This window comes from Equus caballus, chromosome X (assembly GCF_041296265.1).
Source record: "Equus caballus isolate H_3958 breed thoroughbred chromosome X, TB-T2T, whole genome shotgun sequence".
Lineage (NCBI taxonomy): Eukaryota > Metazoa > Chordata > Mammalia > Perissodactyla > Equidae > Equus > Equus caballus.
Window position 1 is genome coordinate 75118778 of NC_091715.1, and position 72089 is coordinate 75190866.

Below are 72089 nucleotides of genomic sequence, written 5' to 3' on the forward strand. Positions count from 1 at the left end.
GATTATGTCTCCATCCTTGCTTCATCAAAACATAGATTTTGAACTCTGACTTTTATCTTCAGAGATGACTTAAGAATATGAACGACTAATCTCACATGAATTAGGAACCACAAAAGATATGACCACATTATGTTTCTGCACAGGGACTGGAGCCACACGAGGGTAACATCTCCATAAATAGAATCAAAGGCTGGATTGCCACAGACATCTCTGGCACAGGGTCATACATATTTTAATGAGCTGAATTGGACACAATTCAGTTTGTTTTACTCCCTACAGTCATTTTATTACAGATTTTTAGACAGTTAATTGATCATCTTTTGCCAAATCTCGAGGATATAAGATAGTGAGGTTTTATTTTTTCCTTGAAGCATGGAGATAAGGTCATCCATATCTTCACCAATTAAGCATAGGCTTAGCAACCTTTATGTATGAAAAATAACTTAAAATCCATTTTTCTCAATAAAACTGCCAGGCTTAAGTTTCAACTAAAATGATATATGCATGTTATTTGGCAGTTTCCGATAATAAAACCTCCAAACAGTTAAGATATTCAGGTAATAGAGAGATAGAATTTATATTTGTTACTTGAACCCATTAAAAATGTATCTACTTTTGTAAGGTCCTAAAAATATGTGCCTTTGGCCTAAACATTTAGAGTTGTGTGTATGATGAAAAATATATGTCTTTCCTCTACTTCTTAACTATGTTTATTGAATACTGAGAATCTTGGTGCAGTTCTCAATAAATCATGGAAATACCATCCAAATCTTTAGCTTACAATGAAAATAAAGCAAACAGGACCAACTGACTCCTTCTTGATCATTACAGTAAATATTCAATTAAGAAATATTGCTCTAGTTCTTTGGGAATGGAATTCCCATCACAGAAGAGAGACTCCAGCTAAACTCCTGTCAATTTTAAAAGTGATTCCTAGGGCAGTGTGTAAAGAGATTAACTGTAAGGAAGAATAATGAAAACTCAGTTTGTATTTGAAACAAAGCTATAAAGTAAATCCTAGAGGCAATGGTGGGCAGTGGGAGCTCATGTTTATCCAGGCCAGGCATGAACATTTTGGAGAGAAAAATTTTTTGTTGTTGTAAACAGATTCCCTGAAAAATATTATTTGCTATATAAGCCCTAAATCCCTCCTAAGCAGAATGGCTTGTAATACGATGGAAAGCGCAATGGGCATGGAGTGAGGAAACCCAATCTCAGCCCCAATTCTACCGTTTACCAGCTACCATAGGCCTGTGCACAATCTCTCACTGAACTTCCATTTCCTCATGAGGAAATTGGAGATGATAAATCCCACCCCAAGAGTTTGAAAGGACCAAATAAACGCCTGTCTGTGAGAGGCTGAGTAACCTGTAAAGTTCTGTGTAATGTCAGTTAGCATCACGGTTTCTACATCATGTTAAAACTCATAACATTCATAGAAGACAGAATCTCCTGTGCCTGAGTAAAACAAATGCCCTTCAGACCAGAAAATACTCATAAAACTGATATAGAGTATGGTGGCCTGGGGTAATGACCAAGATGAAGGTGTGATTAAGTAGGGTTACATTTGATAGAATCCAGAAGGAAATATTATACACTAGGATATCTGTGGCTGAAGGAAAAGAAAATTGAAGCTTAGGTCTGATATGGACCAATGAGAAACAAAGAAAAAAGGCAAATGGAAATATAGCCAGTATTAAGCTATGCCTATACTGAAGGGCCGAAAAAGAAAACAATTCACCAGCAACAAAATATTTATAAATTATTTAGAATATAGTTAAAACAAGGAAAGAGAGACTGGAACATTAAGGATAGGAATAGATTTCTTCCTGAGCAACATGCTGTACAAGTGGAAGGTAATTGTGAACGTGCAGTATTAAGCAAGGCTTGTTAAAGTAAATATAATTTCATCAACCCATAGGATATCTCTGAATAGCAAAGAATATGTCCTATTTCTTCCATGGAGCCCTACCCACTTAATCCTCCATTCAAGGCTCTGCCCTGCTTGACAAAATGGTACATTGTACTCAGTTTTTCCTCTTGCTTTAGGCCAAATGTGCCAATTTAAAGAACTATACATAAACTCCAAAAGAGACTTTCACATTTGAGCCATCTTGGAAAAGTGAATCTTGGAAAGGAAACAATATTCTTTACAGTTTATTATTATGCTTAGAATAGCTCTTCATGCTTAAATTACTCTATAAACTTTTTCAAAATGTGTATGGAATGGCATTTCATTTGGTTTTGAGTCTTCTTTATTATTCCATTTATTTTCCCAAACAGGAATAATGGGCCCATTCTTCTCCACAAGTAGGCCAGCTTCCATCATGAACAATAAAATGGAAGATATGATCACGGTAATATCACCTCAGTTTGTATGGTACTACAGTTAACAATGAACTTTTACACACATTACCTGATTTGATTTTTGTGTATGGCTTTTGAAACCAGGTTGATAACTTCACAGTCATGTGACATAAGTATAGGCATTTGAAGTAAGCATATTTAGCTAATGTGAGCATGTTGTATGTTTCAAATGTCTTGAAGACAAGGACTGTAATGTTTACTGCCTATAAAACCCATCTCAGTACATACTTTTCTCTTCATAGTAGACATCCAAAAATGCTACTATCTTCCTGAGTACACCTGGAATTAAAACATTTGTTAGAGTCTAAGAAATTTTCTGTTCTGTCCTATACTAATATGTTTTCACAGATGTACTCTAATTTCCCTGCCACAGAAAACTGTTAAGCTCTCTGAAGGCAGAGGTTAGATTTCATGCTGTTTGGAATCTTCCACAGTGCCTAACACAGCTGACAAATGAATTATTAAGCATGATTCTTTTCATGGCATAGAATATCACCAGGTACAAAGTTTTGGACCAAAAGAAAATCATCTTGCTTCTATTGCTGATCATTCTTCTCATATAGTTTGCTTGTTAAGGTGTAAGAGCAAGGTGACAGCGCAGGTTAGAAATGCAGATTTAGTCAGATTATGCTTATTTTGCCCAAAGAAGAACTGATGAGAAAACACACTGTTCTGCTTCTCTATATTTCAAATGCGTTTCCTTCTATAAACACAAATATGCATAGTATTATAATATGATACGAGCATTTGAAGTCTACTTCCTAATGGTTACATTTTACAATTCACAACGTGGGATCATAGTGCCTCTGTCTCAAGACCGGGTAACGGGTCTGCAGATGGACTTGTGAGTTAAGCTAAACCAGGCAGAGTCCATCCATGAGTTTTTCCTGGCTGGAGATGGCAAGAAGGGGAGTGCTCTCTCCTAGGAACTGAGCTAGAGGGTGTGGTTGTGGAAGCTGCTGGCAGCCAGCCTTTCTGTATGAGGAAAAAGAGTCTATGAGAGAACAGCTGCTGCTACTGCACTGTCCGAGGATTGATCTCTCAGTCCTCTGCGATTCCATGATCAACTCCAGCATCTTTCCAATAAATCTTACTTTTGCTTAAAACAGAAGTGCACGGGCCAATGTCTGCAGGGAGGGAAGAACAATTATTGAACCTACTTTATATGAAAATTTCCCATTTCTTTTTTGTTTAAAAATTTAATTATTTTACTGAGGTCACATTGGCCTATAATAACATTGTGTAAATTTCAGGTGTATACTAATATATATCAGTTTATTTATAGACTGATCTTAGATTTATAGATCTATAGATTTATAGATTGGTCTTGTTCACCACCAATAGTCTAGTTTTTATCCGTGACCATACATATGTGCCCCTTTACCTCTTTTGCCCTCCTCAACACCTTACCTTCTAGTAACCACCAATCTGTTCTCTTTACCCATGTGTTGGTTTACCTTCACCCATGAGTGAAATCATACAGTGTTTATCTTTGTGCAGATTATTGCACTTAGCATAATAACCTTAAGGTCCATCCATGTTGTTGCAAATGGCATGATTTTTGTCTTTTTTATGGCTGAGTAGTATTCCATTGTATATATATATACCACATCTTCTTTATCCATTCGTCCATTGATGGGTACTTGGGTTGCTTCCATATCTTGGCTATCATGAATAAGGCTTCGATGAACATAGAGATGCATAAATCTTTTTGAATTGTTCATTTCATGTTCTTTGGATAAATTCCCGTAGTGGAATAGCTGGATCATATGGTATTTCTATTTTTATTTTTTGAGGAATCTCCATACTGTTTTTCATAGTGGCTGCACCAGTTTGCATTCCCACCAGCAATGTATGAGGGTTCCCTTCTCTCCACACCCTCTTCAACAATTGTATTTCTTGTCTTGTTAATTATAGGCATTCTGATGGGTGTGAGGTGATACCTCATTGTAGTTTTGATTTTTATTTCCCTAATAATGAGTGATGTTGAACATCTTTTCATGTGCCTTTTGGCCATCTGTATAACTTCTTTGGAAAAATGTCTGTTCATATCCTCTGCCCATTTTTTATCAGATTTTTTTTTTTTTTTAGTATTGTTGAGTTGTATGAGTTCTTTATATATTTTGGAAATTAACATTGTGTCAAATACATAATTTGCAAATATTTTCTCCCAGTTGGTGGGTTGTCTTTTTGTTTTGTTCATGGTTTCCTATGCCTTGCAGAAGCTTTTTAGTCTCATGTAGTCCCATTTTTTAATTTTTTCCTTTGTTTCCCTTGCCTGAGTAGACATGAAATTCAAAAAGATGCTGCTAAGACCGATGTCAAAGAGTGAACTGCCTTTATCTTCTTCTAGGAGTTTTATGATTTCAAGTCTCACATTGAAGTCTTTAATCCATTTTGAGTTAATTTTAGTGTATGGTGTAAGATAATGGTCTACATTCATTCTTTTGCACACGGCTGACCAGTTTTCCCAACATCATTTGTTGAAAAGACTTTCTTTTATCCGTTGTATGTTCTTGAATGCTTTGTCAAAGATTTGCTGTCCACAGATGTGTAGTCTTATTTCTGGGCTTTCGATTCTCATCCATTGATCTTTTTGTCTGTTTTTGTGCCAGTACCATGCTGTTTTGACTACTATAGCTTTGTAGTATGTTTTGAAGTCAGAGATTGTGATGCCTCCAGCTTTATTCTTTTTTCTCGGGATTTCTTTGGTTATTCAGGGTCTTTTGTTGTTCCATATAAATTTTTGGATTCTTTGTTCTATTTCTGTAAAGAATGTCATTGGGATTCTGACAGGGATTTTGTTGAATCTGTAGATCGCTTTAGATAGTATGGACATTTTGACTATGTTTATTCTTCTGACCCATGAACATAGAATATCTTTCCATTTCTTTATGTCTTCTTCAATTTCTTTCAGTAATGACTTATAGTTTTCAGTGTACAGGTCTCTCACCTCTTTCGTTAAGTTTATTCCCAGGTATTTTTTTCTTTTTGTTGCAATTGTAAATGGGATTGTATTCTTGATTTCTTTTTCTGCTAGTTCATTGTTGGGGTATAGGAATGTAACTGATTTCTTTTAATTGAATTTGTACCCTGCAACTTTGCTGTAGTTGATTATTTCTAGTAGTTTAGTGGTGGATTCTTTAGGGTTTTCTATTTATAGAATCATATCATCTTCAAATAATGAAAGTTTCAATTCTTCCTTTCCAATTTGAATTCCTTTTATTTCTTTTTTTTGCCTAATTGCTCTGGTCAATACCTCCAGTACTATGTTGAATACGAGTGTCAAGAGTGGGCACTCTTGTCTTGTTCCTGTTCTCAGAAGGATGGCTTTCAGTTTTTCACCATTAAGTATGATGTTGACTGTGGGTTTGTCGTATATGGCCTTTATTATGTTGAGGTACTTTACCTCAATACCCACTTTAGTGAGAGTTTTTTAAAATCATAAATGGATGTTGGATCTTGTCAAATGCTTTCTCTGTATCTATTGAGATGATTTTTATTCCTCATTTTGTTAATGTGGTGTATCACATTGATTGATTTCTGGACATTGAACCATCCCTGTGTCCCTGGAATGAATCCCACTTGATTGTGGTGTACAATTCTTTTAATGTATTGCTGTATTTGGTTTGCCAATATTTTATTGAGGATTTTTGCATCTAAGTTCATCAGTGATATTGGCCTGTAGTTTTCCTTCTTTGTGTCATCCTTGTCTGTTTTTGGTGTAAGGTTAATGTTGGCTTCATAGGTTGTGTTAGGAAGTGTTCCATCTTCTTAAATTTTTTGGAATAGTTTGAGAAGAATAGGTACTAAATCTTCTTTGAATGTTTGGTAGAATTCTCCAGAAAAGCCATCTGGTCCTGGACTTTTGTTTTTGGGAGGTTTTACATTACTGTTTCAATCTCTGTACTTGTGATTTGTCTGTTCAGATTCTCTGTTTCTTCTTGATTCAATTTTGGGAGATTGTATGAGTCTAGGAATTCATCCATTTCTTATGGTTTATCAAATTTGTGGTCATAAAGTTTTTCATAGTATTCTCTTATAATCCTTTGTATTTCTGCAGTATCTGTTGTAATTTCTCCTCTTTCATTTCTAATTTTATTTATTTCAGTCTTCTCTCTTTTTTTCTTGGTGAGTCTGACTAAGGGTTTTTCAATTTTCTTTATCTTCTCAAAGAACCAACTCTTAGTTTCATTGATCCTTTTTACTGTTTTTTTTTAGTGTCTATTTAATTTATTTCTGCTCTGGTTTTTATTATTTCCCTCCTTCTGCTGATTTTAGGCTTTGTCTGTTCTTCTTCTTCTAGCTCTGTTAGGTGCATTTTAAAATTACTTATTTGAGATTTTTCTTGCTTGTTGAGTTGGGCCTGTATTGCTATGAATTTCCATCTTATGACTGCTTTTGCTGCATCCTATAAGAGTTGGTATGCTTTATTTTCATTTTAGCTTGTCTCCAGGTATTTTTTAATTTCCTCTTTGATTTTTTCAATGATCCAATTGCTATTCAATAACATGTTGTTTAGTCTCCACATATTTCTGACTTTCCCAGTTTTGTTCTTGTGGTTGATTTCTAGTTCATAGCATTGTGGTCAGAAAAGACAGTTGGGATGATTTCAAACTTCTTGAATTTATTGAGGCTTGCCTTGTTACCCAACATATGGTCTATCTTTGAGAATGTTTCATGGGCATTTGAGAAGAATATATATTCCACTGTTTTTGCATGGAATGCTCTATATATGTCTATTAAGTCCATCTGGTCAAGTGTGTCATTAAAGCTACTATTTACTTGTTGCCTTTTTGTCTAGATGATCTGTCCGATGAAGTAAGTGAGGTGTTGAGGTCCCCTACTATTATTGTGTTGCTGTTAATTTCTCCCTGTAGGTCTGTTAATAATTGCTTTATGTACTTTGGTGCCACTCTGTTAGGTGCATATATATTATTCAGTGTTATGTCCTCTTGGTGGAATGTCCCTTTTATCATTAAATACTGACCATTTTTGTCTCTCATTGTCTTTTTTACCTTGAAGTCTACTTTGTCTGATAAAAGTATGGCAACACTTGCTTTCTTTTGTTGGTCATTAGCTTGGAGTATTGTCTTCCATCCCTTCACTCTAAGCCTATGTTTCTCTTTGTAGTTGAGGTGTGTTTCCTTGAGGCAGCATATTGTGGGGTCTTGTTTTTTAATCCATCCAGTTACTCTGTGTCTTTTGATTGGAGAGTTCAGTCCCTTAAAATTTAGAGACTATTGTTATATGAGGGCCTAATGCTGGCATTTTATCTCTTGTTTTCTGCTTGTTCTATGTTTCCGCTGATTCTCTTCCTTTCTATTTCTGACTACTATTTCATTTTGTTGGTTTTCTGAGAGGGATTTCTCAGTTCTCTTTCTTTTTGTGAATTGTGGCTCTGCTCTGATTTTTTGTTTAGTGGTTACAGTGAGGATTTTATGAAAGATATTGGAGATGAGATAGTCCATTTTATTATAGCCTCTTACCTCCATTAACCTGAGCAGGTTCCTGCCCTTTTCTCTCCCCTTCTGAGTAACTGTTGTTACCTATCGTTCTATTCTTAATTTTGAGAGTTTGTGGCTAAGTTGAAGTGTTTATCATTACTTTTGATGCTTTCTTCCCCTTTCTCTTTTAAGTCGTAATTGAGCCTTTGCCTCCCTGTTCTAGTACAGAGCTGCAGGTTTCTGATCATGTCTGTCTATTTATCTCCTTACTCAGAGCTTTGTAGACCTTTGCTTTTTTGTTGCCAGTGTGAGGGCATCTTTAATTATTTCTTGTAGGGGAGGTCTATTGGCAACGACATCCCTCAGCTTTTGTTTATCTGAGAAAGCTTTTATTTCTCAATTGTATCTGAAGGAAAGTTTTGCTGGATAGAGTATTCTTGGCTGAAAGTTTTTGTCTTTCAGTATTTTGAATATATCATTCCATTCTTTCCTAGCCTGTAGGGTTTCTGCTGAGAAATCCACTGACAGCCTGGTAGGGTTTCCTTTGTAGGCTATTTTCTTCTGCCTTGCTGCTCCTCATATTCTTTCTTTATCCCAAACTTTTGCCATTTTCACTATTATATGCCTTGGAGAGGGTCTTTTTGCATTGATAACATTGGGCTTTCTATTAACTTCGTTTATCTGTAAATCTGAAACCATCCTCATGTTTGGGAAGTTCTCAGCAATTATTTTTTTGAACAAGTTCTCTGCTCCTTTCTCCCTCTCGGACACCTATAATCCTTCTGTTGCTTTTCCTAATTGGGTTGGATATTTCTCAAGGAATTCCTTCATTTTTAAAAAATCTTAGTTCTGTCTTATCCTTCACCTATAGAATTTCTACATTTTTATCCTCAAGAAGACTAATTCTTTCCTCCATAAAATCAATTCTATTTCTTAATGATTCTAGATTATTTCATTAATTTGTTTTTCACACCTAGAATTTCTGCTTGACTTTTTTTGTAGTTTCAATCTCTGTGGTGAGGAGATTCATTTTATTACTGAGGTCCTTGAATTGTCTTTCCATGTTTTATTGTAAGTCGTTGAGTTTCCTTATGATGGCTATTTTGAATTCTCTGTCATTTAGGTTGTATATTTCTGTGTCTTAAGTGTTGATTCCTGGAGAATTGTCATTTTACTTCTGGTCTGAATTGTTGCTGCAGTTTCTCATTGAGTTTGATGAACTAATCTTTTGTCAGGGCATTTGTGGTATTCTTAGGATGCACATTTACCTTGTTCCTGCTAGAGGGGAGCAGGAGCAGTGTTTCTGGCTCTACCCCGTCTGCTGGAAGCTGTGGAGGTATTATGGGTGCTTTCCCCAGCCTGGGGTGCATTCAGGCACTTGTGCAGACTGGCCTTGTTGGGCAGGGCTTCCTCACTAGGCTAGGGCCACTCTTTGGTGTCTCAGGGGTACTCTGAGCTCCCACTCCCTGCCAGAAAGTGATGAGCAATGGGCTCAAAACTATTGCGCCTATTCGCACAGCTGCCCGGGACACATTCCCTCTTTGGGAGTGCAGCTGCACAGTGAGTACTCTCGTGTGCCTGGGAAGTGTTCACCCCAGTGTGGAAATCTGTTGAGGTCCCCATTTACAATCTGCATTCTGCGAGGCCGCTGAGCTTGTCTCATGGGGCTTCCCTGCTGGGACCCGAGCTATGGCTGCTCCTTTATGGCACAGGGGCTTGTGGGCTCCCCCTCCCTGCCAGGAAAGTAAGTGCATGTGTGTTCAAAACTGCCATGCCTATTCTCATGGCTGCCCAGACATGTTCCCACTTTGGGAGTGCAGCTGCACTGTAAGTGTTTGTACATGCCTGGGAAGCATTTGTGTGCATGCATAGGGCTACTTGGGGGAAATCAGGGTGTGCTTACCTATCTCCGCCACTTCCTGGGGGTGCCAATCCATCCATCCTCAGAGGTATAGCTGCGTGCATCTCTCAGGCATCCTATTGTGCTGTGTGGGCTTCCTCCGTTGGTCAATGAATGCCCATTTAGCTGCAGCTCAAAAGGAGGGGAAAAAAAAGGGAACAGTCACTCCACCATGTTGCTGACATCCTCTGCTGTGATTTTTTTGTTTTGTGGTTATCATGAAGTTTGTATAAAAGATCTCATAGATAAGATAGTCTTTTTTCTGATAGCCTCTTATCTCTATTAGCCTATGCAGATTCCATCGCTATCTCCTCTTCTATGTTTTTGTTGTCACAAATTATTCTTATTTGTGTTGTGAATTTGTAACCAAATTGAAGTGTTTATAGTTATTTTTGATGCTTTCTTTCCCATAATCATTTCTGTTATAATTAAGTCTTTGCTAACTTGTTCTGATATAGACCCTACCAGCAACAGCAACACCTGTGAACCCAGTATTCCTGGCAGCAGTGCAACCAGCACCCTCAGACAACTGGGGAACAGCAACACAGGTGTTGCACAGGACAACAACATCTGAGCCCACAGAAAGCCAGTGGAGGAACACAAAACCCGGGTAACCAGAAGCAAAGTAACCAAAGCCATACCCAAATAAGATAAGTTGATTATTACCACAAAAGCAGCAGCAAAAGATCAATTCATCACACACCATGAAGAACTACAGTAACACTGCAGAACAGAAGGGGAATCACAACTCTTCAGAAACCAAATCTGAAGTCACAGAAGCTTACAATCTAACTGAAAAAGAATTCAAAATAGCAGTCAAAGAAACTCAACAAGCTACAAGAAAACTCTGAAAGACAGTTGAATGAGCTCAGGAATAAAATTAATGAACAGAAAGATACTTCACCAAAGAGATTGAAGCTCAGAATTTCTGAAGATGAAGAACACAATCAGATAAAAATCATTTGAAAAACACAAAAAGCAGAGTAGACTTTATGGAGGAGAGAATTAGTGAACTCAGGGACTTGTATGGAGCTCCCACTGCTGGTGGAGTTGGTGTCAGGGGTGCTGCTACCTGGGGCTGTGTGGTCCTGCCATGTCTTCTTGCAAATATTTATATGTAAACAATACTACCTTATATAAGTTCAAATAGAAGCACAATAGGCTAAGTTTTCCCTTCATAATGTGATACAGTTTGTATTACCTGGAGATGAATCATTCATTTTACTGTAGAAGTGATAATACGAGGTAATTTATGTGAAACCAAGTACAGAATGGAGCTGTTATCCAAAATGCTAGACACTAGCCACATATGAAAATTCAGCACTTGAAATGTGACTAGTCTGAATCGAGATGTGCTGTGAGTATAAAATACACATCCAATTTCAAAGATTTAGTATGCACAAAGAAAAAATGCAAAAGATTTCATTAATAATTTTTGATATTAGTTTCATGTTGTAATGATAAGATTTTGGATATATTGGGTTAAATAAAATCCATTATAAAATTAATTCCATCTAGTTCTTTTTAATTTTTAATGTGGCTATAAAAAATTTAAAATTGTATATGTAGCTTGTGTTACATTTTTATTAGCACTGGTGTTAAATGTTATAGAAATATACAGTGGTATTACTACTCTATTTTAGATATTAAAATTATATAGAGAAAAATTATATTTTATTCTCGTCTTTGGAAATAAAAATTTCACCTGCCTTAGAGCAAAAACAATTTGAGGGCAAAAAAAAGTGATTGTTTTATTTCAATCCTTACATCAGAACAGTCTTTGCATTTTTACACAAAATAGATAACCATCAGGTACAATTTTTACTCTAAAAAATCAGTAAGACTGGTGAGCAAGTTCAATAGTGCTCTAAAGAGTCTGTATTTAGGCAATTCTTGAGTGTTTATACTTTATTACTTTCCTCTAACATGACAGCCTCCTTCTCTAGCAGCAAGCCTTAGGAACCAATTGAAGATCAGCACATGGCAGCAAAGTGATATCTTTCAAAGCCAGAGCGGTGGGTAAGACAGGATGGATGGAAGGATAGATGTGCATGTGTATGCACACATCTTCCACATCAATGATCCTAACAGTCAAGAAAGAAACTAAGAGATAACATATCTCTGAAATGGTCAACTACACTAAAGCTGTTTCTTTTTTCTCTAACATATATGTTCATGCATACAGCTGGGGACAAATGATATTCGATTGTTACTACTCAACTTACTGGGCCCAGGAAGAATTTAAATAATACATCCTGATGAACAAAGGGACAGAAATACATCTCACTATCCCCACTTTGCAGCTATAACTTATTGTCTGTCAGTGATTTCTAGCTATGCTACAATAGGCCTAAACTGGACAATCTTCAACCTGCTCAATAAAAATCAGTCAAGAGATGTATCTTTCCAAGTTTCATCAGTGTGCAGATAATTTTCAAAGAACCTTCAGTGAAGTAATCCCTAGGTTTTTGGTCTAATAGGTGGGGGGTTGAAAGAGAGGCAAGGAGTATAGGAGAGAGTGTGGTTTATATAGACAAAACTGATTTATGGCTTAATAATTTTTCCCCATAATAGCTTTCATTGTCTTTAAATTCATTACACCTCTTCACTGGATAATGTAAGAAAACAATTGACATTCATAAGAATGGAAAAAGTGAGCATAAAAAGGATAAATAATGAATCCAACATCACCAAAGACTCTCGCACACATTTCTAAATAAAACTATGCAATACACAATCTCCATGAATATTTTCAGTGCCAACAAACAGGTGATTTGAGACTAGAAGTGAGGATTCTCCCAAAGGGGAAACCTCATAAAATTTTTCTTTTTCAAAATTTAAAATCTGATGTTTTTCCTAAATTCTCTGTATACTCCTAAAATTTAAGACATTGAATCAGCTCAGAAGCTACTACACAATTAAAAGGTATTTTGAATTTCTTTCATGAAATTAAGATCTGAGTGAAAAACACACATAAGTTTAGTATTGCCTTTCTTCAGTACTCATTTGATGAGAACATTTTCTGTAAGCCACTATGAGCTTCACAAAGGCACAAGACAATCAGTTCACAGTGATCTTTATTTTCTTTACATTTTTATTGGATTTAATTACTATCTGTTACTTTAAGTATAATTTCCTTATTCAAGCAATGACAATACAATTATACAAATCCGAAGTTTTCAACAAAAATATTACAGTATGGAAATAAACTAATAAAAAATTCTAATCTTATATCCATTAATTACAAGGACCATAATTTTTCGGAAACCAAGTTCAGTAATCATAAAATCTGGCCACACTGCAAAATTTTAATAAATTTAAAGTAAACCGTCTACTTTGCATGCAAAGTTACATACATTAGCTGCTTGACCACTCCAGGTTCATAACAGTATCACTATTGAACTAAGTTAGATAAGCATCTAAATTGCAAATACTTTTCTGACAACTAAAAAAATCACAACTAAGCTTCAAGTGCCTCAGCATAACTATTCAGCCATATGCTTAAGTGAATTTAATAGAGTAGAAAACTGCAGACTAATTGCTTCAAGTGCAGCAGCTTATTATCTGTGTAATTTCAAGCACAGCAGCAGTTAAGGAAAAGTAAACTACTTCATTCAATGCAACAAATACGTTTTACATGAAGTAAACTTTTGCATCTATTTGGAAACTTCTCTCCCACAGCCAGACTGTTGGGAGCCATGAAGACAGTAAAAACTTTGACCCAAGTCACATCATGTTATAACATCTCTACTTCTTTAAAGGTATAATACCATAACTAACACTCTGACAACATTTGGAGCTATTATTAATCAAGCATTTGCTCAATGTGGAAACTGAAGTTATCCAGATAGTCCCATGCTATCTAGCTGGTAAGTGCCAGAGCTGGAAGTTAAACTCAGATCCATCTGGATTCAGAGATAGTACTCCTTTTCTTAAACCACAATCTCCCACTGTCTCGGCTCTATAAACCAGTTTCACTGTTTCATTTATTTCTTCTTAAGAAAGCATTTCATCCTGTTACTCACACAGGAAATCACTCTTGAACCTATATTGCCTCATACAAAATTTCAATAAAGTTAGCCAATCCACACCTAGCAGAAGGCAACTAAGGCAAATGTTCCAGACCTTTTCATTGTTAATCTTGATCCTCTTTTTCTTCCTTCCCTCCTTCCCTCCCTCCCTCCTTCCTTCCTCTCTCTCTCTTTCTTTTCCTTCTTTCCTTCTTTTCTTCTTTTTCTTTCTCTCTCTCTCTCCCTCCCTCCCTCTTTCTTTCTTTCTTTCTTTTCTTCTCTCGGTCTCTCTTTCTTTTTTCTTCCCTCTAAGCACTTCTCCCACCTAAGTTTTAGAGGACCAACTCAAATTTTCAAGTCAATGCTCTCTGCATCTGGGAGAAGGCAGTGCAATTTGGATCTTTTCATCTTAGCAAAGCACTTCAGTGGATGAAAATGACTTGGTGCTTCTGCTTCAAAAATGAAAAAGGGGCTTTGGGGATGCATACGGCCCATTTTTCAACAGGTTTCCTTTTCTCATCAATTGATTTTCTTGTTTAGCTACCCAATTGGTAAGTGAGAGAATATTCACTCACTTTACAAACATGAGTCATAGCAAGACTGAATGTTAATGCACAGCCTGTGGCTGTGGCTAGTAGTTGATGCTTCTGCAGTGGAAAAATGGTTTCAGGTAGAACAGGTATGGGTGGAATTTTGGAAAGGAAAAGTGGCAATGACACTTCAAGCATCAAGTAAAGCAAGGTGAGTTGGTTATTCAGGAGGCTGAATTTTATTTTTCTCTAGGGCTTCAAAAATTTGATCCATTTGTTGAATGAATAAATGAATAAAACCACAAGGCACTTAAGTTTGTAGAGTATTCCCTGGAGGAGGTTTAGTGAGGAAGTTACAATTCACTCATTCCCTGATTCATTTTGCACACTGATTGCATTGTGCTTGGTGTTGGAGACACATAAGGAATAAGACATGTTTTGTGTCCTTCAGAGGCTCATAGCTGTGTATCAAGGGAAGGTAAAATAGGTACTATATTAAAGTCTTGAGATGTTCAAGTATAAGGCGCCCTTAGTCAAACTTGTCCCTTTTGAAGGGAAAGCACAGGTGAGCATCTCAAGCTGATGGTCATCATGCTTGTCTTGGAGTGGGTCTAGGGATGAGAAGATGGTTGGAAAGTCAGCCACGACTTGAAGAGTATGTGCTGACACTCAGCTAAAGCTGCTGACTAGGGTTCAAAATCCATAGATCCCTAGTTTACCTTTAAGAGCAACCCATAGAATAAGATATCAAAATCCTATCTCTTCTTCTAATACTTAACTGCTCCTTAAATATTCATTAAAGATATCATCATGACATACTTTATTTCCTCCTAGCCATACAATTGCATTCCTTTAAACTTTCATCATTCAACATGGCTCACAGATCCTTTATCTATCACTTTTGGGATATCATACACATTTCTTCCTAACCACTTGCCCCCAATATCACCCCCTTTCCCTCCTATGTGAATTAAGTGCCTCCACTGTATCTACCACAGCAACCAGATGCGACAGCTACTTAGTCAATATTTGTGTAAGGTTTGAGCACTGAGCACATTTCTATTGATGCATCTTAAAACTATGCTAGCCTGTGTGAAGACCACATTAAGAGAACAGAGACACTCAACGTGGAGTCCACACACAGATACAACAATGTCTGTAAGCCTCACACAATCAAGAAGCTATGTGACTTTTTCCGGTGAGCAGGTCCATGGCTTTCATCAAATTCTCAAAAAGGATCTGTAATCCAAGGGTAATGATCAACATACCATTGCTTCAGTTTAAGCTTGTGAACTAATTTCCAGATGTTTCAACATCTGAACTCCTGCTGGGAAGAATCCCCAATTTGCACAGGTGATATGCCAGGACTCCTCTCTTTTATCTTCCCACACCTGTTGCATAACTATTACCTTGGAAGTTATTCAAGTGTAAGATGAGAGTGAAAATTCCTACCGCATATTTACAAAGCATGCAGAATTATTAATGGTTGCTTAGTTTTAAAAATCAGGGCGAAAAACATATTACACTCTAATTTTTCCTCGTTTCAATAGCAACTCATTAAATAACTACTTAAATATGAAAAGTCGCTATAAAAACCTAATGCCTCTAGGGATGGTGCAATAAAAAGAGGAAATAGCTATGTCTATCCATAAGTCATGAAGACAAAGAACTGCAGTACACCTCTTGCTGCCTTAAGTATATACTTTTTCTCAACTGATCTCCAGACAAGGATTTTTAAATACATCTATAAGGCTTAATTTGTTGATTTCTTTTACAGTTTCCAGTTAATATTAGTTTTTGTATTAACCTTCTTAGTATATTATTTTTACCATGTCTCACATGGGATTGCTTGATTTGGAGAAAAAAATGGATTTGTGTACTGAATCTGCAATTTGCCAGCTATGTTATTTTGGTAATTTACTCAACCTCTCTGAGCCTTATTTCCTGCTGTTTAAAATCAGACTACTGAATTAAATGTCTCATTTGTAAGCTGTGCTCCAAACTCCCCTGGGGCTCTGCTGACATGTCTTAGGGTCACTGGGGATGTTCTTTACCTCTTCCACATGTCAGTCTTGGCTTGTTTTCTCTGGGAAAGAGGTTTCTGTTACTAAAAGTCCAAAAATCACTGGGCAACAGTCTATAAAATACCTTAAAAGTCAAACTTTCTATGATTTTATGGAACAGTCTCTCTCAAAATGGACACACAGGCCCTTGCCAAATACTGAAAATAAAAAGATCTGTTCAAATACACATGTCAACATATGTAGTCAGTACTCATTAAACAGTAGCTTGAAATCTCCACATAAGAAATGTATTCTGTGTTTAACAAATGTTTTCTTCACAGTAATAGTGTGACAGGCATTAACTGCAGATGTAGAATAAAACCAGATTTGCCCGAGGTCCCTCAGCTAGTAGGTGGAAGAGCTGGGATCAGAAGTCAGGGGCATCCATGCCAAAGCACACATGTTCCATCAATTCCCCAAGAGTGTGCTGTTGATAAAGTAAAGGTGAAGTACCACCCCACCACCCCTGTAATGAGCAGGTAAAAATATTAAAATTCAATAGAGAGCTATGAGACATTAAAGCTTTATAATTTTTAATGATAAGACAGTTTTTACCTGCCAAAGTTCTCTTACTGGTTAATCTCATTCTTTAACTATGTACTACCATACAACTTGGTATTGAGGGAATGGAGTGTTTATTTTGCTTCTCAAACTCAGAGCCAGAAATTCTAATTTCCTTGAGTCTTCTTAAGAATTTCTCAGGCTATTTCAACAAATACTACATAAATATATGTATATCATAATGCTTTGTTGCTTTGAAGTAACTTGAATTTCCTTTGGGGCATCACAAACCCTCTTAATTCTTAGAAAACTAGAAGCTTCCAGTGCCCTTTTTAGTCCGTCAAGAAATGCCTAGACAAAATTATCACATTCACAAAGTGTAATTTTTATGTCCAAGTCATTCTTCCAGTTTCAAATATTCCCCAAATTCATGTTCTTTTTCGGTATGGATGCAAATAATTAATAACCAATCTGTAGATAAGAAAGAGTGATGTTTATGGAGCCTAATGTGAGAACTAGCCCAGAAGCACTGTCTTCCACAGGGAAGAAAGCTCTCCTGGGGAGCGTGTTTTATAACATGGTTGTATATCATTTCAGAACAAAGAATATACATCAAACATGACAAGAATACAATTTTTTTTCACAAAGTCACAAGGAGATGTTTTGGCACAGTTCAACACATACACAGCAGGACAATTTGACTCTAGTTCTCTGAGAACAAAAGCTTATCTTCAAGGAGGTACTGGTATCAGCATCAGAGAGGGAGACATCATCTCCATCTTTAAAGAGTGCATTCTTTGCTTTTTAAAAATGTTTGAAGCAGATGTGCAATGCATGTCTGGTGGGTCATAAGTCAGGCTGCTTTAGGAAAAACAAGTTTTAGGCAAAATCAGATTTAAACCAAAATGGCTTCCTCATATATCTCAATATGTGAAAACATTATTATTATTATTATTATTATTATTTTCATTATTTTGATCAATAATCTTTTGATAGAAAGCATTGATAATCAATTTATTGTCCCTCAGTGTCAGGGTGGTTGACGCCTGCCCTGGGTCCATCATGTCCTCAGAGCTGGGCTTTTATTGATTTACCCAGTTATCCACATTGGAGGAAAAATGGCTGAACTTAGTGAGCAGACAAATATGTATGTGCTGATAGGGGAAGCATTCCATAGGTCAATAATTTTGGATTGCTGCACAAACATTGTACATGGACTTCACTAAGATTTTGTAACAACTATAGAGCAGATATAGCAGCAATGATAATAAAGTGTTTAGTTCAGAAGAATGTCTTAAGCATAATCCTTATCAGAAAAAGAGGCTAGTTCAGAATTATAAGAATGACCAACCTTCTCAAGTTGTTGAATGATCATTACTCTAGTTTGCATATCATTGAGTAAAGAAAACTGTAACTACCTTGTATATTGTGATCAGTAGGAGAATTCCAAGAAGTAACAAAAATAAATATTGTAATCCAGATCACAGAAGAGAACTAATACCTGAAGTGAGCCAACTAAATAAATCAAGACTTGGTGAGGGATCGCTTAGGGCATTCATCTGTGTTTTTATGTGTTTTAACAGAGATGACACATTGGAAGATTCACCAGGTATAAAAACACAACATTCAGTTTGAAATAGAGCACACATACCAACTTGGGATGCAGTTAGAATATCTAAGGTATATTTTGAAGTAAAGCCTTTCTAATTAAGGACATCTCAGTATTCAATAAAGCTATTCCTATGAGGCTTTCGTTAGGGCCTGTTGAGTAAATTTAGCCAGGGCTTCTATGTGTGACATGACATCTTTTAATCTTATGGAGGAAACAAATATAGCTGCTAGGTGGTCATACCAATGGAACACTGAATGAGTCCATCTGGCCTTTAGGAGATGGAAGATTAGCAACAGTTAATTTAGGACAAATCCTTCCCTGCATCCAAGGGAACCTCAAGGTGCAGCATCCCAGCCATCCAGGTAGCAGCCAAGGCCGAAGATTTGTTCCACATAACCAATGAGCTCCATTAGGTGCCACCCAAAAAATGCTTGGCCTTCGAGACCAGTCTTGACCAAACCACTCATTTTCTTTAAGAATGACAGTATTTTCACATGGCTCTGGGGGTATCCACCCAATGTTTTTCAGGTACAGTTAGGTAACTTTTGTTTGGAATGGTTTCTCTGTCCAAAGAATAAAGGTGCTGACGTACTTAAAGACCTATAACTAGGAGTGAGCCAAACAAATCCGTCCCAGATTTGTGTGAAACCTCCAATAGTTCTTGGTGTAGAATCCAATTTCTTTTGTTGGTGGCAAATTTCTAGGATAACTGAATAGTCTGAGTAACAGAAAAAGGAATAACCATGTCCTATACCATTAATAGCACTGGCTATTGGCCAAGTTTCAGGAGCATAATTAGCAATATCAGATGAATTATGAACATTGGAACTAGACATATCATAATAAATTATCTTAGAGTTTTACAATCTATACCTTGAAAGGGACACCCCCCCCCCACCCAAGGTAATCCAGATGTACTAGAAAGAAGTTGGCCACATATCCAACAATTGGACTGATTGCCATGTGAAGCAAAGGAATGAGCCTATTGTAAGAAGACATTGCCATTAGAGGCCCATTCAGACATGGATTGGATAAACAACCCTAGTATCAGGAAAATCTTAAATTATATTCTGGTAGTTAATTAAAATATTTTGTAAACGGGTATACAGCTTAAGAATTTAAATAAGGAGATATAAGGTTGGGAATACAGGCTAGTCTTGGATCTTAGGACAGCTGTCTACAACATGTCAGCTTCTTCTCATCCTGGTTTGGTAGTACTTGTCTTGGCCAGTGGAAGCTGGGTGTCAGTAACAGGAGTTGAAATCCACTCAGGATAAGGGGCCTTTTTTAAATGAGAAATGTAAATCCATGAGTTTATGCCTTTTAATTTTTCAGTGAATGGATTGGTCTATGGTACCTGGTATGGTCCTTTCCAAGAAGGCTGCAAAGAGTCTTTAATTTGGTGTCCCTTCCAATAACCAAAATCTCCAGGTTGTAGTACATCATCTTCAAGGTCTTTATTTTCTGGGAGCTCGCTATGAAAAGAATCTGCCATTAATTTTTCATTTCTTCTTTTTTAGTGTCTTAATGAGACCTTGACCATAATGCAAGATACTGCCTTTGAGCAAAGTTGTTTCATACATTCCATCATCTAATTGCACAAGTTGCCCTGTTATCATTTCCAAAGGAGACAGCCGATGTCTACCAAAGTGTGTAGATCTAAGATTGAGGAGCACTAGCAGAAGAGCTTTTGGCCATGAGACATTAAGCACTTCTGAAAGTTTTTCCCATTGAGTCTTGATAGTGCCATTAGTTCTTTCCATTAATTCTGAGGACAGGGGAGGATAAGCACAGTGAAAGTGTTGCATTATTGGCCAAATGTCACAAATAGATTTAATTATTTGTCCAGTGAAATGAGTTCCCCAGTCACTGTGTAACTTGACAGGAATTCCCCAAACAGGAATTATTCTTTCTAGTAGCAATTTACCTAATGTTAAAGCCACTGCTCTTCTGTGAGGGAAAGCCTCAACCCAATGTGAAAACATACACATCATTACTAAGATCTATTTATATCCTTGAGATGGTGACATTTGAACAAAGGCCAATTGCCATACCTCAAAGGGTCCCTTAGGAAGGGGAAAGTGGCATTGTGACTCATGAAGTAGTCTCCTGGGATTAGACTTAGCACATACAGTACAATGAGCATAGGCTTTCTGAGCCACTGTGGGAGAAAGTTTCCAAAAACATTGTTTTCCCCACAAAATCACCTTTCTAGGTGCCCAATGGGTTAATTGATGCATACACTGGAGCACTGCCAATTGTGTTCCAATAGGCACTATGGGTTGTTTTTTATTGGGCCCAAACTACATTTGTGTGGTGGGGTCAAAAATTCCCCTTTTTGTTGCCATATAGGTTTCTCTTCTTCCATGGTGATTTCTTGAGTCTGTAGAAGGAAATCTTTCACTGGGCTAGCAGGACTAACAGAGGGCATTCTTGAGGCTGAACAGGATAAGTTTTTACAGCTGCCTGCTTAGCAGATGCATCAGCAAGATGATTTCCTTTAGCTTCCAAAGTGCCAGATTTGGAATAACCCAGTATTTTAATAATTTCCAATTGTTTTGGTAGTGGTATAGTATTTAATAATTCTGTAACCTGTATTCCATTTTTATAGGTTGCCCTTAGGATAAACCTCCCCAAGATTTCCATAGCATTCCAAAGTTGTGTGCTACTCCAAAAGCATAGCAGCTGACAGTATAAATATTTGCCACCTGGGCCTTAGCCAAGTGACAAGACTAAGTTAAAGTAATTAATTCAGCTTGCTGTGCTAACTTTATTTCTGGTAAATAATAACTCTCAATTATGTCCACTGGGGATGTTATTGCATGTCCAGTCCAATAATGTCCTGGCTCATCCTTTAAGTAAGATCCATCTGTAAACCAAATTAGATCAGCATTATCAATGGGAGTCTCTTGTAAGTCATTCCTAAGAGGAAGAAAGTAATCTGTTATTAAAATGCAGCATGGTCATTTTCCTCCTGTGGTGCTTACAGCAATGCTGTAGGGCTTAGATTATTACATCTGGCTAAGGCAATATTAGTTACAGAAAGCAACAGAACTTTATAAGAGGCTAATTGGCATACAGAATAACAGAGTGTGATGAGAATTCAGAAGAGATTCAACTGAGTGTGGGACATAAATAGTTAAAAAAGACCACATCACTATTTCTTTAGTAGCCTTATGTAAGGCAGCTGTTGCTGAAATAGCCCTCATACACGGTGGAAGTGCTTTTGCTACTGAGTCTAAGTGATGACTATAATACCCTATAGGTCAGTGTTGACCACCATGTTCTTGAGTTAATACACCTAAAGCATTTTCTGTCTCTTTGTGTACAAAGAGAAAAAATGGCAAGTAGAAATTAGGGTGACCTAAAGCTGGGGCCTGAGCAAAGATGGACTTTAAGATGTTTACGGCTTTTTCTCCTTCTGGTGTCCATTCAATCAAATCAGACTGTCAGACTTAAGTAATATATATAAAGGTTGAGCAATGAGTGAAAGATTAGGCACACAATTCTTGCAGTATCCAGTCAGTCTTAGAAATATCTTCAACTATACTTTTGTTAGTAGTTTTATGAAGTCATCAGTTTCTCCATTAGAATTCTGTAATTTTTACGAAGTCAGGATCTGAAAGTTCATCAGAAACCTGCATTCTGGAGTAAATGTCAAAGTCCTTGCCATGAGTCACTCTGAAGATTAAATCAAAGGTGAAGAAAGATCTTTCATAACTTCTTTATCAAGAGCAGACTAAAATCTCAGAAAATTATACTTTGAATAGAAAGGAAACCAAACTCTAATTTAGAATTTGTCCCATGCTTTCTTTCCTTCCTAGTACTTTAGGACAAATTTATCTTTCTTAACAAAACAAACAAAAACATATCCATTCCTTATACCTTCCTTACTGAAAACATACATCTTACTTTCCTTGCATAGAGACTGTTTAGAAACGTGCTTTCTCATGGAAAATTTCTCAGTGTGGCAAAGAACATGTTTATTAATAAACCCAAGTATTTTTCCAGTTTCTCTGAAATAAGAAGCCAAAGGCAGATAAATCTATCTTTAGTAATTAATTCTAATATTTGATCTTATGTGGAAATGAACTGGATACTCAATAACTTTTTATCATTTAACTTAATTTAACAAAACTCTAAGATTTCAAGGTATCAAAACGTTTTAAAGTTAAGTACATATACCATAACATAATTATTGTTGAAAAGTTCACCCCAAAACATCTCTTTCACATCTATTTAGTTTACTTTTTCCCAATAATTATATTTAGATTGCCTACAAAAACTTCATGAGACATTAGACAAAATCAACTATTACGCTAAGTTACTGTTTTTGCTGTCAAATTTTATAACAGAGATAATGTCTGTATCATATCCAATGTGATAACTCTGAAAGCATGTTTATTTCAATCAAACCAACAAGCTTATATAAGAAAGTATACATCCAGAGGTAGAAAAATGTATATATAGAGACAGACAGATATACTCACATAGACATGCAGACACAAAGAGAGATGTTTAAAAAATGTTAGCCATGTATCAGGTACAAAACTGAAAAGAATAGTTGGATCCAAATTGTGTCTATTGCAGATGGACCAAGTTAGGGTTACCTGCTCATATGGCCAAAGATTTTTACTAAAGATGCTTTTCTTTTTTGCTGTAGGGAGCCTTTTTAGAGCTGTTTTTTGCCTTTTAGAAGTCATCTTGTCTTTCAGAAGCTTCTGCATACCAATCAAAGAATGCATTCCCTTGTTTCTGAGAGGTTTTGAATCCTCTCTTTTAAGGGTGACCCTTAAGGTAGACTTATCAGAAACAAAGGTTCCCCAGAATGGCCATTATAACTCCAAATTATCTCAAAAGTTTACCCATTTCCACTTGCTTAGTTTTAGATCAAGGATTTTGGGGGAGTTGAAGTAGGAGAGCTCAGCAAGAGAGGACAGAGAGCAGCAGATTTGGTTTAATTTTCTCTAGAGTGGTCACTGGTGCAGCTGTCATTTTCCAATTTGGCACATCTCTCATTGAATTTGGAATTATTTTCTTTTAAAGAGGCAATACGGGATTCCTGATTTCATTTGGAAGCCTCAAAATATCGATTAAAATAGGCTTCCCATTGGGTCTTTGATTTTATAGCCAGCTTTTTCCAGTTGTGTATGCAAGTAAATTAATTCCCTATTTTGGCCACTTTCGATTGAAGTGATCTTTTGTCAAACTTTCCCATTTTGTTAAGTACTTGCAAGTAACAGCTCTGTATGTATTGCACATGAAGCCAGCCAGAGTTCCTATGGGTGGCTGCCCATCTGGGAGGTGGTCGGCTTTAGATGGACAATTTCCCTTTTTTTTAGTTTTGTTTTATCATAAAGTCCGAACAACTTCTGAGGATAGTGTAGTGGGTCAGAAGTGTGCTGCTTGTGAGTGCCACTCCCTAGAAGACCATTCAAACTCTATGTGTCTCAGCTTTTCCTGCCAGTAATCTAAAACTACTGGGGAGGCTTGGAGCACTGGATAAGCAATCCTCATGTGTGCATCCCTGGATGAGCTTTTTATTATTTAAAGTGAATAGTCATGGTGGAATTCACTATGGGACCACTGCACATCACAAGGGTCAACCTCAGACACTTCCACTAAGTTCTCAGTCACCTGAGAACACCTTATGGCTGGAAGGAGCTGATGTCCCTTCTCTTCAGAGCTGAAGGAGTTCAGTCTCTCATTTTACTATCAGGCAATTTGTTCAGACTTTATAAGCACAATTCCTTTCCAATTAAAGCCAAATTAAAAGGGTAGCCAAAACTTAGTACACTCCAAAGTTCCCCCTAGGCCCTCTTGCCTAGCAAATTTCCCCCTAGGTTCCTCTTGCCCAGGAAATGTCCCCCTGGGTTCTTCTTGCCTAGGATATGTCCCCCTAGGTTCCTTTTGCCTAGGATATGTCCCCCTAAGTTCCTCTTACTTAGGATATGTACCAATACCCCCTGAAGACACTTAGTCTTAAGACTTGAAACAGCTCAAATAAATATCAGGACTGTGAACTTAAGCAAGGAGGTCCAGATAACAGGAGAACTAACAAAGGCACCTGAAGAATGCAGTGAATCTGGAGAGGTACAATGGGCCCATGTTGGTACCAAGCGCCAGTTGAAAGTAAATTCCAGGTGGTCTCAGGTGGGTTTCTCCGAAATCCCACTGACTATGCCAAGAAATGCTGATGTAAATAATCAATAACCATTCTCTAGATAGGAAAGATAGAATGATACTTATTGAGATTAATGTGAGGACTAGCCTGGAAGTGCTCCCTTCCACAGGGAAGAAAGCACTCTGGAGAAGTGTGGTTTACAGCATGGTTATATACAGTTTCAGAACAAAAAACATACACCAAGCATGACAGGAATACAATTTTTCTCCCCAAAGCCACAGGGAGATGTTTTGCGGCAGTTTAACACATACATAGCAGGTAAACTTGACATTAACTCTCTGGGAAGAAAAATTTATCTTCAAAGAAGTAGTGGTATTGGTGTCAGAGAGAAGGAGACATTACAAACCTACCTTTTTATTACTATCATTTGTTTTGGTGAGGAAGATTGGCCCTGAGGTAGCATCTGTTGCCAATCTTCCTCTTTTTGCTTGAGGAAGATTGTTGTTGAGCTAACATCTGTGCCAATCTTCCTCTATTTGGTACGTGGGACACTGCCACAGCATGGCTTGATGGGCAGTGTGTAGGTCTGTGCCTGGGATCCAAACCCATGAACCCAGGCCACTGAAGCAGAGCATGCAAACTTAACCACTACTCCACTGGGCCAGCCACATTACAACCCTATCTTTAAAGAGTGCATTCTTTGCTTTGGGAAAATTGTTGAAGCAGATGTACAATGCATGTTGGTGGACCATAGGTCAGGCTGCTCTGGGCAAAACAAGTTTTAGGCTGAATCAGATTTAAACCCAAATGGCTTCCCCATATTCCTCAATATGTGAAAACTTATTATTCTTATTATTTTCATCAGCAGAAATCTATCATGCTAAGTTCAGATTTCTTCCCACTCTTCAAAAATTTTACTAAACCTTTGTTTCTTTCCATTGTAATACTTTCCATGTCATCATGGCTTTTAAATCCTCTCACATAAGGGTTTCCTGTTTTCCCAAACTGTCACCATGCCCCCAGAGAACATTCTACCTCCCAAAGCAGACTGCTCAGCCAACCCTTCAGTTTGAATGGCACAGCTAGGAATTTCTCTGCACTTCCAACCTTGAGCTGTCCCATCCAGCTCTCCTTTTCTCCTATTCTTCCTCTCCTCTTAATGTGTCATCTATTTATCAGAATAAAAACTTTCCTCTGATCCAACATCTGTCTAATAATTGGATGGAGTCCTAGGCAGGCTATTAAAAATTAAAAATATGTTTGCTTTCCTCTCTCTTTCAGGGACCCAATTTAAGATACATAGTTAGTGTCATAATTTTATAATTTCCAGAGTGAATGCTGTAATAACCTCAAATAGTCTAACAAGAATAAAAATCATCTCTTCAAAATAGAGAAGTAAAATTATTTCATTCATTTAAAAATGTACATAACTACCATTCAAGGGCATCTCTGTTGAATATTAATTTCTAAAAGAGGAAAAAGTGGGTATACATTTAAATTCTTTGGTTGTGGTGTTTATCTTGCTCTAGAAAACCTATTTGAAGGGTTGAATCTTTCCTTCCAAGAGCATGAATTCCCATCATTGTCAAGAGGAATCATATGAGCATGCCAGAAGATAAACTTTGACCTTTTAAAATTGTTTCAAGGGGCCGGCTCGGTGGTACAGCGGTTAAGTTCACACATTCTGCTTCAGCAGCCCAGGGTTCACTGGTTTGGATCCCGGGTGCAGACATGGCGCCACTTAGCAAGCCATGCTGTGGCATGCGTCCCACTTATAAAGTAGAGGAAGATGGGATGGATGTTAGCTCAGGGCCAGTCTTCCTCAGCAAAAAGAGGAGGATTGGCAGCAGACGTTAGCCCAGGGCTAATCTTCCTCAAAAAATAAAATAAAATAAAATTGTTTCAAAAGAGCCCCCCGACCATGTTTTTCCTATTTTAATCAGCAGATTGTGCTTGTGCCTCTTGGTCCACATCCCATCTCCACACACACAGTTGCTCACACAGACATTTTTCAGAAGCTGCATTCCAAATTAAAAACTCAGGAGCCTGCGATGATGCTCAGAGTCTCATGAAGTTTCAGATAGGGGAAAGCAGTTTTTCTTGAGCTCTTGCAGGAGGAGTTAAGTCTCTTTAAAACTTGATCAGATACTAGTAAGGGAATAATATAGAAATTGTCATGGAAAATTCTATTATCAAGACTTTATTACATCACTAATATGTTTTGTAAAGCTGTTAAGGGAGGACTGCATTCTGGCTCCTACGGCATCCTAGCCACCACTGCTAAACATAGACAGACACCACTATTGAAGAAGGCCCACAGCACCGACTCCATGTGTGTGCTCATAGAAATTTTTCTGAAGAAGGGATTGCAGCAAATTTCAACTCCATTACCATAAAATCCTCCTGGAATTGGAAACTGAAAGCAGCAACAATATCTGCTATTTGGTACTTGCCTGATACAAGACAGCTCTAATATAAATGCAAAATTAACAGGACCTTATAAGATGTACATAATCTTTCAGTGACTTAAGGGTACCACGATTGTCTTCACTGTGACCTCTCATTAATTTTTCATTAATGATTGTGACCAAATATCATATTTTTGTTCCATCATCTCTGCCATAACTTTGTACCCAAAATTTCAATGATTAATAATTCCATTGAGTTTCATCACCAACAGCTATTGTTAAAATTATGAATGCCCTCAAGGAGAGTAATGCATTACACCAACCTTACACATGTTTTTTAGAGATTGGATTTGTCTAGGTCATTTAGCAAGGCCTAGGTTGAATAGCACATGTGAATATTTTGATAGAAAGAGTTAACTATGAGCAAATATTGCTCATAAAAAAAAAATTAAAGGCCTATGTGGGACATAGCAATAAATAGTCCTGAAAAGTAAATAACAAATGGAGGGAGAAGGAGGACCAGAATAAACTTTCCAGATTTGATCACTTTACCTGGGGTATTTTTCTTGAATCCTCTTCATTCCCTCTTTCATTTATTTCCTCACATCAAGGAACATAGGCTACTGAAGTCAGGAGAGACCTGAGAATGTCGGCCTCATGAAGAATTACAACAAACTGCATTTAGGCTGAAATTCTCCCCAATTCACATGACTACCTATTCCCCTGCTTTAAGACCATAAGGTAACCAAACCCAAAACTTGAAATAAAAATATTTTAGTTCATTTTGGATTTCCAAAGGATGTCTGAAATGAGAATACACAACCTTCACTTGTTCGACATTTTTAAAACAAGGACTTCAAACAACCATTGATCTCTAAAAGCTTATTGAGAATTGCTTCTTCCTCAAATTATATTATTTCCCTCAATTTTTGGAAGTCTACATCAACAGATTCCTTCTGCCCCCTCTTTCTCAATGAGACACGGTGAAAGATGTCCATTGCAAAACCAAATCAGTTAATACCAAACATAGGCATGGCTCATTTTCATAAAAGATAATAATGCTACAATTCCAAATGAGGTAGAAACATGGCCACTGGTCATTACTGTAAGTGATTAACATATTAACATTTTCCACAAGCACACTGGAGCTGGTGATGTTTTGATGAAGGTTAAAGGACGGCATTCTCTAACCCTCAAACTTCCCCATGTTTCCTCTGTTGAGCATTTGAAGTTCTTAGCTAAGCTTTCTGTGGTAACTCTAGTATTGATAATGATGACCAGGATTAAGTTCAATGTAATGTCAGTATAATACAATAAAACCTGTTTGATGCACAGAGAAAGCATTTTTCAGAAAGAAAAGTCAGCTGTTTTGCATTGTTTTGAATTTGGGCTGTGCATATAGCCAATCTGGGATTGTCTGGGCTTTCATTCAGTCTATTAAGTGATACTTTCTCATTGAGTGCTTTTAATATATCATGTGACTTGGATCCCAGAAGATTGGCAACTACCTGTAGATAGTAGTTTATTCCAATGTGTTCACAAAGCATGTTAAAAAAACCCCCAAAAAACTCTTTCCATATAGTCATCTACTTTTAGTATATATTTTAGCAAGCAAGTTGGGAAAAAAACAGCAATCTCTAATTAATAGGTAAAATTATTTGATTTTATATCTTTTCCTAAATTTTTTTCATTAATTTGCAGCAATCCTCGGCATACAAAAGTTATTTCCAGCTGCTACCCACATGCCTGGCTCCCAACTACCACGGCAGATAAAACCCTGTACCATGCCTCTGTTAGCTTGCTAAGAAGTAAGTGGTAGTCCATGGCAATAACCAAAAATTTTTAAGAGTGTTGGATATAAACATCAGGCTACATTAAATCCAAATCCTAAGATTAATGCCTCACAATATAGGATGTAAGGTGCCAGTGCCATAGAGTTTCTATTAAGAAATAAGTCTTGGTGATTTGGACGTAGTCATGAAATTAGTACAAGTAAATGATCCCAACTTAAAAACCAACCCAAACCATAAACGAGCATCTGTCTTTTTCTCTCTCTCTCTACTAAAACAAAACAAAACAAAACAAAAACAATGAACATATTCCCCTGTCTTGGTCTTCCTATAAATTCCTATCAGCCTGGGTATGGGGTTATCCCCAAAATTTCATTAGCAACAAGAAAAATGAAATAAAGGATTGGATAGCTCATTAAGAGCTCTGCAGTTTAAGCACATAGAAAAATAGTTTAACTGCCTTTTAAAAATTGATAAATAATAATAATAGAGAAAGAGAAACAGTCTTTATGAAGAATTTTATTTATCTCTTTGTGTTTTGAACAGTTTAATATTTTAGCCAATGTCCCCTAAAAGGATATCTATTTCATTTTTTTTGTGTGTGGTAATTAAAGAGACATTTACTTTAGATGTGAGATCTTTGTCCTCCATCTCGTTTTGCTTCTCCTGATCTAGCCCTGCTGTTGACCCTTCCTGTATTTGACTTCAAGGTGGGCTCTGTGCATTTTTCAGGGTCAAAAAGTTGCCATTCTGAGAATGGATGAAAAGGGCTTTCCCAACTGTTTCTGGATGTCCCACCTGCTCCCTCTGCCACAGCTAGCTCTGGTCTTCAGTGTTTTACCAGTTGAAGTCTTCCACAATTGAAACAGGTTCAAGTACGAGGATTTCCAATGATCAAAAGATATAAAATCAAACAAAAGCTCATACATCCTTTAAAACTCACCCCCTTATTAACTATTTCCACACTTTTGGCACATGCAAGTATCAGGCAAAATGAGAGCAAAATTGAACAGGAGCCATGGGCCTTCTTTTACATAACATAGATTGGACTTTTGAGTGCCTGCCCTTGAGTTTACACCTATCAATAGCAATATGTTCTTTCCTAATTATTACCTCTGCCCCATGGTCAGAAATGCTGCCTGAGTCCTTGGAGCCTGCAAGCCAGGGCACATTTATTTTATAGTGAGGGAAGAGAACTGTAACAAAAGGAAGCCCAGTTAGCCACAGGATGCTAATGTAGAGGACATATTTCTCTGTTGAACAAATATTTGGCAGAATTTTTTAAAAGGAAGAGGGTTTGGTTTGCCTCTTGTGAACCTCTCAGTGTTCATGTAACACTGAGCATTGACCCTCACAGGAGCTTGCCCACTGAATATAAGAAGTCTTAAATTTCTGTATTTACAAAATCTTCTTCCCACAAGAAATAAAACTGTATTTAAGTTCTGGTGATGATGATGATGATGATGATGATGATGATGATGATGATAAGATGGTCTCTTTTTCTAAATTAAAAAATGGGCTTTGAGGAAATGACCAAAAAAATGCAATTGTCACTAAATACAGATCCAAAGTTGTCTTCATATGGTCTCTGAATAGTGGATGATGGGATTGTCACACAATGCCCCCAAAGAGATGCTTTCCTTTCCTGAACCCTAGAAGGGTCTTCTGTCTTGGACCAAATCCTAGAAAGTGAGAGCTAACAACAGTTCTAAAATAAACCAGGAAAATCAGCTTATGCTGTTAATTTACCAAGCTTGAGCAAACTGCTTTGCAAATCTACTGGTGTCTCCCAGGATCTCTCTTAATGATCTGCCTGAGGAAAACTAAGCAGTGATTAAAAGATAAGAACCATCAAGATCTTCTGAGAAGGGAATTACAATATCTACACAAGTAGTAAAACACAGCTTGCTTATTCCTTTTACTCCCCTTGAGACTCAGAGCCTCTGAAAATGGTGGGCCTCTTCAGGGCAGGGTCAGCGGCTGCCCACTGCCATATGGGACATCAATGCCCCCGCCATCCTCAGCCAGGCAGTTCTGTAAGACCTGCTACTTCTTAGCTGGCAGTCCCACATGGTCTCAACTCTGCATCCTTCATCTTTTCTAGCAGGGAGAAACCGCAGTCTCTATCTGCCCAGGATGAGCAGTAGCAATCTGCTAATACCTTCAGAAATACTTAAGGAAAAAAGGAGGAAAAGGGACATAGGTATCAACAGAAAAGTCCTTTAAACATAGCTTATACATCTTCTTTCGACTTGTTAGAACCAAAGAAAATCCCTGTTGGAGGATCAGAAAAAGCTGGATTTTGAGGGGAGCCCTACCCACCTTCTCCACCCTCCTCAAAAAATTACATAGTAGTTGGAAACCTTCACAACTGACATATAGTAAAGTACATAGCTCTGATGAAAGAGGCTTTTGTCCAGATTCCTTCGTATCAAGTTTACTTCACCAAACGCTCCCTATGTCTATTCATTATTGATAAACCAAGGGATCTTTTAAAAATAGAAGTAGGGGGAGAAGAGAAAGGCAGACCCCAGCCGCACTCACTCAGCACTTTATTTCACCTCCCAGCTTTGTGGTTCAGGTGGCTACAGGCATCACAAATACAAAATCATTCAAGAAACACCTATTTCCTCTCCCTCTCTCTCTCTCTCTCTCACACTCACACACACACACACACACACACACACACACACACGCACACAGGCACACTCCAAAAAACAGCATTACCTGTTCCTGCTACTGCCCGGATTTCCCTGGAGCATTTGGTTCCTTGGCTTTAGTCATGACCTCCTGTCCAGAATGCCCACCTGTACAGGGGCAGGTGCGATTTGAAGGTGAGTTTGGAGCCACCAGAATCCAATCGGCTGGGAAGACTGTCATTGAGTCCATACTTCCAAAATCGCAAGGCTGTTTTGGGGAGGATAGGAGAGGGAAAGTGGGGAGACCAGCCTAGATCTCTTTTTAAAGGCAAAGAGCAGAGAGCACATCCGAAGAGGGAAGATGCTTTGGCTTAGTGGGGCTTCTCCAATTAACAACAGCCTCTGCAATTGCCACAGAAATAATGCTAACTGCTTAGCAATCAGCAACCGGCAGCGTGGTGCAGGAAGAGGACTGCAGTGACACACGCGGCTCACACCCGCCGGCCTCTCTTCCAAAGCACACAGCGCATGCTCAGGCGTTGGCTCAGCTGGGCTGGGGAGGAGCTGCCAGGTGCAGGGACTCAGGCGGGGATGGGGGGCGGAGTGCGCGGCCACAGCCTGGAGAATTTGTCCCCGCCCTCGCAGAGTGACTGTACCTGCGCCTCGCAGCAGTGCTTGCTGGCAGGTCACGTTCGGGTGGAAAGCAGCACTACGGAGCCACAGGAGAGATGGTCTTTTTGTTGTTTTTCCTTCTGCCAAGTGCCCAGTGCGTTTGATAAGGAAGGTGGCCTGTGGGCACCAAAGAATGGCTTCTTTTCTTTGTCCCCTGTGTGTCTTGCAGAATGCTAGATGTGGAAATCTTGGTCTTTATTTTCTTTAAAATTCAGAAAACTTATTTGTTCCATCTTTTAACTCAAAGAGTTTCCTGTTTCTCTTTGAAGATTAAACAGGACCTCAAGGGTGTCTGTTGGTTAAAAGAAAAAAAGCCTGTAAGTTAACTTTATAGGAATGCAAGGCTCCCTGCTGAGTCCTGAGTTCAGGGAGAAAGCAGGACACAGATAGCCTGCCTGCTCTCGCTGCCTGATGTCCTTGCTACTTTGTGCTGACCCTGGGCGTTACTACACCTGCCTAGCCCCTACCCGTTGGCAGACACAAGTTGGCTGGTAGAGAAGAAATGCAGTGTGGGTACAGCTGATTAGCTCCAAGTAGAGCTTGATTAGCCACTAGTTTTCAGGTAGCAGTATCTTGTGGGCTTCCAGAAACATGGGTTAACTCAGTGCCCAGAGGTCTCCTGCTGTCTTTCTGTGTGTGAAGTGCCCTCTGTTAATACTTCTCTTAACTCCTCTTAGTCTTGAACCTCTACCTCTACGCAAAGGGCTTCAGGCCACAGGCATTCACTGGCCTGAGAGATCATAGCCACCCCTACACACAGCACTAATAAATACTCTCAATAAGAAAGTCCTTTGGGGGACTGGCCCAACGGCGTAGTGGTAGTTCTGTGTTCCAGTTGGGCTGCCTGGAGTTCACAGTTCATATTCCGGTTGCAGACCTACACACTGCTTATCAAGCCATGCTGTGGCAGTATCCCACATACAAGACAGATGTTAGCTCACGGACACTCTTCTTCACCAAAAGAAAAAAAAAGGCAAAGTAGATATGTTTCCATTTAAAAGGTCTTTAATAGTAGACTTCTCCTCTTTCAGTTCCTTCCCAGTGTCCCCCACCCCCAGTCTTTTTTACAAAACAAACACTAGCAAAATCCAAGGCATTTTGTCCTTCTTTAGAGTTGACAGATGAGTCCAGATCATGGCGGAGTTGCCTGGTCGCCTATCCCACAACCTCACCTTAACTGTGGTCTAACTATTTTCTTGGTGCACATTTCAAGGGGTCAGGATAGGCAGCTTGGAGCTTGCATGGTTTGGCCAAGTGCGCAAAGCAGGAAAACCCCATGTAAAATTTTTGTCACACAGTAAGGGATTGGTTTGTGTTTTTGTTTAGACTTCCCTGCAGGACAGGAAGTTTACAGGGTGGGAACAGCAGTGGTGTGGATCCAAGTCTGACTCATTATTATGGCTCATCTACTGGAATGTCTAGAACATAAGTTATTATCAGTGTTAACTGAAGGGAGTGTGCCAGGCCAAGCAAACCCTCAGGGGACGCTCCACACAGTCACAGGCTCATAAGTGAAAGATGTAGTCCCGGCAGTGTAAAGTCCCTAAGCAAACCATCAAGGCCCCAGCAGCAAAGACGCAGAAAGGAGGCCTGGGCAGCCAGCTGAGTGGCCAGTTTCTCTGCGCGGGTCTGGACCACAGTGGCCCCAGGAAGACCTCGGTGACAGCTGAGATTAGTGGTCCCTGCCACAAAATATCCTCTCACAATTTCAGTCTCATTCCTGAGCATCTCATAATTGTTCTCTCCTCCAGAGTTTCCTCTTTAATTAAAACCCCTGAGGTGGGTTAAATTTTAACCCATTTAAATCACCATCTGTCAACCTCACTGAAAGGATCCACCACTAACCCACAGAGGCCAGGAACACCACCAGGACTGGTATCCAAGGACAGGGACAACAGCAAAGGAAAAAGGAGAAGTGAAGGGAACCTGGACCTGACTCTTCATTACTGTTTCCAGGGCCCTTGGTCTAACTGAGTTTGGTGGTACCCCAGCAGTGTTCAGCTGTGTGTGGCTGGGAATGACAGGAACCCCCTGTGGGTGCTTCCATTTTACTTCTCAATAAAGACCTTAAATACTATTTTACATCTAAAATGAATATGGATATAATGCAAAGTTCACACACATTTGCCAGATTATACCTGATACTTTAAAGGAGTCTCCTACTGGCATCAGATTATCAGAACACGTGGGTGCTTGCCTGTAGTCCCCAGGCCCCACCCACTCATGATTCATCAACTCTGTCTTCAATAGTCATTGGGTGGAAAAGTTTGAGAATTACCAGTTGGGGGCTAGGTGAAGTTGTGCCATTCAGAACGTTTCCGTGGGATTTTCTGGCATCAGGTCCCAGGAAGCCAACTTTTCTGTATACTACTTGACTTCGCTTTTAAAAGAGAAAGAGCAGAATTTCCTGCCAAACACGACCACATGAACGCAGATGAGCCCGGAGGACTTTAAACTGAGTGAAGTAAGCCAGTCACAGAAGTATGAATACTGCATGATTCCACTTACATGAGGAATCTAAAATAGTCAAACTCACAGAAGCAGAGAATAGAATGGTGATTTCCACGGGCTAGGGGAAGGGGGAAACTTGGGGTTGCTGTTCAACTTGTATAAAATTTCTGTTATGCACGATGAAAAAGTTCTAGAGATCTGCTGTACAACATTGTGCCTATATATAACCTACTGTATTGTACACTTAAAAATCTGTGAAAAGGGTAGATCTCTTGTTAAGCGTTATCATCACAATAAAATTGTAAAAGAGAGAGAGCAAAGGACTGCCTTTTTCCATATTTTAAAGTTAGTGTCCCTCCAGAGAACAAACACTATTCTCAAGTTTCTCTTTAGAGTTAAAGGTGTGTGAATATGACTATAGCTATGTAGAGACTCATCTCCAGTGAGAGACAGAACTAAATTCTCCTGTGTGTTATCAGCACTATCATCTAAAACTCATTGGTCAGAGAAAAGGCTCACAACTGGCAAATGTGGGACATGGTACTCCCACAGTTGTGCAGATCAAAAAAGAAAGAATTTATAGATAAATTTCTGGAAAGCAGCATATAAACATTATGGTTTTTAATAACTATAGACTTCAGGGAAAATAACTCAGAGAAGAGTTATGGTGAATCCATTAGGGACAGGAGTGTAGCAGAAGTGTGCCCTCTGCATTCTTTTCCGATTCCTTACTCAATACATATTCAATTGATATCCTAGTACTTGGCAAAGGGAGAAATTCAATGCTTCCCTTCCCCTGATAATAATAACAAAAACAGTGGCTACCTGTTATTGTACTAAAAGCTGTACATCCAATCCCCAGCGACTCAGTGAGACAGACACTGCTATTTCCATAATTTTACAAAAAGAAATGGATATTTAGAGAATTTAAATATGAAACCCATGGTTACTCAGTGAGCAAGTAGCCAAACCAGCATTTCAGGGACAGGACCACCATATTGCACTGTCTTGAAATGCCTGAATAGTAGAATATTGATATTATTTAACTGGTTTGTGCGACAGGAATGATACTGACATTTTGTACATGTTATCTTGATCCTTAAAAATCTCTTAGGGAGGGTGACGTCAGCAACATGGGGGAGTGAGTTGTTCCCTTTGTCTTGCTCTCTTCAAACTACAACTAAATGGACATTCATTGGTCAGTGGAGGACACCCACATAGCACAACAGGACATATGAGAGACCCACACAGCTATACATCTGAAGGTAGATGGACTACCCTCAGGGAGGTCGTGGAGGTAGGTGAAAAGTCTCAAATAAGCAATCTTTGAGCATAACAGAACTAGAAAAAACCAAACAAACCCAAAGTCAGCAGAAGGGGGGAAATAACAAAAATTAGAGCAGTAATAAATGAAATTGAATCCAGTTTCATTTTAATTGAAATTGAACCCAATCTCATTTTGTTCTTTGAGAAGATAAGCAAAATTGATAAACCCTTAGCTGGCTCACTAAGAAAAAAAGAGAGAAGGCTCAAATAAATAAAATTAGGAATGAAAGAAGTTTAACAGATTATAACAGATACCACACCATACAACCCAGCTATTCTACTACTGAGTATTTGTCCAAAGAAATTGAAATCAACAATTCAAAGAGACTTATGCACCCCTATGTTCATTGCAATATTATTCACAATAGCCATGATGTGGAAGCAACCTGAGTGCCCATTGACTGATGAATGGATATAGAAGCTGTGGTACATATATACAATGGAATACTACTCAGCCATAACAAAGACAAATTTTCCCCATCTGCAACAACATGGATGGAACTTGAGGGTACTATTTTAAGTGAGATAAGCCAGAGAAAAACAAATACCTTATGATTTCATGCATATATGAAAGATAAACAAATACATGGATAAAGAGAACAGATTAGTGGTTACCAGAGGAGAAGGTGGTTGGAGGGTGGGCATAAGGGGTAAAGGGGTACATGTATATGGTGACTGACAAATAATAATATACGACTGAACTTTCACAATATCATAAACTATTATGACATCAATTAAAAAAATCTCTTAGATATATATTGTATTAGTTTGCTAGGCCTGTCACAACAAGGTACCATAGACTGGGTGACTTACACAACAGAAATTTGTTTCTCCACCATTTCAGAAGCTGGAAATATAAGGTCATGGCATTGGTTCCTTCTGAGGACTCCAGCTCTGGCTTGTAGATGACTGTCTTCTCACTGTGTCCTCACCTGGTCATTCCTCTGTGCGCACCTGTGTCCTAACCTCATCTTCTTATAAGAACATCAGTCAGATTAGATTAAGGATCACCCTAATGACCTCACTTTACCTTAATTACCTCTTTAATGACCTATCTCCAAATACAGGCATGTTTTGAGGTACTGGGGGTCAGGACTTCCACATATGAATTTGAGGGGGACACAATTCAGCCCATAACACTTATTATTAATCCCCATTTTACTTATGAGAAAACTGATGTTTGAAATGATTAAGAAACTCTTTCAAAGTCATATAGTCAGTAGTAAATGGCAAAGTTTGTGTTCAGATCCAGTTCTGCTTGATCAAAACCCTTGCAACATGCCACACACATGCACACACAAACACTTGTGTAGGTGCACTAGCCTACATGCCCTTTAAACCATGTGTCCTTGAGGCTCCTTGTCTGGGCTACGCACCAGCACTCATGATGATAATATTCCTGGGCTTGGCTAAGCCAGCTGTTTTCTCATGGGAAAGTTAGCACAAAGACCATTGTAGTCTGAGGGAACACTGTATTAGTTTGAGGCCCTCAGGAGGTGGAGGGGCTCTTGTCCTTAGAATGCAGGTCATACAGGGATGATCCCCTTGGCAAGCACACAGCCTTTGTTCCTCTGCCTACCTAAGAAAGCTTCTCTTAGGGGGTGATAGCGGTATGCAGATCTATGTCCAGCAAGCTGCCACTGAGCCTTCCTTGTAAGTAATTCCCAAATAAAACCATATGTCTCATCACCATCTCTGGGTCTTGTCTTCAGTCTCTCGGCAATCTACCCACACTGCTCACCAAGCTGGGCAAGGGGCGGAAAAACATGCATACACATGCAAGCACACACATGCACATACTTACTATGTCTCTTCAAACACTTGCCAAGTGCTTGGACAGGAAGGAGCTCCTTCCCTAAATTCTCCAAACAAGTGTAAAGCTCCTGACTACACCAGTTTCTGCTAAACAATTGGCAGCTAAAAGGATCTTGCTACGGTCTTACTCAGGGGGACACCCTCCCTTTTGTGTCTCAGAAGGATCTCATTTGATGGAGCACAGGTGCTTCCAAATAGCATCTCAGCCTTTCCCAGGTGAGTGCTCCTCCTGACAAGGGGGCTGAGAAAGGTGTCTATGAGTGGAAGTACCTTCATTCTGCAGCTGAGTACTTTCAGAGAGCTGAAACACACTGAGCATGGACTACGCCAGTACCTGATTCTCAGCCAAGACAGCTCTTCACTGCTGGCCGGGGCATGGGCAGCCGGAACCTGACAGAGCACAGAGCAGGCCTGCTTGCCAGCAAGGATGCTACTAGCTGCTTGTCTTGCCTTTTTATTCACTTCCCATTCCCACTGACACTGTTGTCCAGTTTTTTAATTTTATTATTATTTTTTTTTGAGGAAGATTAGCCCTGAGCTAAGATCTGCTGCCAATCATTCTCTTTTTGATGAGTAAGACTGGCCCTGAGCTAACATCCATGACCATCTTCCTCTACTTTATATGTGGGTTGCCTACCACAGCATGGCTTTCCAAGCAGTGCCATGTCTGCACCCGGGATCCGAACAGGTGAACCCTGGGCCGCCAAAGTGGAACGTGCGCATTTAACTGCTGTGCCACCATGTTGCCCAGTTTTATTAGAAATCTCTCAGATACCTTCAATCAGCCTCACTGCATGTACCTGAGGCACAATCAGTCTTTTGCAGGTGCACCTGGATAGAGGCTTGTTTGTGTGGCCACACTGATTTATCCTTGACCTTTTCTCTCCCCTGCAGGTGTGTCTAACTAGGGAAGCTGGCACAGACCCAGCTAATTAGGTTTGTTTGCAGATGTGCACACCTGGATCCCTCTGAAGCTTGATGCCATTTCTCTAATTTTCACTCACCTTACCCTGAGTAGCCAATCAGCTAAAACAACTTTGCTTCAAGAATCGCTCCATCGGAAAGTCTTTATCAAGCACCTACTATGTGTGGACAGAAAAATCACCTAGAAGAAACAGGCATGCTTGCTTGTTTGTTGCCGTAAGGGAGAACTCAAAATGTCTTTAGATTAGGATCGATGAAGATTTTCAATTGTCTAGCATTTACTTACCATCTGCAAGGTAAGCTACTTCTAACTTACAATTCCCTGAAAATCAAAGAGGATGGGTGGGGCCAGCCTGGTGGTGCAGCGGTTAAGTTCGCAGGTTCTGCTTCTCGCTGGCCTGGGGTTCACTGGTTAAGATCCCGGGTGTGGACATGGCACTGCTTGGCAAGCCATGCTGTGGTAGGCATCCCACATATAAAGTAGAGGAAGATGGGCATGGATGTTAGCTCAGGGTCAGGCTTCCTCAGCGAAAAAGAGGAGGGCTGGCAATAGTTAGCTCAGGGCTAATCTTCCTCAAAAAAAAAAAAAAAAAAGAGGATGAGTAGCAAGGTAAGATTCCCTTGAGAGTCAGGCCAGGATCCAAAGAAGCAAGATGAAAAAAAATTATATATGTAGACAAACACTGAAAATTGCCAAGGGGAAGGAAAACGTTATAAGTTTCCTGAACTGAAGCCCAGGTTTCCACCGCATGTTGACCACTACATGTCCACAGTCACCTCTAATGTTTTATCCAAAAGTCTTAACCTCCAACAGAGGGCCTTTGCTTTTGGGGGGTTGTTTGGTTAGCTTTGGTTTTGGTTTTGGATTTATCTTGAGAGCCCATACTTAAGTGCTGATATCCCTAGAAACTGCAAGAGTCTGTGTGATCAATTAACAACTTGATGAGACTAATGGACAGCCCAAACACAGAAGCAGCACTTTGAGGGGGAAGGTCTTGGAAGAAGAAAGAGGAAAGGGTCCAGGAAGAAGAACAGGTAGCACCAAGAAGCTGTTTCCTAAATGGCCTGTAAGCCCTCTATTGGCTGGTGAACCTCACCTAGGAAGCAGGATGTCCTCATGGCATCAGAATTGCTATGAAGCCTGGATCGGTTCTCTGCCTCAGCTTGTGTAACTTGCTTCTTTGTGTCCACTACTCTAAATTTGATGAAATAGTTCTCGTTTAACATAAGGTCTCAAAGAAGAACCACAGTTAGTTGAGGCAGGTAGAAAAGTGAAGAGTTTTAGAAATGAGGACATAGAACTGAACAGGACTCAACAATCAAGGATGAACAACTGGGTCCATTTTACCCACGCTTTGAATCATAGCTAGCAGAGTTAATGGGGCCCAAAGCCTCGCCACCCTCCAGGCTTTGAGACAGAAGAGTTTCCTCTTGGGAGTATCAATCAGAAGAGCTGCATGGACCATAGATATGCCTTGCAGGTTGGTGTGAATAGTGAGGGAATGGCTGATATGGAGCTTCCTAAAGGCCAGCTAGCCTGACTGCTCACACATCCGATGCTTCAATCACCATTTGCTAGAGCAATGGACGTAATAGTTATTCTTTGGCTAAGAGCATCATTGGTAAGTCTCTTGAACTACAGATGGAAAAAGGGTAGATGATCACACCCCATTGACTTGCGGTTTCTTTCATTTTCCAATTCTTTCTTTATTTGTAAGAGAAAATAAGAATATTAATGTGCAGTGAGGGCACAGGCACATAACTTCTGTATAGAAACTGCTGGCTGTCCCTCAGTATCCATTCTCTTGTTTCTTCCTAATAATAGAATGCTGTGAATAAAGAACATATTCCCAGTCTCCCTTGAAATAGTCATGACCACCTGAATATGCTGATAAACAGGCTTCTCTAGAGAAACAGAACCAATGTGTGTGTGTGTCTACATATATTTATGTGTGGAGAGAGAAAGGTTTCACATCCTCTCTGGTTTCCCAGAAGCTTTGCTCACCTCCCTTCCTTCTGGCCTGAGCCTGGGTGTTTGGGGTTGGAAAGGCTTTTCATACCCACATAGGAGAATGTGTTTTATGTAAAATGTCCTCCCAAACATTTAAGTTCTCATGTTTCATTTTCAATATTAAATAAATTAATAAGCAGATCCATGCAGAAAATTCTCAGAGAAGGATCAATGAAATCTCTGTTATACAACTTTGCAAAACACATTTGATTTGGCTTTGGTATAAGTGTAAACAAAGTGCAAGTGAGATTCAAAGGGGCCACTTAAAATTAGAGATACATATAAACAAAGGCAATCTAAGACAGTTGGTATTTTCTCTGGTGAGCTCATTCTTCAACACCCGGTTTGAATACCACCTCCTACCTCCCCGTAGACTTGATCCCTTGCCTCATTGTTCTCCCAACACACTTTTTATGTCCATGTTTGTGTGAAGTCCTTGTTACATCACAGCATCACTGCCCACTTTCCCATGCAGCTTCCTAGCCCCATTTTGGGTTTCTCCAGGGCAGGTCCTAAGCAAGATGAAGTGGTGCACATCAGTTAAAAGAATAGTCGTTAAGGACAGAATAATTTCGTATTTGCAAATCCCGGGTCTATTCACTTGCTGGCTATGTGTAAACTACTGAGTCCAGGTTTCAGCTGTTAAATGGACACAACAGTAGATGGACTGTAGAATGGTGTCAGAATTAAATTAGACAAACTCTGTAAAACAATGGACACACAGTAGGGACTCAATAAATTGTTCTTCTCATTGCTAGATTGGGATCTTCTTAAGGGCATGTCTTATTCTGCTTTGTATCTCCAGAGCTTAGCACATCAAAAACCAACAGAACAATGAATCTGTTAGGGAGAGAACTTTGGAAACTTCAGTCTCACCTTGATTGAAATCAAGAGGACAAGACTCTCTCTTCACATAATGCACTAACAGAGGTCAGAACCAGATCATTCATTTTAGACAACTCATTATCAGCAAAGAAATTCATATGGAATCACACATACAGAGTTCCTCACAGATCCTTCAAGGGTAGTATGGTCACAATTTATGAATAACTGAGAGATGGAAACATGAACTAGAAAACATGTATATAAACTGCCCTTGGAAGATGGAACAAAGTCCAAAGAAGGGACTGTAGGATGGAATGACCCAGCCAGATGTTTTTAAATTGTACTAGAGGGATCCTCTTGCATGTTGCCAAGATGACAGGGTTAGGAGAAGATGCTTTCCTAGAACTTGAGTCTCCTTCGTCACCCCCCCCTCTATTTTCAGCATCCAGTCAGGGCAATTCCACTTGTCCCTCCTTGACAAAAGCTGCATATCACTGGAACAAAGGACTCTTCAGCTTCAAACACATCAGAACCATCAAGTCCCTCACTGCAGATGACCACCTTTCAAAGGAGGAAGGATGAAAAGGGAGGAAAAGTGACCCCTAAGGGAAAGAAAACTTCTTACATCTTAGAAATCAAAGATGAAACACAGGAGGAAGATATATATCATTAATGCATCAGACAGGCGTAAAAGGTTGTATGTGCCATACTACATCTTTTTTAAGAGTCTCTTTTCCTGATAATTAGAACTAAGTGAAAGTCCTTAAGAATTAGAGCCCCGTGTAGGAAATAATAATGAAGACGGAAAATCTATATGAAGTGATAGATGAAATATTGAGGAGGAAGTCAGAATCTCCCTCAGCCCTCACAAGAAGCAGAAGAGAGAACTCCTCGGTGGGAACACAAAACACCCAAATGAAGACAACTACCCTCCTAAGATAATTTTTAAAAACCAAGATTTATATTACAAAGTTAACTTATTCTATCACTTATTGTGTCAACCATAATAAAAAGAGAGAGGATAGAATAAAATATAAAATAAAAGTGGATAGAGTTCTTAGTAAGGGTATTATTATTTTTTGAAACTTTGGTGATATGAGGTCACTTGTGAAATACTAGAAAGCTGCTGCTCTAAGTTCTATAAGAAGTCAAAAGAGAAATTGTGCCTGTCCATGGACCTATGATTTCCTTTTATTCCAAAATATTTCTCTCCCTTTCTTAGAATGCTCTTAACCCTTAGCTTCTCCAGGAAGCTTTCAGAAGCTAACACCAAATCCAACTCCTTAAGAAGCCTTAGGCTCCAACCCTCAGTAACTTCCTATTTTCATCATATCCATTTACAAAATATGCCACTATGCTAAATCACCCAAAGAGTCTTCACGTGATAGAAGAAAAGCACACTTGAAATGAATTAGTACTCATAATTATTTGTGTCTCTTACAAAGACACTCAGATGAATCCTGGCAAAGAATGTGCTGGACATAGTACACCAGGAAATTAGCCTAGTTTGGGCCACATCTCAGAAAGGATGCAAGATTGAAACCTACAAAATGATGAATGATTCTCAAAACCCATCCGATGGGCAGAAAAGAACACAATCAATATGGTAAAATTTGTAGGAGACCTGAAAGGATTCAATTTTAAAATATCTTCTTCATCAAGACTTCACAATCATTATTAGGTTTTTATCCTTTGTGGTTGGTATCATTCATAAAACTATTAACAGATATTTGACATAAGACATAAGACAACCCATATCTTTACATTAACTTAGTATTGAGAATCTGTCAAAGAATCACAGTTACAAACATACCCTACCAGAAGGACTGACATGAAGAAATTCAGGATAAGTTTTTGATTCAAGACTATCTTCTTCCTTTTCTCTCCTCATCAGGTTTCAGAAACCCTCCTCATCCTTCAGATGAAGTACAGTCTTGTGATATATAGATTTTTGCTGTACCTCTGAAAGGAATGGAGTCAATACACTCACTGATACTGAAGTGTTAAGGATGATATATGTTTTCCTTCTCCGGAGAGCTTATATTCTAATAGAGAATACCTAAACATCCATCATTAGCTTCATTTTGGATGAGAATCCCCCTTTGGGTATCCCTCTTAGGATAAGGCAAGACTACAATGTCATCCATGATTGGACCAGGGTCTGTGGCCTAACCCAAGATCAGCCAATCTATAGCCATAAATCCCACATGAAGAGGTGAGTCAGGCCAATTTGATTCTTCCCTTCATGAACTTGATCACAGAAAAATCAAGAGTCTACTAGGAGTTAGTGGTCAAATTGAAGCTGGAAAACAGAAGATAGAGTCCAAGCTGTATCAAAGCAGCTACAATGAAGCTGCTAGGATGGCTAGTGCAACATAGAGTTAGAAAGAATAAAAGTATGAACACACGTGGAAAATAGTTGGCAGAAAAAAGAAGGAAGCAAGGCCTTATGTCTGGGAGAGATGAGGGATGAGTAGCTGGACTCTGGAGTGGTCTTGGTTCTGGACAACTTCCAAGTTCCCATTTCTGGAGAGGAGGTGTTGTATCCCTACCCCTACAATACTTTGTTTTACACAGAGATAATTGAATTTAACTTTTATTTTTGTAGTCGAAAGGACCAAACTAAATCAGCTCTGGCCTGTATTTTGGAATTTATGCAAACTTGGAGGTCTTTTCAATCCCAAATTGGTTTCTAACTTAAGGTTTGGTGGCAGTGATAAGCAAATAAAAGGTCCCAATATACTACTACTTAAGGATCCCAAGGTTAGTCTCTACCTCAATGATCCTTTGATTTTTGGGTCAGATAGAATTCACACAGGATTTCTTTTGGGGGGTGGAGGGGGGAATGACTGCAAATTAGTTCAGCTTCCCAAGCCTAATATTATTTTTCCACTTGCTAAGCGTTTTGACTCGACTCAAAAACAAAATATTATTTTTGGATGCCTGATTGCTCACCTATTTTTTGGCTCTCATTTAATTCTCAGACACTTATTGAGCATCTACTCTATATCAGGTCCTATTTAGACACTGGGGAAACACAGATACAAAAAAACACAGTCCCTGGCTTTGAAGGACTCCCAGTCTTGTGATGAGGTGGACAAATAAAGGCAAAGAATATCTCCAGATGAACATTAGGCAACTGTGTACAGAGGTAAAGTCATGGACTTGTGATTCCATAAAGACTTTTATAAGAAGTCACATTGGAATAGTAGGGGGCCAGGTGGACTAGTGGAGAAAAGACTGGCAAGTGGGACATCATGTACAAATGAAGGGTATTAATGCACAAGAAACTTCTTTTGAGGGGTTGTAAGGACTTTAACATGGCAGAGTGCAGTGTGCATGAGGCGACAAGGAGCAGAGAAGGCTCAGATTACAAAGGATCTTGTCCATTAATGGTACAAACTCTACCCTGCAGACAACCGAAAAAATTTAGGCAACAACATGTCATGAGCAGATGTGCCATTTGGAAAAGTCTCTTTTTGGAGTGTGGAAAATGAACTGAAACAGAGATACAAGTTTAGGAAATTTTTGGAGTAGTGCAAGCAAGAACTAAGAAATGCCTTAAGTAAAATAGTAGGGATGGATAAAACAAAAAAATTAAATTTTGCATCAGAATAGAACTGAAAGAATATATTGACCAATTAATATCTGATCCATTTTGTTTGGATAAATTTGGCTACAGCAACACAAATTAATTCTCTTGAAGGGCCAGAACAAGGTATTATTAACATTATAAACACGTCACTTATTTTCACCTTTCATTCATACTATTCTCTGGCACTGTACTGGGACCACATGGAACTTACTAAGGAGAATGGAGCAGAAAGCTTGTTCAAAGAAATAATAGCAGAGAACTTCCCAAACCTCAGGAAGGGGATGGAAATCCATGTGGAAGAGGCTATCAGATCTCCTAAATACGTCAATGTAAAAAGACCTACTGCAAGGCATATAGTAGTGAAACTGGCAAAAGTGAATGACAAAGAAAAAATACTAAGGGCAGAAAGGCAGAAAAAAATAACCTACAAAGGAACACCTATCAGGCTTTCAGCAGATTTCTCTGCAGAAACCTTACAGGCTAGGAGAGACTGGAATGATATGTTCAAATCTTTGAAGAACAAAGACTTTGAGCCAAGAATACTTCATCCAGTGAAAATATCCTTCAGATATGATGAAGAAGTAAAAACTATCCCAGATAAAAAAAAAAAAGCTAAGGGAGTTCATGGCCACAAGACACCCCCTAGAAGACATCCTCAAGAAGGCCCTCATAACTGAAAAAAAGGGGGACAAGCAGGGTTACAGAGCATGGAGTAGGGAGGTAATAGGTAGACAAAATCAGAAAATTGTACCTACCTTAGAACAGGTTAACAAATACTCAAGTATAACCTTAAAGATAAAGGGAAGGAATACACCAAAAACAAAGATAATCTTGTCATTTTAACTGTAAACTCACAACACAAGATGGAATAAGATGTGAGGAAAAGAACTTAAGAGGGGAAGAGGAAAGGGACTGAATTGGTTTAGTCTAAGGAAATAAGAGGCCATCAGAAAATGGACTATATTATCTATGAGATTTTGAATATAAACCTCATGGTAACCACTAAACAAAACAGCAAGGCTGGCCAAGTGGCAGAGTAATTAAGTTTGCGTGCTCCACTGCAGCGGCCCAGGGTTTTGCTCGTTCAGACCCTGGGCGCGGACATGGCACTGCTCATCAGGGCACATTGAGGTGGCGTCCCACATGCCACAACTAGAAGGACCTGCAACTAAGATATACAATGATGTACTGGGGGTATTTGGGGAGATAAAGCAGGAAAAAAAAAAGATTGGCAACAGTTGTTAGCTCAGGTGCCAATCTTAAAAAAAAAAAAAAACCAGCAAAACAGAGACACAAATGATAAATAAGGAGAAAAGAAAGAAACACAACATAAAAAAACTACATAACTCAATTGGTAGACTGAAACACATGGGATGAGAAACAAAGGAAAAGCAGGAGACCCAGAAAACAAGTGATAAATGTCAGTATTAAGCCTTCATATATTGGCAATCATGCTAAATGTAAAGGGATTGAATTCTCCAATAAAAAGACACAGAGTGGTGAGATGGATTAAAGAACATGACCCAGTACAATTCGCCCGCCAGGAAACATGTCTCAGCTCAAACTACAAACACAGGCTCAGAGTGAAGGGATGGAAAATGCTACTTCAAGGTAATGGCAAACAAAAGAAAGCAGGTGTCACAATACTTAGACAAAGTAGACTTCAAGACAAGACAGATAAAGAGAGACAAAGAGAGGCAGTATGTAATGATAAAGGGACACTCCACCAAGAAGACATAATACTTATATATACCTATGCACCCAACACAGGAGCACCAAAGTACATAAAGCAACTATTAACAAACCTAAACAGAGATATTAATAACAACACAATAATAGTAGGGGACCTCAATGCTCCACTCACATCAATGGATAGATCATCCAGACAGGATATCAACAAGGAAACAGTGGAATTAAATGAAAAGCTAGAACAGTTGGACTTAATAGACATATATAGAACACTCCATCCAGAAACAGCAGAATACACATTCTTCTCAAGTGCGCATGGAACATTCTCAAGCATAGACCATATGTTGGGAAACAAGGCAAGCCTCAATCAATTTAAGAAGATTGAAATAATAACAAGCATCTTTTAAAATCACAATGTTATGAAGCTAGAAGTTAATTACAAGAAAAAAGCTGAGAAAGGGACAAAGATATGGAGACTAAACAACATACTATTGAACAACCAATGGATCATTGAATAAATTAAAAGAGAAATCAAAAATATCTGGAGACAAAGGAAAATGAAAGCATAACATACCAACTCATATGGGATGCAGGAAAAGCAGTACCAACAGGGAAATTCATTGCAATACAGGCTCACCCTAAAAAGCAAGAAAAATCACAAATAAGCAATCTTAAACTACACCTAACTCAATTAGAAAAATAAGAACAAACAAAGCCCAATGTCAGCAGAAGAGAGAGAAATAAAAACCAGAGCAGAAATAAATGCAATTGAAACAAAAAAGGCAGTATAAAGGATCAATGAAACAAAGAACTGGTTCTTTGATAAGATAAGCAAAACTGACAAACCCCTAGCCAGACTTACAAAGAAAAAAAGAGAGAAAGCTCAGATAAATAAAATTAGAAATGGAAGAGGAGAAATAACAACAGATAGCACAGAAATACAAAGAATTATAAGAGAATACTACAAAAAGCTATATGCCAAGAAAATGGACAATCTAGAAGAAATGGACAAATTCTTAGATTATTACAACCTCCCAAAGCTAAATCAAGAACAAATAGATAATCTGAATAGACCAATCACTAGTAAAGAGATTGAAACAGTAATCAAAAGTATCCCAAAAAATAAAAGCCCAGGACCACATAGCTTCCGTGGAGAATTCTACCAAACTTTCAGAGAAGATGTAATACCTATCTTGTTCAAGCTATTCCGAAAAATTAGGGAAGATACAATGCTTCCTAGCACATTCTACGAGGCCAACATCACTCTGATACCAAAGCCTGAAAAGGACAACACAAAAAAGGAAAGCTACAGGCTAATATTGCTGATGAACATAGATGCAAAAATCCTCAACAAAATATTGGCAACCTGAATACAGCAATACATCAAAAAGATCATACATCACAATCAAGTGGGATTTATACCAGGGACACAGGGATGGTTCAACAACCACAAATCAATGTGATACACCACATTAACAAAATGAGGAATAAAAACTACACGATCATCTCAATAGATGCAGAGAAAGCCTTTGGCAAAATCCAAGAACCATTTATGATAAAAACTCTTAACAAAATGAGGATAGAAGGAAATTACCTCAACATAATAAAGATGGTATATGACAAATCCACAGCAAACATCATACTCAATGGAGAAAAACTGAATGCCATCCCTCTGAGAACAGGAACAAGACGAGTATGCCTACTATCACCATCGCTATTCAACATAGTACTGGAGGTTTTGACCAGAGCAATTAGGCAAGAGAATGGAATAAAAGGAATCCAAATAGGGAGTGAAGAAGTGAAACTCTTGCTGTTTGCAGACAACATGATCTTATACATAGAAAACTCTAAATAATCCATCAGAAAACTTTTAGAAATAATTAACAACTACAGTAAAGTTTCAGGGTACAAAATCAACTTAAAAAACTAGTTGCATTTCTATAATCTAGGAATGAACTTAAAGAAAGAGAACTCAAGAATACAAGTCCATTTACAATTGCAACAAAAAGAAGAAATTATCTGGGAATAAATTTAACCAAGGAAGTGAAGGACTTATACAATGAAAACAGTAAGACATTACTGAAAGAAATAGATCATATCATAAAGAGACACAAAGAGGGCCAGCCCGTGGTGCAGCAGTTAAGTTTGCACATTCCGCTTCTCGGTGGCCTGGGGTTCGCCAGTTCAGATCTCTGGTGCGGACATGGCACCACTTGGCAAAAGCCATGCTGTGGTAGGCATCCCACATATAAAGTAGAGGAAGATGGGCATGGATGTTAGCTCAGGGCCAGTCTTCCTCAGCAAAAAGAGGAGGATTGGCAGTAGTTAGCTCAGTGCTAATCTTCCACACACACACAAAAAAAGAGACAGAAAGAGATTTCATGCACATGGATCAGAAGAATAAATGCAGTTAAAATGTCCATACTACCCAAAGCAATCTATAGATTCAATGCAATCCCAATAAGAATCCCAATGACATTCTTCCCAGAAATAGAACAAAGTATCCTAAAATTCGTATTGGGTAACCAAAGATCCAGAATTGCTAAAGCAATCCTGAGAAAAAAGAACAAAGTTGGAGGCATCACAATACCTGACTTCAAAATGTACTACAAAGCCATAGAAATCAAAACAGCATGGTACTGGTACAAAAACAGGCACACAGATCAATGGAACAGAGCTTAAAGCCCAGAAATAAAACCACACATCTACAGACAGCTAATCTTTGACAAAGGTGCCAGGAACATACGATGGAGAAAAGATAGTCTCTTCAATAAATGGTGCTCGGAAAACTGGACATCCACATGCAAAAGAATAAAAGTAGACCATTATCTCACGCCATACACAAAAATAAACTCAAAATGGATCAAAGACTTGAAGATAATCCTAAAACCATAAAACTACTAGAAGATAATATAGGTAGTACACTCTTTGACATCGAACTTAAAAGGATCTTCTCCAATACCATATCTTATCAGACAAGGGAAACAAAAGAAAAAATAAAGAAGTGGGAGTTCAACAGACTAAAGAGCTTCTGCAAGGCAAAAGAAACTAGGATCAAAACAAAGAGACAACCCACCAACTGAGAGAAAATATTTGCGAATCATATATCTGACCAGGGATTAATCTCCATAATATGTAAGGAACTCACACAACTGAACAACAAAAAAACAAACAGCCCAATCAAGAAATGGGCAGAGGATACGAACAGATATTTTTCCAAAGAGGATAGACAGAAGGCCAATAAACACATGAAAAGATGTTCAACATCACTAATCATCAGGGAAATGCAAATCAAAATTACACTAAGATACTACCTTACACCTGCTAAAATGGCTATAATCACTAAGACTAAAAATAACAAATGGTGGAGAGGACGTGGAGAAAAGCAAACCCTCATACACTGCTGGTGGGAATGCAAACTGGTGCAGCCACTATGGAAAACAGCATGGAGATTCCTCAAAAAACTGAAAATAGAAATAAGATATGACCCAGCTATCCCACTACTGGGTATCTACCCAACCAACTTGAAATCAACAATCCAAAGTAGCATATGTACCCCTATGTTCATTGCAACAATATTCACAATAGCCAACACATGGAAGCAATCCAAGTGCCCATCGACCGATGATTGGATAAAGAAGATGTGGTATATATATACAATGGAATACTACTCAGCCATAAAAAAGACAAAATCATCCCATTTGCAGCAACATGGGTGGACCTGGAGGGTATTATGCTAAGCAAAATAAGCCAGACTGAGAAAGACAAACACCAGATGATTTCACTTCTATGTGGAATATAAACAAACACATGGACAAAAAAAACAGTTCAGTGGTTACCAGTGGAAGAGGTTGGGGGGTGGGCACAGGGGGAGAAGGGGAGCACTTATGTAGTGACAGACAAAATAATGTACAACTGAACTTTGGAATGATGTAAACTTTTATGAACTCAATAAAAAAGCAAAAAAAAAGTGGAATTTACTCTTTTGTAAGGGAAATTTTTTTTTTTTAAAGATTTCATTTTTTCCTTTTTCTCCCCAAAGCCCCCCAGTACATAGTTGTGTATTCTTCGTTGTGGGTCCTTCTAGTTGTAGCATGTGGGACGCTGCCTCAGCGTGGTTTGATGAGCAGTGCCATGTCCGTGCCCAGGATTCGAACCAACGAAACACTGGGCCGCCTGCAGCGGAGCGCACAGACTTAACCACTCGGCCACGGGGCCAGCCCCTTGTAAGGGAAATTTTAAAAAATGATATTGAGGAATTAGCTATATTTTCTTAGAGGTATATTTCAGTATGACAGGGAAAAACAGATGACAAATGGTTCTTGAGAATGTAAGGATAAATCAGTATATGAAAGCAGTCCCCTCATCTTTCTTATCACCATTTTGTCAGAATGAAAAATATATCAGTTTTCTTTCTCTTTACAGATTCTGTATTTTATATATTCTAAACACATGATTGTTCTGCATATACTTTATAAATGCACAGCAGTAATAACCAGTCTTAAAATTAAACTAAGATCACCTCTGCATTGTGGTATCAATACTTTCTTTCAGGGAAAAGATAAGAACCTATCTTGCTTCTCATAATTTATAATATTCCTTATGTTGCCATCTTCCCACTACTTTTAAACATTTTCTCACAGAAAGTTACTATAGCTGTGTTTTTTTAAATTATGGAGATATATATACACACACACACATATATATGTACATAATTTGCCATTTTAAGTGTATAATCCAGTCTCAGTGAGTACATTCATAATGTTGTGCAACCATCACTACTATCTATATCCAAAACTTTCTCATTCTCTCCAAACAAACTGTATAACCATTAAGCAATATGTCCCTATTTCCAGTCACATATTCCCTGGTAACCTTTAACTACTTTCTCTTTCTATGAATTTGCCTATTCTAGGTATTTCATATAAGTGGAATCATGTAATATTTTCCTTTCTGTCTGGCTTATTTCACTTAGTATAATTTTTTCAAGGTTTAGCCGTGTTGTAGATTGTATCAGAAATTGATTCCTTTTTTATGGCTCAGTAATATCCCACTTTATGTATATACCATGCTTTATTTATGCACTCATCAATTGATTGACACTTGGGTTGTTTCCACCTTTTGGCTATTGTAAATAATGCTGCAATGAACATTGGCATACAAGTATCTGAGTCCCTGGTTTCAATTCTTTGGGGAACTTTAGCTGTTTTTAATTTCAGAAATACAATTAATTGGTCAAAATTTGCACAACTCATTCACTTCCTATGTTTTGCAAATCATCTCATAGTCCTGATAGAATCCAGTAGCAATTACTCCATTGGTCTATAAATCAGCAGACACTCACCTACAACAGGCACCTCTCAGTCCCATAGACCATGAACTGCCTCAGAAGGCAGAAGACCCAGTGGGGTTACAGGATTCACTCTCCCCTCCTCGACTGACCATGATCAGGTGTCTTCTTGTGACTCAGCTTCCCCATTTGTCAAACAGAGAAACAATTTTTGCCATGTTTATCTAACATGAATGTCATGATGGTCAAATGAAGCAATGTTTGGAAAACATTTTGAAATGCAAAGCTGTATATATCACAAAATGTTATTTTTGAATTCTAAAACAGCTGTTTTCATGCCATGCATCTGCAAATAAGACTGAAATCATTTGGGTCCAGAAGCACCAGTTCCCTTGTCCTCGTGGTGTTAAAATAATGAGCCAACCACAAACATCCCCCATATAGTGCAATATCCAGTTCACTACATGTAGATGGTGGGTTAATGTTTGCTCATTATGCTCTCATACACTTGGGGTCACACAGAACTCACTCTGAATCTTACCTGATCATCTGAGCTTTTATCTGGCAAGATGCCAGGATTATCATGGCTGCTCAAGTTCTGTCTATACAGTACTGCTCCCCAGGAATACTCTTTGTTCTTAGAGTTTTTATGGTACTTTGTGCTACATGAACTCTATAATAATGACTTTTATGCTTTCTGTTATTAATTATTATTATTTTCTCCGAATGGAGATTAAGTTTCCTGAAGAAAGGAGCCATGACTAGCCTATCACTATATACCCCAGAAAGCATCAAATATTGCTTTGCCCTTTAAGTACCCAGTAATCTCCTGCTGTTGATGATGAGGATGTGGATGATGATGATCATAATAATGGAACAATGGTGATGGCTAACTCTTACTAAAAAATATCAAGTTCCGGGCATTCTTATAGTTCCTATGTATTAACTCAATTATTCATAAAGTAACCCTCATGAATGAAGTAACCCTCATCATGAAGTAGATAATTACCCTCATTTTACAGATGGATCAGCAGAGGCAGAGAAAGTTGACCCACTTGCTCCAAATTACACAACTGTGTCAAGTTCAGGATCCAAAGCAGGCATCTGGTTGCAGAGTTCAGGCTTGGAATGTCTACTCTATTATGCCTATCCAGTGAAAGATCTAGAGCAATGTAAGTGGAATTCTAGTATTCAGAAAGTGAGCAGAGCACATTACTAGAACCAATGGGGCACGCAGAAATGAGCTTGGTTCCGATTCAGAGAGGGCTTACCATGGATATCATCGTATGCTTCTGGATGGTGTGGGAACTGGAGACAGAATGTGGGTATTCTGACTGTGTTGGTATGTACAGATATTGCTCCTGAGACCAGAGTGAGGCATCAGATGTGTTCTGATTCTGGCCTGAGCAGGATGTCTGGGGAAGTTCTGGCATTCAGGTCTGGCTCCAGACTCATCATCTCTCATTTTACCTCCTGTTATAAATCCACCGCTTATAATTACTTTGAAACCTTTTACAAACCACCCTATACTTATCTGCCCAAACACACATTAGAGCTTTTTGTTTGTTTCTTTGTTTGTTTTCTAGTGAAAGGTTAGAAAGATGGACTTCATTTCAATACCTAGCTACCATAAATAAACCACTATGTGTGAATTCTTTGAAATAGCATGAAATTTGACAGCAACTCCAAGGAAACTGCTCCTGAGAAAACACTGTGAGCAGCAGCCTTCCTCAGTGAGGTATCCAGGCTGCTCATCCCAGTCCCAGTTTTCAGTCTAACACAAGAGCTGTACCCAAGGTGAGATGCACACTTTTCACAGTGTGTGACTTCCTCCTAAGGGGTGTGGAGAACAGAGGGAAAAAGGCCCAGAAGAGTTGTAAAAATTACATACAAGAGATGCAAACCAATGCCTGAGGAGTTGCTGTCTCTGCCTTGTTACCCACATGCTGTTTGAGAAAGTCTTTTACATGGACTGCTGGGGATACTTGTGCAGGAGGACAATCCTAAGAACAACTTCAATGAAAGTACAGTTACTGGATAGGACAATCGAGAACAATTGCTTGGCAAGGGTAGCACCATCAAATGTAAGCTACCAACCTGTGCCTGCTTGATGGGATCACAGACAGAATAGGATACAGAGGGGGAAAAGGTAACATACTTGTTTAAAATATGCCAGACCCTGTACCAGCCCCCCTGCTGACACTCACACTGCACAGAATCCTCATAAGTCCTCTCTCAGGTGGAGCAATGTTTCATTTGACAAAGAAACTGAGGTGTAGAAAGGTCAAGTTGTTGAGATAAAGTCAAAGAGGCCCACATCTCAAATCATGTTTTTGCTCCAAACCCCGCTCTATACTGTATTTGGTGTGCTTGGCACTAGGGATCTGAAAGAAGCTCTTTTCAGGCAAGGATGACAGTGGTTTGCATTTTTCTCAGGTGGCAGAATGCAGTCTACTGAATCAGAGAAAGTTCAAATTCCTAAATATGTGGTATGACTACAAAAAAGGAGTCATTGACATAAATAAGTTCTTGTGCTAAAATCCATCTGTGTGGCCCATTGCCAAGCAAGTCCTATCCCAACTGCACTTATTCCAGAGATCTTATATTGAGAAGCAAAATGCATTTGGAATACGACTTAGCATGATATCCTAAGACCTTTAGTAATTCCCTTAGATAATCAACAGTAGTAAATCTTTGGACTTTGTGGCTACATTAGATTTTTGAAAAAATTATTCATAAGTTGTGTAAATTTACAATGAACAATGCTGTTGTTAAGTTGTATGATACTCTTTGGGTCTATCAACCAGTGACAATGAAGATAAGAGATCCAAATATGAGTCATAAGTAATTCTGAACACAATTCCCAGGAGAAAAAGTCACAGCAGAGGGAAAGCCTACCACGTACCAGTCCTTGTACAGAATGCAGCCATCTTGTTTAGAGGTATAAATCCTGGCATTTAAAACAATATTCTTCTTACTTAATAGTTACAGTCATGTGTCACTTAACAACTGGGATATGTTCAGAAAAATGCATCAGGCGATTTTGTCATTGTGTAAACATCGTAGAGTGTACTTACACAAACCCAGATGGTATAGCTTACTGCACACCTAGGTGATATGGTACTAATCTTATGGGACCACTGTTATATATGCGGTCCATCATTGACCAAAATGTCATTATGTGAAGCATGAAGGTATATGTCTACCACTTACTAGCCATGTACCTTTAGTCAAGTTTCTTAATCTGCCTCAATTTCCTTATCAGTAATAATGGGATAATAATTGTCCTTACCTCATGAGGTAGCTGTGAGGATTACAAGTTAATATTTGTAAAATACTTGACACATAGTGAGCAATCAATTAATGTTGACTCTTGTATTGTATTAGTGGAACAAGAAGAAGTAAGCAAATAGAGAAGTGTCAATACTGTGGTTTTCCTAGGAATTACTTTTAGCCTAGAAATATGTTGTTTTTGGAGTGGTAATGAACTCATTAATCACCATTATTAATTAAATCCCAATGTAAATTAAAATAGTAACTAATTAATTATCAGTTGGCATGATCATGGCTATCATTTATTCAGCAACCACATGAGACCATGCTCTGTGCTGGGTACATCACCCCCAGTCTCTACAGCAGCCCTGCAGAGATGTCAGTTTCTCAAATAAAGGAACTGAGATTCAGCACAGTCATGACTTGTCTAAGACGATAGATAAAGTGAAGGGCAGAGCACCAGCCCAGGTCCTGCTGTTCCCAAAGTGCAGAACCTTCTGCACTCATGCCACCAGTAGGCCTATATTTCAGCCTTGTTAATGGGGTGTGTTTTAAGAGAAGCTTCCCCAGAAAGAATCACTTCTTAAGTCCTTAGCCTAAGTCTTTCTGAAGCCCAAAGGAACAAATTTATAATTTACATTTGCATGTAGTCTAACACTAAAAAGCTCTGTGATAGGAACCTTTAAAAACACTAATACTAAAATAAAAGTAAGAGTGATGGATATTCTGCTTACAGTAATGACAGGCCAGCTATACTTTCATGCATTTCAGTGTGATTTCTCCTTCTTTCGGCCCATTTGAATAAAGTTATGGAGAATAAACAATTACTTTACTTTAATCTATGCTAAATATAACTTTTCTTTCAAAATATCCTGCTGACTATTCTTAACATGTATTAAGAGTTATAAAATGCTCTCAGCTCTGAACAGAATATAAGCATTATTATTCAAAACAAGGGCCTAATATGCTTATTATCTCAATAGGAAACAACATGATCTACTCCAGCTTTTTAGAATTGTTTTTTCAAAGAATCATCCCCCAAGCAGTTATTGCACGTGGGGTTCTTCATTTAAAACTAAATCCATCTGAGGACAAATGGTCTAAGAGTTAGACCAAATCATAGGAATTGCCAACATGCTCATCAACAAGCAAGTCTTTTAAATAGGCAACATGTTCCACCCTCAATGTGATTAAAAGTTAGGTTTCCATTCAGTGCCTTCCCAGTGTTCAGTGGAGACATCAATATCCTTTTCTCAGAGTTTATCTTGGATTCAAAAATAAAACTGAGACTCTGCAATCTAAACCAAATTATCATCAGTACCACAGTAAGAAAGGCTCACATGAACACGACACTGTTTTTCTGTTTTTAAATTCACATGCATGGCATGCTACTCTAAATATTTCTGTATTTCTATATGTCTGTCCCAGTAAGTGATGGCCTTCAAAGCCATCACCTCAGAAAGCCATATTCTTATCCCCATGATACCTCCACTGAAGGTAACTCAAGAACATCCTGACCAGGGTCAGTTTGGGAACTACAATAGAAAATCAGTCACAAAATTTTATAATCACACATCTCATTTTTTTTTAACCCTACACAAAGCTATGTAGATTGATCAACCATGATATTTTCCATACTTGCCTTCAAATGATTAGATCTTCACACACATAGCACACACACACACACTACACACCACAAACACACATACACACACAACAAACAACACAAACATACATAAACACACAACGCACACATACATACACACAAACCACATATATATATATATACACCACACATACCATACCCACAAATATACACATCACACACAGACACGTACACACAACACACATACTATACACACAAGTACCACACACATACATATCACCCACACACACATGTACACAGACATACACACATACATAGAAGCACACATGTGTCTTTCCTTAAAGGACTGTAATTTAATGTCATTCAACATTTTCGAAAAATGTCTTGAAAATGTTCAAACACTTTCAAATATGTTTGGAGCAATAGCACCCTTAGTAGAATGAGTGTATTACTTCATAGGCAACCCCTGTGAAGGTGAAAACACCTATTTGGATAAATAAGTTCTATATTGACTGCTAAAAAGTCACATCATCTTATAGTCCAATGTTTTCACTTGTCTCTATTTTTCATGTGAAGAAACAGATATAAGTGCTATATTCATGATAAATAGGATTACATATGACTATACATTTATATTAGTAAAGATGCAATGTTATAACAGCATTTTGAGTCCCATTGTTCCTGCCTGAGTTTTCTTCAACCTGATTATGAATACAAGGCAGTAAGCAAATTCTTCAAAGAGGACATCTGATCCAACAGCACAGGAAAGTCATTTAGAATTTTTTGGCATGTGAAAACTGTTTCTCAAAGTCTTCTGAGTTAATTTTTTTTTCACTTGGCAAGTTGATAAATGGGCATGATATTTCAGTGCTCGTTCTTCATGTATATGGAGTCAGGGTCTCCTCTCCTATGTCTTGGAGTTATAGCTGATCATCAAAACTGCTCACTGTTTCTCCTTTCCACATTTAGAGAACTGACTGTTTACATATCTCCCACTTAATGAAAGAAAGCGGTCATTTAATTCACTGGGATCTGACTTTTTCTCTCCAAGTCAGCTAAGCCACGTCCATCACAGGTGCAATGGGAGTAGTGAACTGCCTTTCCTCACTGTTATTTAGCAAACATGTGAGGAAACTCTTGTTAGTCAGAGGAGCAGTCCTCTAGCATATTACATGCCAGCAAGGTTATTTCACATTTGTACAGAAAAAGCAAACACACCAACAGACTACATCAAGATTATTCAGAACTCCTGGACAAGAACAGAGATGACTCTATAGTCTTTCCCACCTTTTTAATTTCACTTTTTTTAACTAAAGGAACAAATGGATCTTTCCAAACTAATCATTCCTTCTGTTTGTCTGTGAAAGAGTATTACATACAGTCTGATTTTTTTTAACAGTTCAGATGAATTCTGGGGATTGGCAGGATAGACAATGTGCTAATACAAATACAGTTAAGCCTCATTATTCACAGATTCCTTATTGTTCCTTATTTTTCCTTATTACAAATTTTCCTATTTGCTAACATTTATTGGTAACCCAAAAATAAATGCTCGTGACACGTTTTTAGTCATTCCTGGACATAGGTAAAGTGTAAAAAAATTTGAGTTGCTCATATTTCCAGCTGAGGTCCAAAAAGGCAATGCTCTGTCTTCTTGTTTCACATCCATACTCTAAACCAGAATCATTTCCACGATCTTTTTAGTGCCAAATTTTTCACATTTTTGTGCTTTTTAGTGATGATTTTGCTGTTTAAAATGACCCCTAAACATAATACTGAGGTACTTTCTAATATTGCCTATCACCAGAAGACTATGAAGTGCCTTATAGAGAAAATACTTGTGTTAGATAAGCTTTGTTCAGTTATGAGTTGCAGTGCTGTTGACCATAAGTTCAATGTTAATGAACAAACAATAGATATTCAATAAGGAGTCTTTAAACAAAAATCACATAAAAGGAGATTATGTATTGATTGGTATATGAAAATGATGTGACCAGAGGCTTGCAGAAACCTAACCCTGCATTTCTGCTGGGAGCAATGATTTCATTATTCACTAATTCAGTGTTCATGGTGACTTTATAGAACATAACTACTTCTTCCTCACCTAAATCTGAGTGGATGTTCCATTGCACTCCAGCATTCTTTACCCCAGAATCAGAACAGTACTCTCATGTCCAATTTAATTCTTGACCTCATCAATACTATTTAATAATGAATACTATTTTGGCTGTGGAAAGGGAAATGTTCTTTCCTCAACTTTACCCATACTATCCGCACTGTGACACTAAAGGACATTTGATTTTTGAGAGGCATAAGGGACATTAACACTAGGTAGACCCAAGTTTGAATTCAAGATTTTCCAATTTTATCTGGGAAAATCTGGGAAAAATCAGCAATTCTGAATCAAAATTGTCTCGTTTCTAAAACGAGAATAATAACTACCCATGGGGTTTTAGTATGTATTTCTAAGGTAGCACCCATAAGTTTGAAACAAAATAGGTACATCATCAACGAAAGTGTTTCACTGTTTTAGCAAAACCATCATCATCATCATCCATAGGTTAGCCTGGAAGTGCTCATCGTATACTTTCATATTCACATCCCTTCTAAGTTAAACAGATACCTTCTAGGCAATAGCAAGATCTTAACAAACTCAGATACAAGAGCCACAGGAGGAAAGCATGGATTCCTAAGAGTTTTAAAACTGGTGTCTGAATTCTTAGCTATTAGACGTGGAGAGGACTGGGGCAGTGGGTAAGGGGAGGAAGAAAGGCCATGATCACAGGCCAACATGGGAGCAGCATTCCTGGTTTGATAATTTTTAGAAATTTTAACATTTATTATGAATGAACAATTAATTTTGTTACAGTTGTAACAATTCCCAAAACAAATGGTTCAGAGAAGAATGGTCTAAACCAATATGACTTTTAGAAAAAATCAGGAAATTTACTTGTGTGAGAACCACAGTAGAGCCTGTCCTCACATCTCCATTTCTAGAGACACAGCTGCTGGCCTTGGACATGAAAGTGCACCAGGGGCAAGTGTACATAAGGACAGCCAAGGGAACTGAAGGGCAGAGAATGTTCGACATCTACTGCAGTCTTTGAATCCAACTCTAGGATGATCGTGTTTGTCAGAAATGTGGCTCAATGGCCTATGATTATGCTAGAGCATGCTAAGATTGATGGAGACAAAGGGTTATGTACTTTAAAAAAAGGTTCAGTTTTAATTTTAAAACATTATTCCTGACATTTTGTAATGAAATATAAAAAAAGCAGTAACTTCAGATCTCGCTAGGTTTAAAATTATACTCATGATTTCTCAGAACCAGGTTTGAAACCTAAGGTACATGTAGATATTGAAATGCTTTTCAAAGAAAGTAAGTTAAAAATCAAGACAGATTTGCAGATTTTGGTAACTAGTGTTGGAGGACATGAAAACAAATCTTAGTTTGCATGTCTGAATTTAACTTACTGAAGAATTAAATCTTCTTCTTATGTGCATGGAAGAATCCCACTTTAGTAAATGTTAAAATTCAGGGCATAAAACTTCTTGGTGCTAAGAAGCCAAGGACTCCCCTCATCAGCAGGCAAGAGTTCTCAGCGGCTATGCAGATGTTCAGAGGGTGAATGGATGGACCTAAATTCTTAGAAATAGCTGAGTTGTAAACAAGAACAGCTCTAGTTTGAAATGGGTCCTGCATATCCTGTTGTGAGGAAACTGGCTATCATACTTGCATGTGTAATAATCTTGTTGGTATTATTATGACTTGAGAATAGTGTTATGATAGAATCCCATCAAAATGCTAATCAGAACTTATGAACTTGGAATAAAGTTTCCATTTTGCAATGAGAAACTGTGAATAGAGGAAAGGAATTGAGATAAGACCATAGAATTCTATAGTTTAAAAGGTCCTTGGAGATCAGTTAATATCAACCTGGACATTTTCTGTTGAGGATCCTGAGTTCTCAGGACTTCTCTAAATCAGTGAGAGAGCAAGTGCAGAAACTATCCTGCTTCCTGATGCAGTGCTGTCTATTACCACATGGCACAGCTAACTCTGAACAAGACACCCTTGTTATCTGGCTTCTTGGCTTTCTGGAAAAGAGCAGTAAAGGCAGGGACAAACATTTATAGTGAGATGACTAGAATTGTTTCCTGTGGAATGAAGTTTTTCTCCTAATGGTTAGTACTGCTATGACTATGTCTTCCTACTTATGCCAGTCTGACTATAATGTCCTGGTTAAATGTCAAGAAAAATCATTCTAAGGAACAAACCATTACTCACCACTCCCCAGTCTCTTAAACATAAAAAACAAACAAAGTGTATACTTTGCTTTGAAATTGTAGTTTAAAATATGCTGCTTATTAGTAAAAGCGGACACAATCAAATAATCCATAGAATGTGAAGACAATTATTTATTCTCTTTTCTTGTTGTAATCTTACAGAATGAGGTGCATTGCTATACAGGTAATTATCCACCAATAAGGCTGTATTTTGCTTCAGTATAAAAAGTTCAGTGCTTCAAAGTGTGGGTAATTTCTACTTGACAATTTTAAAGCTAATGGCCATGATAATGGGGAGAGAAACACTTATCTTGTTGCACAGAATGGTTGGCGCTCTAGCAGAGCTGGCTGTGACACAAATCATGTTTTGTCATTAACTTCTATTGTCTTTGGGAGAATAGCCCTCTGGCCCTGATCCTCCATCTAAAGCTCTTTCCCTCACATCTGGAGCTCCTCTTTCTCCATTCTGCTTCCTTCACTGTGTTGTTGAACATCACACAGCTAGTTGGCAGAGAGGCTGAGCTGAACAAAGAGGGTGTACCCTCCAGGACTGTGAATTTCAAATTGATTGGATTCAAACTGATACAGATCAAAAGATGCTGGGGACAAAGGGAAGGTGAGAGATGAGCATCAACAAATATTTATTGTGTGCACATATCAATGACTCTTCTGTATTCTAGATAAGTAAGGTTGAATGTACCTAAAGCCCTTTGTGAGGAAAGTGGTAAAAGAAACTCTACTAGGATCAAAATAAAATGAATGAATTTGCTTGAGAACATGTCAATCTCTGTGCTTCTGGTTTGAGGAAAGTGGTCTCACAAAGCAGAATTTCTGGGAGTTCCGTGTAGCAGAAACCTCCATAAACCTGAGGACATGTTGGGTTTCAGGGTTGGATGTGGGGAGAGAAGAGGCTTGTGATGCAGCATGAGGACACCACAGGAACACCTGCCAGCTCACCATTCTATTACCAACTTTGGGCAGAGGGGCGGTCATTGTTATGGTCACCTCTCATCCATCTGTGGTTCTTTCTGTGACCCTCTTTTCTAAGGATTTTAAATACCTATGTATGTTTCCCCTCAATAACACTACTAATGGGCTCCCCGTGCACGGCTTACCTACAATGGGATTTTCGAAATGAACTTTAATGAAATTCTGAAGATCTCAAAATTTCTAAAATTGAATTCTAAATAAGCAAAGGAAAATTTGGCTGCATGCTTAGCAATGAATCTTTAGGTGAAATTTCAGTAGCCAGTGCACTACTCATAAAACCACCTTCATATAATTTTTACTTAGGCAGTGTACAAAATGCTTCCCTTTGGATTTATGTCGTTTTCAATTACACTAGTAAAGTATATGAAGCTAAATTTACAGCCGTCCCAAAAAGGCCATGGTAAGTAACAGAGGTGTGTTCTCTGTAGTCTGAAGTAATGTACTAAGTGAAGAATGATTTTCACTTTGATGAACATTCCAATTAATTAAAAGTAAATATTAGGAGAGAGCCCTATGAAAATGGATGGAGCACACAGGCCTATTTTAGCAGAAGACAGAATGCTTATGTAGACATTTAGTTCAGTTCAAGGCACTGCACTAGCATGAAGACTCACAGGTGAATAAATAAATCTTGTTCTCAAGAAGCTGATTATTTATCCAGGGAGACAGATATATAGATTATACCAAGATACAGGATGAAGAGGGAATTTTGAGAACTTTTTACTTCAAACTAGGAAACTCGCTATGGTGGTCCTTTGATATAACCTAAGGGTTTTGGTTACAGACTTTATCCAAAGCATCTCGTTAATAAGTCAATCTTCTGTAAGGTAAATCCATGGCAGGGAATCCTGGAGATAGAAACACCTCCAGGTCTCACTGAATCATATTGTCCTCCTTCATTTGATTTTTTCCTTCAGAGTATGTTGACTTTACTTTCAGATCCAACATTTGAGACATTTTTGTGTCATTTGTGTCATTTTATGGGAGTGGCAGCCTGTTGTCTTGTGTCTAGAATTGACCCTCTGACTTTCTCTGCAACTTTCTTACAACTGCCAAGGGAGGCATGTTCTGTGTCTCAGTGATTGCTGTGGCACTGTCGGCCCCACTGAGCAGGTGTGCTCCTTGTAAACTGATTTCTCTGCAGTACCCAAGATAAGGTGGAGGAGCTGTGCTGTCAAAATGATAAGTGTTTCCTGTCCATCCTGGGGCCTTATCTTGAACCTTCCTGATCACTGCTGGCCTCCGTGTATCCTGCTTCTTGCTCTCCTCACTGTTCCGCATCCTGAGTAACAGCAAATAACACTCAAACTCAACACTTGCCCACTCCAATTTCAACACATTTTCCTGCTTGCCACAGCCAGTGATACAACTCTCATCTTTGCCCCCTCCCTATATGATTGGATTGATAAGTAAGTGGGGTGTCATTGAATCCTTCAACTCAGTTGAGACAAAATAAATTGATAATAGTCAATTTACATAGACTATTTCTGGAGCTTAAATTTTTGAGCTGTCAGTCTTCCCTCTGATTAGTGAAGTCTTCTGAGTTGGAGTAACAGAAACAACATCCTGGGACCCTGGAAACTTCCCATGAAAGTGCTTAGAATGTTGAATATGAACCCAATCTTTAATCACAGCTCATTACTATTGCAGTATATCTTGTTCACTTAATTTAATAAACCACCTCTCTTTTGGAAATGGAGATTTTCAATAAAAAGAGAGTCTGCACAGGCTTGGATAGTGTTGTGGGTGATAAAAGAGACACATATGCTGAAGGATTGAAAGGCTCTGTTCTCGCAGGTTGTGTGCCTTGGAACGGGGCTGAGCTCTTGATCCAGGGTGGAATTCCTCAACAAACACAGTTAAAGTGAGGACACCTGTACTTGTTTTCACAGAGGAAAAATCATCCCCTTCTTTGCATCAGCACCCCTTTACCTGACTCCTCCTTTTCATGTGTTAGTACAAACTCTGTGACATTAAGGCTGCGTCAAAGCTGTTTCTGCTCTTAGGAAAAAATTTCCTGTGCTTCTGGCCCTGAATGTACTGGACATTTCAGCCTAAAACCTGAGCAGCCTCTGGGGAACTGGGCAACTGGACAAGTCATTCACCTTCAGGTACTTGGAAGAACTGAAGTAGATATTTCTCAGGCCCTTACCAGCTTCTAGATTCTGTGATCCTGAGTTGTTACTCCACTGCCTACATATGTTGTATTTTGTTTTTCTTTAGAAAAGTGATTTTTTTCCTTCTATCCATTCAAAATGCTTTTTCCTATATTACCTGTTCATAAGAAGTAATAATCATGATAAATAAATGACAATAAGATATATTGGAGTATATGAGGAAGCCATTTGGGTTAAAATGAGTTTGGCCTGGCTGTATTTCCAAAAGGGCCTGACGTGGCCTATTGAGAATGCGTTGTATATCTACTTTAAATATTCACTATGTCCCAAAGACAAAACCAATGCCCTTAAAGATAAGGATGTAACTTCCCCCACATTGGCATTTCCTTAAGGATAAGTGTCTCTCCCTAAACTAAGGATTGATTGCTGACCTGTTGTGCTCACCTTTTGACCATCACCTTGCAACCTCCGACCTTCTGTGTTCACCAAATTGCTGTGCCAGCAAAGCAATGTCATGACTATTGTAAAAGGGACATTCTAATCATATGTGATGCATACTCTTTGATGGTATGTAACCACTCTGTACACCCCTACTTCTTTGGAGTATTCCCTTCCTTTGTAAAACTCCCTCGGGCTATATGGTCCTCAGGGTTGGCTCATAATAAACTCACCCCAATTTTGACTTATAGATTGATTATGGATTATTTGTGTCAACAATCAGATTTTCTAAATTGATATAAGACATTATTCCTGCATAGCAACCTGGCATAATCAGATTGACAACAATAGCGCATGCTGCAAAATCAGATGACAACACTCTCTTTAACTCAATAACAGCATTATTAAATACACTTAATGGTTATATAACATGGTGAATATGGAAAACTAACAACATAAGACCAAAATCATGTTCCTCTTTGAACATGCTGAATTTAATCTACCACCTTTAATTTGAAGGGAAAATGAAAATTGGTCATGAAAAGAAGCGTGAAATGAAAGTCTTTGTGATTAGCCCACAGTTTAAAGCATATCCAAATAATGGCTGTAAGGACAGTCATTCTTTCTATTTACAAATAGAAAACATATTTCCTTTGTATTATTTATTATTATTTAGGTTTAACACTGGAAGAAGTAAGTCATTTTTATAGCACCAATTTTATATCAGATTCCTAGGAACTGTGAAAAAGCAGCTATATTTTGCTGCTTTTCTTAAAAATCACGTTTCCTAATTGCAATGCAGATTTCCAATTTGTACCTCTGGGATTTGGGGAAAGCATTCAAATACTATAACTCCATTATTTCTTGGAACTACTGTTTGTTTTTTGAAAAAATTGAGCAATAGTCTAATATAGATTTGGATAGGTTGTATAGATCTTAAGGTACTTTGTCCAAACTCGTATTTTTAAAGGAAAGAAAATTGAAGCCCACAGAAATTGAGGAAGTTGTCCATGACCACGAGGATAGTTGATAGCAACACCCAAACTGCAAATTAATCAGCAAATGCACGTTGAGACCAGCTCAGTGCTAGAACCCACAGTGTACAAGTTTATTCTCCTGGGTTCTATGTGGTTAAACCTACTTTGATGGCACAGTATGATTCTACAAAGTACTGTGACCCAGGCAGAGTCTGTGAAGCGGCAGAGCAAGGGGAATGAAGACTGGATGAGTACCTACTATGTGCCCGGCATTGTACTGGGCACTTTACAAACTTTGCTTTATTCAGTTATACCAAGAACTCTAAAAGCTGACCATTGAAATTAGGGTAGCGTAGGCAAAAATCATAAGTTTTAGAATCAGAAAGCCTGGGTGGAAATACTAGCCTCTCCACTTACCAACTGCATGATTTTAGCCAATACTTACTTCTCTGATCTTCAGTTTCACCATTTGTAGAATGAGGATTGCAATGTTATCTTAGTGGAGCATTTTTGAGAATTAAATCAGTAGCTTATAAAGAGTGTCTTTCAGAGCACAAGGAATAGCATAGGAGATTTAAAAATAACAGTTAAAATCTCAATATTACAGATTTTTTTTTTTGTTAAAGATTTTTTTTATTTTTTTCCTTTTTCTCCCCAAAGCCCCCCAGTACATAGTTGTGTAGTCTTCGTTGTGGGTCCTTCTAGTTGTGGCATGTGGGACGCTGCCTCAGCGTGGTTTGATGAGCAGTGCCATGTCCACGCCCAGGATTCGAACCAACGAAACACTGAGCCGCCTGCAGCGGAGCGCGTGAACTTAACCACTCGGCCACGGGGCCAGCCCCAATATTACAGATTTTTTAAAAAAGACTCATACAATAGGAGACTTGCACAGAAGCCTATTAGAGAGAAGTGGTTGAGTCAGCGGTCACTCCAGGTCTGACTGCCTCCAGGGCTCGCCTTTTCATCTGCTAATCTGCCTTGTCTAGCTCTACAATGCAATCCTGTGTCAAAAAAATCCACAAGGCAATTTTAAAAGTTCTCATACAGCAAGTCACTAGGTCCAGTGTTGTGAATTTAAAATCAGGTTATTGAAACTATAATTGGTTTGAATAGAAATTTCTTTAAAAAATATGGAAGCATTTTGTGGAACATACATTGCTCTGAACATAGTATATCATAATAGAAAAAAATCATGGTTGTAAAAGCAGTGGCTTTCTCCAAAGCTCTCTTCCCACAGTTCCACCAGTCTGAATCCCACTATTTAGACCTTGATCCTGGGCTGTCTAATTTACCACCTTCCTTCATGTAGATATTTGTCTCCCTAACAATGTCAAGGCAACGTTGATGGCAAGGATAATCATTTTTATATTCCTCTAGAACATAGAAAACGCTGGGTATCTTTTAGAACCAAAAAATTTCAGGCTTGAAAAAGATTTTAGAGTTGATGACTTAATCTAGTGGCTTTCAAATATTTTCTGCTCAGGACCTCCTTACCTCTTCACTTCTTCAAGATTTGTCAGTTGCAGAGACGTACCTCACATGTGGCTGCCCAAGTTATCTGTAGACCCTGCCATTGTATATGGTGCGCTTTTAGGGAACTGTCTTTGTTTTGGTCCTTTATCTTGTCTTATCTCTTGCTAGTTAAATATAGGAGCAAAATAATTGCCAAAGTAGTAACAAAAAGTCAGAGTGAAAAAGTTTGAAGTTTGAAAGAATATTCACTTGTACATATTTTTTTACAAAAAATACAATAAAACTTAAGTAATACACTATAATGGAATCAATTATTTTCCTTTTCCTTATCTCCCTTTTCTGATCCAAGAAAGTCTTCTGGTCAAAATAATAATTTTAAGCTTACTTTATGTAAGTGAGCTACATTATCACTTAAGAATTTTTTGATAGTTGGTAATATAATCTATGATATAGTAATATTGAATATTATGATTGGACAAATTTGCTAAAAGTTATAACACAATTATCTACATCTGTATTTCTTGACCTTACAGTATATGAGGGAATGTTAAATGGTTCATTTCTATAAAATAAATTCAAGTAACTTCTCTTTCTTATTAGAAAACATACCAAGGACTTGAGTGGCACAAGCCACAGTGGGGACATGTCTGAAGGGGCCTTCTTTGCGCCCAATGATCTGAAAAGGCAGCACTATGTTTCATTTCAGAGAAACTTTGTTCGCTTAAACCTCCTCATCCTCATCATCATAATCATCAACACCATCATCATCATCATCACAATAGTCAACAACACCATCATCTTCATCATCATAATCATGATCCTCACCATCATATCATCACAATTGTCCTCACATCATCATCATGATCACCACCAGGATCATCACTGTCATCATCTTCATCATGATCACTATGATCATAACCATCGTCACAGCAATCAATTTGGGCCCTCCTCACTCTATGCCAGGCAGCATGGTAAGCTTTTGATAATACAACTTTCATCTTCACAGTAACACTACTAGATTTTGTTATTTCTCATTTTCCAAATGGAAATAGGCTTATGGAGGTAGATAACTTGTCCAAAGTAACAACTAATTAGAGATTGAACAAGGATTAAACCCAGATCTTTGTGGCTTTTAACCATGATGTGACACCAAAGAACTCTGAGTTCTAGCTTAAAGAATGCTTCTCATTTCTTTTTTTTTTTTTTTTTTTTTTTCTTTTTCTCCCCAAAGCCCCCCGGTACATAGTTGTGTATTCTTCGTTGTGGGTTCTTCTAGTTGTGGCATGTGGGACGCTGCCTCAATGTGGTCTGATGAGCAGTGCCACGTCCGCGCCCAGGATTCGAACTAACGAAACACTGGGCCGCCTGCAGCGGAGCGCGCGAACTTAACCACTCGGCCACGGGGCCAGCCCCAGAATGCTTCTCTTTTCTACCACAAAATGGAATTTCAGAGTTTTAAAACTGTTTTATTAATCTTATGTATGTCATGTTTTGGTTTCTTCATTAGTGTACATAAGAGATTTAGGGATACTTGAAGTCAGTGCAAATATATGTAACTAAAACGCAAATCTCACACTCCTTGAAAAGGCCACTTTTCAGCACCATGTAACTTTAATAAGCTTTATTGTATCAAAGGGCAGGGCCTCCTGTGAGCTTTAGTTGGTCATGCAAGTTATTTTCTTTATATTTACAGCATACCACCTTCATACCACTCCCCACAGCTATCCAAAAAATAACATAAGGGGGGACTGTCTCCTCTACTAGGATGTAAATTCCTTAGGGCAGATATTTTGCCCTCCATGTTCACAGCTATGTCCTCAGCTGTGAACAGTGTCTGGCACTTAACAGGAACTCAATAAATATCATCGAATGGGAAATGAACAGGATGGAGTGGAAGACACAGATGATGGCATGAATTCTATAAATATTCATTCCCTCAGTCCACGCTGCAGACTCAGCATAAGCCCAAACTTTTAACAACACCTCCTTTATTGTGATGCTCCTCAATGTTTACGATGGCCACTCTAGTATCTGCTCAAATCTACCTATTTGACCTTATTTCCCATTTGTTCTTGAACAGACCCCTCCATCCCTCCATCTTTTCCTCTACCACATTTATCTCTACTCCTGTGACTATGCTTAGAGCATTTCTTCAAGAATCATCTCCTATCAGAAAACTTCCCTGACTGCTTCACTGACCCTTCCCTTTCCAAGACACCTATGCATTCAGTTTAGCACTTAGTAATTCAGTATTTCTTGTTTATTCATATTTTATTCTGAACAAGATCATAAACTCCTCAGAGGGTGGACCTAGGTGAGATCAGTTCTGTTAAAATGCTTGTTTTGGAAACATGTCGCCATTCCAATGCAGTTGATACATTAGGGAACAATTGTAGCATAACATTAACTTCATGTTTTCTTATGTGTGACTGTCTGTGAGAAACATTAGGTGAATGCAGAAAACCATGTGCAGCTGAATTGAGCCTGTAGGAATACACAAAAAGCACATGCACACATCTTCAAACATTGCCAGCTACCTCAGTCCATGGCCTGTTTTGAGCCACACCCATCCATAACTTGTCAGAACTCTCTGTCTGATATCAGATAATCCTACTTCCACCTCTTCACAATAACTCACAAGCTACCACCCTTCCAGTGCTCATTTCTCCAAGGAAACTCCAAGTCTTTTTTAAGGTAAAGTGCCATATGTATTATAGTTTTTTGTAGTTCTTAACCATTTGTCAATAAAAGTATCTGGAATACAAGAATTTAGTTAGGAAAGCTTTATTGCTCATACAGTTTGCAAACCAGGGAGATGCCACCTCCAGAACAAATTGAAAGTATGCCCAAGAGAAGGTGTTAGAGGGCAGAGTTCATGAAGGCAGAAATCATAGACCACAGGGATTGTTTTGAAAGTCCTCTGATTCGTTGGTTCCCCTATGGGTACTAGGGTTCTAAAATCAGCTCTATCAGGCTTCTGGTCTTCCATCAGGAAGGAACATTCACTTTCAGGTACAAGTTGTGGTTTTCTGAGAACAGAGCACGTGACTGCACCTTGGTCCTTGCATAGCCACATGACTCTGTTTTCTTTTAGGTCCCGGTTAGCCACACAGAGTCCATTTTGTTTTTATATTTTAGGGGTCCTCTATAATTCCATATTTTACCCCTTTTGATCAACACATGCCACAGGGAACGCTGATAATCAGTTTGGTGTTTGTCTCATTTTGGTGCCAAGGTGGCCTCTGTCTGGCTTGGATCCATCTAGTCCCGCAGAAGGACTCATGGGATTAGTGGGACTCATTTTTCTAATTGAGTAACTTGGGCCATGCAGGGCAGAAGTCCAGCCAGGTACCTGCTATAGGTCAATTAAGGTTTCAGTGTGGAAGTTTGTGGAGGTCCCAGCAATGGTCACATTGAGGGTCCAAATATGTTTTTTTTTATTTCAGTAACATTTGATTATAACATTATATAGCTTTCAGGTGTACATCGTAATATATTTCAAATTCTGTGTAGATTACATCATGTTCACCACCCAAAAACTAATTATAGTCCATCCCCTCACATGTGAGCCTAATCGCCCCTTTTGCCCTACCCCCTACCCCCTTCCCCTATGGTAACCACCAATCCAGTCTCTGTTGCTATGTGTTTGTTTGTCGTTGTTTTTATCTTCTACTTATGAGTGAGATCATATGGTATTTGACTTTCTCCCTCTGACTTATTTCACTTAGCATAATACCCTCAAGGTCCATCCATGTTGTCACAAATGGCCGGATTTCATCATTTCTTATGGCTGAGTAGTACTCCATTTGTATATATACCACATCTTCTTTATCCATTCGTCCCTTGATGGGCACCTAGGTTGCTTCCAAGTCTTGGCTATTGTGAATAATGCTGAGATGAACATAGGGGTGCATGTATCTTTATGCATTTGTGTTTTCAAGTTCTTTGGATAAATACCCAGCAGTGGGATAGCTGAATCATATGGTAGATCTATTCTTAATTTTCTGAGGATACTCCATATTGCTTTCCATAGTTGCTGCACCAGTTTGTACTCCCACCAGCAGTGTACAAGGGTTCCCTTCTCCCCACATCCTCTCCAACACTTGTTGTTTCCTGTCTTGTTAATTATAGCCATTCTGACGGAAGTGAGATGATATCTCTTTGTAGTTTTGATTTGCATTTCCCTGATAGCTAATGATGTTGAGCATTTTTTCATATGCCTGTTGGCTATCTATATATCTTCTTTGGAGAAATCTCTGTTCAGATCTTTTGCCCAGTCTTTAATTGGGTTGTTGGTTTTTTTGTTGTTGAGTTGTATGAGTTTTTTGTATATTTTGGATATTAACCCCTTATCTGATATATGGTTTGCAAATATCTTCTCCCAATTGTTAGGTTGTCTTTTTGCTTTGTTGATGGTTTCCCTTGCTGTGCAGAAGCTTTTTAGTTTGATGTAGTCCCATTTGTTCATTTTTTTCTTTTGTTTCCCTTGCCCAGTCAGACATGGTACTTGAAAATATGCTGCTAAGACTGATGTCAAAGAGCATATTGCCTATGTTTTCTTCTTGAAGTTTCATGGTTTTGGGTCTTACATTCAGGTCTTTAATTCATTTTGAGTTGATTTTTGTGCATGGTATAAGATAATGGTCTACTTTCATTCTTTTGCATGTGGCTGTGAGGGTCCAAAAATGTTGAGTTATTGTAATTCGGGTAGAAGTTTCCTGGAGGCATTTGTAGAAGTAAGCCAGAATAATTTAAAGAATAACCAGATGCTTAGTCCCAAAACCAACAATAATGTGAGGACCTGGATACCCAAACTTAAAAGTTAACCCAGACCTGAGGGTAACCAACTAAAAATATCTGGAAAGCCAAGAACAGGGAAAAAAGAACAAGGCTACAGGTAGTCTCTTATTTATCATTAGGCAGGGCCATATATGAGCCA

At 38.5% G+C, this 72089-nt stretch overlaps 1 long non-coding RNA gene across 1 annotated transcript; it reads right to left on the reverse strand.

Annotated features, from left to right (window-relative positions):
* Window positions 1-211: 211 nt before the first annotated feature.
* LOC106781366 (uncharacterized) lies at window positions 212-31974 on the reverse strand. The gene is made up of 3 exons (XR_001377968.3): window positions 31480-31974; window positions 9718-9840; window positions 212-3494 (listed from the first exon to the last, which is right to left on the reverse strand). It is a non-coding gene; the product is annotated as an uncharacterized lncRNA (long non-coding RNA).
* Between the last annotated feature and the right edge of the window lie 40115 nt (window positions 31975-72089).